At 34.4% G+C, this 72,089-nt stretch overlaps 1 long non-coding RNA gene across 1 annotated transcript, besides 1 other annotated feature; it reads right to left on the bottom strand.

The window, feature by feature from the left end:
- Positions 3,722 to 4,309: an enhancer, noted in NCBI's record as "OCT4-NANOG hESC enhancer chr1:196003045-196003632 (GRCh37/hg19 assembly coordinates)". NCBI's record gives its function as "activates a minimal SCP1, AML or CMV promoter by ChIP-STARR-seq in naive and primed H9 embryonic stem cells {active_cell/tissue: H9 hESC(naive and primed)}" and the evidence as "EXISTENCE:reporter gene assay evidence [ECO:0000049][PMID:30033119]".
- LINC01724 (long intergenic non-protein coding RNA 1724) lies at positions 14,687 to 58,522 on the bottom strand. Its single transcript, NR_146895.1, has 4 exons — positions 58,310 to 58,522; positions 32,976 to 33,095; positions 30,804 to 30,986; positions 14,687 to 15,346 (listed from the first exon to the last, which is right to left on the bottom strand). It is a non-coding gene; the product is annotated as a long intergenic non-protein coding RNA 1724 (long non-coding RNA).
- Positions 58,523 to 72,089: the final 13,567 nt, after the last annotated feature.

Consider the following 72,089-nt stretch of genomic DNA (forward strand, 5'->3'; position numbering starts at 1 on the left):
GAGCAAGAGCAATCAGGAACCCATAAAGGCAAGCTAGAGGCTCCAAGAACAGACTGTAACCTATGTCAATTCTTGTTGCCTCTGACCTTGTTTGTATGGTTATATTGCAGAGGTTAAGGCCCATTGTCATGGAGTTAAGCATCCGCACAAATCCAAGAGTTAAGGAAGCTGAAAGAGGATCCATTGGAAGGTGGGACAAATGCAGACTGCCACTGCCTCACATCAATGAGGTGAGCCAGCAGTGACAACATTTGTGAGCTGCAAAGTGGTGGCTGCTCACATCCTCCCTCCAGTTCTTCCATAAGGTACTCTGTCATGCTCCACCCTAACCAGAAAAGTACAGAAAATAAAATTCTGAAAAACTTAAGAGAAAGTGGTTAAGCCCAGCCAAGTTCACCCATTGTCAACTTGGCACCCATATACATCTTCTTAAACCATATTAATCTCCAGATACTGAAAACAGCAAAGTCATGCTTCCACATAACATGTTACAGCTATTTCAGATACAGCTGAAAAAACACTAATCTTTTAAAGAAAGAATATAGAGTCCCTTTTTTGTCTTTGGGTGATATTCATTCTTCTATTCATACTCCATTATTGATACGGTGTACCTTAAATACTGAGATATAAAGTTAAGCACTATTAACACATCTTATTTTACATGATTAGGGAATGAGGGAAGAAAGAAAATAAACATTGTGTATGTGATATCACACACACAAGAGTCATATTTATATAGAGATAAGAAATACTCATAATTAAGTTAGTCCATATATCCGCAACTGGTCTCATCGTTATAGCTGGTATGTTTAAACAGCTTCTTCCACTACCATTTTTATATCCTTTGCCCCCAGCAAGAACTTCAGTTTGTTGTAGTTTCTTGCCTGATGAAGTTACCTAAATCATTATTGCTGAAGGATCTAGGTGATTATCAGTCCATCCTGAATTGAGCTGTGCTAGTTTTCCACTGATTTCAATCACAAGAAATGAGAATACTAATAAGCACTCTGGAAGATCTCCTCCATTTCAGGTATATATATCTTTTTATTTTTTATTAGAAACCCAATTTTACCTTGATAGCTAGAAGAATCACTCCAACTAGTACAGAAGCCCCATTTGTTGCCTGTTAATTGAAGACCCTAATTTGGCTGGGTCAAGTCTCAGTGTCTAGTTCAATGCAATCATTATTGCGTTATCACTTGATAGAAGCATTACTTCCTTTGAAATTAAGATCTCTAAACTCACAGGGCCTAAAATAATGGCAATGAGCGGCAAAAGTTTGCTAGTATATCACCTGAAGAAATAGTGATAGTACATTCTAATTTTTTTCCCCTCCTTTTGATTCCTTGACCCATACATTTGGACTGTAAGAGATATGGCACCACACATGTATGCTGACCATGCAGAATATCCTGGGGATATTACTTCAGCCCTGAAAAGTTTTGCCATATGGCTGACATCATAAATGAGTATTCAAAAAGCCATTCCATCATACTATTATCCATGCTATGAAGAAAATCATGGCAAGATTAGTTAATTTCACGAGCAAGGGCCCTTTGCCACATTTTATTTGCTGTAAAATAAATTCCTTGGTCAACAATGATGGTATAAGGAATAATATGATCCTGAATAAGGTATTCTGTAGCACACAGATGGTATTGTTGGCAGATTTTGAATTCAGCAGTTTCTGTGACCAGTAAATATTGATGAGCAGAAGTCCATACTGCAGGTCTGATGTAAATCTTCCTCCCTGTCATCATGGCCACATTCTTCGTAAGTCTATAGGTCAACGAAAGGAGTGGTTAGGGAAAGAGGCTAACATCTACAGTACAGGTAATCCTACACCCCTGATTATTAAAACCCTCTTCTGTTGAGGTTACCCTTTGGTAATCTTTCACTTGAGGTACTAACATTTCCACATCATGTGTGGCAAGGTATCTCCACATGCTTCCTGTAATCACAAATTTAATCTTATTCCAAGTTCTTAACCATCTTACCAAACAACAGGCCACATCCTATGACTCAATATAAACCTATACCTCTAACTATTTCTTCTTCCAGGCAAAAAATGAATGGTCAGGTGCACTTTTCAAGTTATGCCCACTGGGAAGATTTACCCTCACCACCGTCTTTCAGGGATATTTCAAGGACAGGCTGTAGTGCAGCAGCTGTCCTCTTTTGAGAAATACTTGAATATATTGCAGCATCACCAATAAATCACAGACGCAAATTTTGTCTTCCTCATTCAATTAGTTATAGGGAATTTTCCAAGAGATTATAGTTGTGTGCTGGGAGACATAAATTAACAAAGCAGAAGTAAGGACCATGGGCACTTGGGCCATTCCTCGGTCAACTCAACTTTCTTGTGCCTTCAGGGTCTGTTCAAGCCCCGTCTTATCTGTACCGCTTCCATTTGATAATGGACTGCTGTTGTGCATGACCAGTTTTATGGCTTGGTAGGTCAGAAAACACCCATTTCATGATGAGTAGTTTAGATCACATAATAACTTGGTGTTCCGTGGTCAAGTTTTCAATCTCAACTAAAGCCCCAAGGCAAGCCAAAAAAGCTGTTTCTCAAAAGGAAAATAAGTATCCACACTGTTTTGCTCCAAAAGTCTAATGGTATGCATAATGATTTTCCTATAGTGGCCTGCTCAAGGCCCAAATCAGCACTCCTATCTGCCACCAACACTTTAAGCACCATCAGATGTGGTGGGTCATAATGTCTCACAGTCACAGCAGATTGGCCTGGACCTGTTGCAGAACCTTCTCTTCTTCTGAGCCCATCCATAACTATAGATTTTAGGGGGTAATTTGGTAAATAGGTTGAGGTAGCACACCAAAATAGGAATTTCTATTAATGTCTATAGTCTTCTGTGGCCGTTGAAATAATTTCCTGGAAACATAACAAATTGAATATTATATAGGTATAATCTGATTCCTAAATAAGAAAAATTCAATCATATTTGGAGATACTTATAAAGATACTTGGTCAGGGAATTTAAAAATTGTCTATCTACCACTTTTTAAAGACTTGATTGTTTTCAAATTAAAAACAAAATGTATTTCAATCAACACTTCCATTTGTGGTCCACATGTTGATGAGTACCTGTGAATCTATTTATTTGGTAATTTCTTCAGTAAAAAATTCTGCAAAAATATTGATGTATTAAGTTTGTAAATTTCAGTAAATTCAGTTCATACTGATCTCTAGAGAAGGAATATTAAGATAGAACATCAAAAAGCTGTAAATGAGAATCCACAAAATGTGTTACTATATTGATAAATACAAATAATGGGGAAAACTGAATGCAATGTTCATTATTTAACTTATAGAAGGAAAGGCCAAAAGAAACTGACTATGCTGTTGAAGAGGATGCAGAAATTTTGTCTTCAGTGAATCAAAAAGAAAGATGAAAAAAGGGAAAAAAGAGAAGAAAAAAGAAAGTGAGAGAGACAGAGTTGTAGATTCTCAGCACTGAAAATATAATCCATAGAATCAAAAAACCCAGAAGACAGATATGTAGATTTCCTTCAGTTTCATTTTTGTATTCATGTTTATAACCCATAAATAATAAATATTTATAGTAATATTTAAGAGTAGGATCTAACTTGAGTTTGTAGTAAACAGATGATTTCTAACAGAGAAAAATAAAATATACTCTGCTCTATTTCTTGCTTGTCTTTATCTGTTTCTAACTTGGATAATTCATTCGGCTTCCCTCTATGCTAAATGTACACAAATTAAACTGAAGGTTTATTCAACATGCTGATTACTCAAGTTAACACCTCGTTAAGATACAGTAAATTGACTAATTTATTTGCTATATTTAAGACTAATACCTTATTTTACAGCAGGTTTTATTCTGTGTTTTCCAAAGAGGTGCTGATACAAACCTCTGAGCTACTATTGAAACTGTTAAGAACTCCTCCTCCTTTTGTTAAAGTGCCAATTCCCATTTCTGCCTGCTGTGACTTTTACTGCTCTTTACTTGGAAACTACATAGTGTCTTATCCTTCAGGAAACCATCCTCAGTAATTCACGTTGGTGAGCGGGGCTCCTGGTAGGAGTACAGATGATTAACTGCAAGCTCTCCTGCTGTTCTCAGTCAGCAACCAGCTCTATAACTGGCTCAACAGATGTTTCCCTTTTAGAGATTTAAGAACTATAATTGGGTGGAAAAATAGCGTGTTTCACTTAACTCAATTTGCTGCTTGCATTCATTTGTTAGAAAACTCATAATTTAAAATCCACATGAATATATTGGCTTGACTAAGTGGACTATGAAGTATATAATTCTTCCCATGTGTCAACAAAATATATTGCACAATGGTTGGTACCCATGAAAGGCAGTTTATCTGAAATTCAAGAAATTCTATTTTTGAACTCATATCGAAATAACTTGATAACAACGGTCTTGATCTAGTCCAGAGTTCTCTCATGTCAGGTGACTTGCATATCTAGATTACTGCTATATCGCTACCTTCTAGCCTAGAATATTAAACATCCAATAAAGTTTTAAATAAAATATTCTACTAAACTTTAAACATTTGCTTGGCTATATGATGTGATATACAAGATAATAATTTAATAAAAAGTATAAAAAATTGAATTGCATAATTGTTTTATGCATATAATACCTTTATTACATGCTAATATAAATAAGTTCTTTTAATTTGCATTTTTCAGGAGGGTATAAATTGTATTGAAATGAAGCAAACCTAGAGAAAAGTTAGTGTTATACAACACAAAAGGAAAAATAATAAATTTTAAGGTTACACGCCTGTATAATTAGCACTCACATCAAAAAACAGAATGTTAGCAGCTTCCCAGATGCTCCTACTACTTTCTTCTAGTACTTACTGAATCAAGGGTAACCGCTATCCCATCTTCTAACAGCATTGGTTAGTTTTACCTGTTTTGAACATAAATATTTTCCATAAACAGAAATACAAATACGCACTCACTTGTGTTTGGGTTTATTCTTTCACCAATGTGTTTGAGATTCACCTATGTTGTTTCACATGACATGTAGTTTCTCATTCTCAATATTGTAAAATAAACGTATTTTTCATTTCTGCTATTACTGGGCATTTGGATTATTTCCAGGTTGAGGCTATTTTTGTTAGTGCTTTTATGAACATTTGTGTGTGTGTGTGTATTTGTGTTGGTATATACACAGAAGTGAAATGAATGGATCATAATATATGTGATTAAGTTTTAGAAGTTGCTGATAGTTCCAAAATGGTTGCATCAATTTCCACTCCCAGGAAAGTGTGAGTTAGTTATTCCACAGCCTCTCATATGCATGTAAAACATACTTGTTTTTGATTTGTTTACTTCAGCTAGATTGGTAGGTATGTAGTGCTGTCACATTGTGAGTTTAAGTTCCACTTCCCCAATGATTAGTTGAGCTAAGCACCTTTTCTTTGGTTTAATAGTGGATATCCTTCTTTGTGAAATATCTGTTTGCCTTTTATCCATCTTCCTTTTCAGTGGTCTGGCTTTTTTTGTTCCCTCTTTTATTTTTAGTTGACACACAATAATCATACATATTTATGAAATTCAGAGCAATATTTCTATACTTGTATACTATGTGTAATAATCAAATCAGAGTAATGAGCATATTCATCAACACAAACATATATTACTTTGTTGTGTGTTGGGAGCATACAAATTCCTCTCTTCCAGCTTTTTGAAAATACACAATAAATTATTGTGAACTATATTCACACTATAGAGCTATAGAGGTCTAGAACTCATTCCTCCTGTCTAGCTATAATTTTGTATCAATTAACCAATTTCTCTCTAGCCTCCCCTCTCTACTAGTCTCTCATGCCCCCAATAACCACAGTTCTACTCTCTACTTCTATGAGTACAACTTTTTTAGTTTTCACATATGAATTAACAGATAAAATGCTTTTCTTTCTATACCTGACTTATCTCATTTAACATCATGTCCTCTAGGCTGATTCATGTTGCCACAAAGGACAAAATTTACTTCTTTCTTATGGCTGAATAGCATTCCACTGTGTATATACAACACATTTTCTTTATCCATTCATCTGTGGATGGAAATGTAGGTTCATTCTATATCTTGGCTATTGTGAATAGTATTGCCATAAACATAAGAATGTACATATATCTTCCATGTACTTATTTCCTAACCTTTGAATAAATATACAGTAGGGGAATTGCTGGATTTCTATTTCTACTTTTAGTTTTTGAGAAACCTACATACTGTTTTCCATAATGGCTATACTAATTTACATTCCCACCAACAGTGTGTAAGAGTTTCTTTTTCTCTGTATCCTTACTAGCATTTGGGGGATTTCTTGTTGTTGTTGGTTTTTTTGTTTTGTTTTGTCTTTTTGGTGATAGCTGTGCTAGCTAAGGTAAGGTGATATTTTATTTGCATTTCTCTGAAGATTAGTGATGTTAAAATTTTAAAATTTACTTGGTCATTTGTATGATTTTTTTGAGAAATGTCTACTCACAGCGTTTGCCCATTTTAAAATCAGATTATTTGCTTTTGGCTGTTGAGTTGTTTGAGTTCCTTGTCTATCTAGAATATTAGTATTTTGTCCAATGTATAGTTTGCAAATATTTTCTCCCATTCAACAGATTGTCTCTTCACTGTATTGATTGTTTTCTTTACTGTGAAAAAATGTGTTTAGTTTGACATAGTCTCATATATGTTTTTGCTTTTGTTATCTGTGCATTTGAAGTCTTACCCATAAAATCTTCGCCTAGACCAATGTCTTGAAGCATTTTTTTCATGTTTTCTTTTAGTAGTCTGACAGTTTTGTTTCTTACATTTAAGTTTTTAATCTATTTTAAGCTTTTTTAAAAATATGGTGAGAGAAGGGGGTCTAGATTCATTCTTCTGCATATGGATATCCAGTTTTTCCAGCAACATTTATTGAAGTCAGTGTCTTTCTTCAATGTATGTTTTTGGTGCCTCTGTAAAAATCAGTTGGTTGTGAATATGGGAATTTATTTCTGAGTTTTCTACTCTGTTCCATTGGTTGATGTGTCTGTTTCAACATAATGCCAAAATTTTTTGATTACTTTAGATTTGTATTATAATTTGAAATCATGTAGTATGATGCTTCCAGTTGTTTTTTTGTTTGTTTCACTCAGTATTGCTTTAGATATTCAGTCTTTTAAAATTCCACACAAATTTTAGAATTCTTTTTCTATTTGTGAATAATGTTATGGTATTTTGATAAGGATTACATTGAAGATCACTTTGGGTTTTATGGTCATTTTAACATCATTACTTCTTCTAATTCATAAGCATGAGATGACTTTCCATTTTTTGTTTGTCCTCTTCAATTTTTTCATAAGTTTTTTAGAACAGCAGTCCCCTTTTTGGCACCAGAGAACAGTTTTTTTATTGTTGTTTTTTGTGTTTGTTTGTTTTTTTTGTTTGTTTTTTTTTTTTTTTTTGAGATGGAGTCTCGCTCTCTTGCCCAGGCTGGAATGCAACCCTCGCCTCTCCGGTTCAAGCGATTCTCCTGCTTCTGCCTCCTGAGTGGCTGGGATTACAGGCACCCACCACCATGCTCAACTAATTTTTTTTTTTTTTTTTTGTATTTTTAGTAGAAGTGGGGTTTCACAATGTTGGCTAGGCTGGTTTTGAGCTCCTGATCTCAAGTGATCCGCCTGCCTCAGCCTCCCAAGAGACTAGTTTTGTTAAAGGCAATTTTTCCGTGGATGGGTGGAGGATGATTTTGGGATGATTCAAGCACATTACATTTATTGTGTACTTTATTTATATTATTATTATATTTTGACATATAATGAAATAATTATACAACTCACCATATTGAAGAATCAATGGGAGCCTCAAGCTTGTTTTCCTGCAAGTAGATGGTCCCATCTGGGGGTGATGGAAGATGGTGACAGGTCATACAGCATTAGATTCTCATAAGGAGCATGCAACCTAGATCCCTTGCATGCACAGTTCACAATTGATATCGCACTCCAATAAGAATCTTTTTTTTTAAAATTTTTTTATTATACTTTAAGTTCTAGGGTACATGTGCACAACATGCAGGTTTGTTACATATGTATACATTTGCCATGTTGGTGTGCTGCACCCATTAACTCGTCATTTGCATTAGGTATATCTCCTAATGCCATCCCTCCTCCCTCCCCCCACCCCACAACAGGCCCCAGTGTGTGATGTTTACCTTCCTGTGTCCAAGTGTTCTCATTGTTCAATTCCCACGTATGAGTGAGAACATGTGGTGTTTGTTTTTTTGTCCTTGTGATAGTTTGCTGAGAATGATGGTTTCCAGCTTCATCCATGTCCCTACAAAGGACATGAACTCATCATTTTTTATGGCTGCATAGTATTCCATGGTGTATATGTGCAGAATCTAATGCCACTTCTGATCTGATGGGAGGTGAAGCTTAGGCCTCTGTTCCAGTTTGAATGGTTTTGTTTCTTTCACTTGCCTGATTTCTCTGGCTAGGGCTTCCAGTACTGTGTTAAATAAAAGTGGGCATCATAGAATGAATTAGGAAGAAGCCCCTTCTCTTCAATAGTTTGGAATAGTTTGAAAAAAATTAATGTTCTTTAAAAGTTTGTAGAATTCAAGCAGTAAATCCTTTCTGTCCTGGGCTTTTCATTTTGGGAGACTTTTTATTACTGATTCAATCTTATTATTTGTTATTTCTCTGTTAGAGTTTTCTACCTCTTCCTAGTTCAATCTTGGTAGGTTTTATGTGTTCAGAGATTTATTCATTTCTTATTGTTTTTTCAATTTGCATCATTGTTTATAATAGTCTCTAATGACCTTTTGTATGTCTGTGATATCAGTTGTAATGTCTTCTTTTTCATTTCTAGTTTTATTTTTTGGAGGGTCATCTCTCTTTTTCCTTAGTAAGTCTAGCTATGGTTTCTCAACTTTGTCTTTTCAAAAAACAACTTTTAATTTCATTTTTAAAATATTTTGTTGTCTCTATTTCATTTAGTTCTGCTGTGATTGTTATTATTTTCCCTGCAACTAAGTTTGGGTTTGGTTTGTTCTTGCTTTTGTAGTGCCTTGAGGTGCATTCTTAGGCTGTTTATTTGAAATATTTCTACTTTTTTGATCTAGGCATTTATTCCTATAAATTTCCCTCTTAGTGCTGCTTTTGTTGTATCCCATAGGATTTGGTATAGTTTTAAAATTGATTTTTATTTGTTTCAAAATATTTTATAATTTAAAAAATTTATTCATAGACATATTGGTAGTTCAAGACCATGATGTTTTATTTCCACATATTTTTTACAGTTTTCAGTTTTTCTTGCTATTGGTTTTCAGGTTTATTCCATTGTAGTCTGAGAAAATATTTTACATAATTTCAAGTTTTAAAAATTTGTCAAGGCTTGTTTTGTGGCCCAACATATAGTCTATCCTGGAGAATGTTCCATGTGCTGATGAGAAAAATGTGTATTCTGAAGCTTTTGGATGAAATGTTCTCTAAAGGTCAGTTGGGTCCATTTTGTCTACAGTGCAGCCTAACTCTAATTTTTAAAAATTTTCTTTCTAGATAATATGTCCATTGCTGAAAGTGAGGTGTTGAAGTCCCCAACTATTATTGTTTTGGGGTCTCTTTCCCTTTAGCTCTAATATTTGCTTTAAATATTTGGGTGCTCCAGTATTGAGTGCACATATATTTACAATGGTTATATCCCCTTGCTGAATGTATTCCTTCATCATTATATAATGACTACCTTTGTTTATTTTTAAGCCTTTTGACTTAAAGCCTATTTTACCTGATATAAAGATAGCTACTTCTGCATGCTTTTTGTTTCCACATGCATGGAATATAACTTTCCATTCCTTCACTTTCAATCTATGTGTGTCTCTACAGGTAAATGAGTCATTTGTAGCTAGCATGTAGTTGAGTCAAGTTGTCTTATCCATTCACCACTCTATATCTTTTAAGTGGGTATTTGAACTATTTCCAGGTGTAGAACGTCCTTACACATATCTCACAGGGCTGGTCCAGTGGTGATGAATTCCCTATTTTTGCTTGTCTGGGAGGTATTTTATTTTGTCTTTATTTTGGAAGAATAGTTTTGCTCAAAATAGTATTCTTGACTGAAAGATTTTTTCCCTCTTTCAGCACTTCAACTATATTATCCATTTCCTGGACTACAAGATTTATATTCAGAAATCTGCTGTTTCTCTTATTTGTGATTTGACACTTTTGCTATTTTTAGAATTTTCTCCTTGTCTTTGACTTTTGACAGTTTAACTATTTGCCTCAGAGATGATCTTTGGGTTAAATTTATTTGGGACTCTTTGAGCCTTCTATATCTAAATGTCTATATCTCTCCCAAGGCTTGAGAATGTTTCAGCTATTTTATTATTAAAGATGTTGTCTATGCTTTTCCCATTTGCTTCTAGCAATCCCAATATGCAAATATTTGCTCACTTAATGGTGTCACATTAGTCACATAGGCTTTCTTCATTCTAATTTTTATTTTTCTTTTTTCTAATTTATTTTAAAATATATGTCTTCCAGTTCATAAATTATTTGTTTCTGTTTGATCTAGTTTATTGCTGAAGCTTTCAATTGTGTTTTTATTTTATGGATTTAATTCCTCACTTCCAAGATTTCTGTTTGGTTCTTTTTTATGATATCTCTCTCCCTTTTGAAATTCTCATTCAATCATGAATTGTTTTCATGATTTCTTTGTATTATCTACCTATGCTCTCCTTTAGCTTGCTGAGTTTTCTTAAGATCATTATTTTTAATTCAGTTCTAGAAATTTTATAGATTTTTTTTTATTGGGGATCTGTTCATGGGAAATTAACGTGTTCCTTTGGAGGTATTATTTCTTTATTTTTCATTTTTTGTACCAATATTGATATCTATGCATCTGTTGTAACAGTCACTTCTGGCAATTTGGAAGAATGTAGATTTTTCCAAAATTTAGATTTTCCTGTAGATTTATCTGTGGTGTCTGCTACACAGGATAATTTGATTTTGGTTCTGGGTGAGCACAGTAGTGTAGTCTTTACATTATTTATTTGGCTATAATCAACATCAACAGTATCTGTGAGTTCCTCAGTAGCTTAATTTATAATTATTTTGCATTTTACTACAATAAAATCAATATAAAGGAATATTTAAAGGGATATATAAGTTGACATATTTTAATATATGTAAAAAGATATAAATTTGAACCAATACAGTATATTAATTGATCACAATACTGTATAATTATATTTGTGATCTAGTTGATCATTTTTACAATAGGACTCAATAAAACCTTTTTTTGGATATTTATTTTGCTAGGCAATTATTATTCAAAACTATTCATTGTGGTTTACATATTTTTAGTACAAAGAGGAAGACTATAATTATAATTAAAATTTTGTTTTAGAACATGATAGGAAATCCTGTAGAGCTTCTTTATAGTCTTGGAGTTGGGACTTGAATCCATCCAACATCCAAAGTGTAAATAATTTAATAATTTAATTTTAGGGTTTTACTATATGTAGTTGTTATGCTACTGAACAATTACTCTATAATATTTCTGGAATAATTTACACAAAACAACCTTTAAAAGGCTCATGAAACATAAGAATCAACTATAAATCCAGGAAATAGCTCTTAATTTTAATTTACTTCATTACTGTATATGTGACACATAATTTTCTTCTTTAATAAACACCTTGTCACATAAATGAGGCAGTTTGTGGGGCATTCTAACAAAGTTCAGAACACATGGGAAAGTTATTTTCTATCTCTTAATAAAGTTGTAAATTATATTTTCTTGGGAAGATTAAAGTCATATTGTAACAATTAAAATAATCATAAATATTAATCTTTATGCAAATCATATAGTTTTTCAAATTTAGCAGATAAGGGAAGGCATTCCTAAAATACTTAATCATAAATGTAGTGTAAAAACATTGTTTATAGCAAAACGTTAGCAAGTAGTCCACCAACAAAATACTAAGAAAAATATTTATTTCAATTTAAACAATATTCACTTCTCAGAATCATAATCTGCATAGTATTTCTGATTCTCTATAAATTATAGTCATAATTTTGTCATTCTATTTTACCTATAATATGTGAATTCCTCAATATAATTTCATAAGCCTCAAAAACACTCTCAATTCTCAGTTATGGACAGGTTCTCTTCTATTCAGACTTTCCTTTCTCTCAATCTTTCTTTTATTTCACACATTTCTTATAGTGTCTTGAATTATCTAAATACATTAACCGCTTTTCCATGCATTCTCAACGTCATCAAAGAATTTTGGTTATTTATTGAAAGCCAAACATTCTTAATTTTCTCTCTCATTGATAAGGAGTGTCTCTTTGGGGTGAATTATATCTCCTTTTCTCCTTTCTCACCCTGACACCACTCTATATGGCTAAAAAACAAAATAAAGTCCTAAAGAAAAACAATAGCCACAATATAGCAGCATAAAAGCTAATCAATTCATGTATAAAAAAATTTAGATAATGGAAACCTAATTTCTGAAAGTATGAATAATTTCCCTTAATGTAAAAAGGTTCCTATAATAATATCCCAGAAAATAAAAAAAGTTGATAGTCTTTGCTTGAACAATTCTTGCAGTGGGGAAAACTCTGCTTTATTAAAGAGTTCATTTTCTTGCTGGATGGCTTTGAAATTAGAAAGTTGCACCTGAAATTTATTCATTTTTTCATACAGATTATGAGCAAACTACAAAAATAATGTAGCTGACCTCATCTGGACTCTGAACAGTGGCTGTTTTCCTGCATTTGTATACTTTGTTTTCCAGATGATGAGATAGAAAATAGCTTTGTAGGATTAATCATTCAAAATGTTCTCATATAAAAATATCCACAGTGATTTTTTTCTTTGAAATTTTACAAAGATAATAAAAAAGCTCTCTTGATAACGGAATTCATTTTCTGAAATGAGAATCTAAATGCACAATGAATTTTAAATCTCCATCTCTTCCTCATCAAGAAGTGATGAAACTCTTAGCTCCTGTGCCTGAAATGACCATCCTGGCCTGGTCTGGTCTGGGTCCTACATAGTGCCCTACATAGTTTGTCATATTCCATGTAGTCTATAAATACATTTGCCTCTTTTTAACCAAGTATGCTAACTTACTCCTTCTCCCCTTGCTTAAAGTATAATATTCTATATTAAATATTTGGCATTTAAGGAAAAATCTTGTCTTCCTACAGTGTACCTGTTGACTGTGATTGTGTAGGTCTGTTCATCTATGTGAGTGTTGGATGCAGTGAAACTGGAAAGGAGATGATTAATGGCACTGGCATTAAGCCCTTTTGCAAGGCAAATCCAATCCTGCTCTGCGTGTGAACTCAAAAATTATAACATATCCTTTCAATTTTATCACAATGCCTGTGTAATGGTCCTCAAGTATCATTGGCTGTGAAAATTTTAATATTTGAATTTGACAGAGGAGTCGAACACCACCAGAAACTCTACAATTGGTGTCTTGGTTGGAAGGTATTTAGGATGGTGCAAATACAATTTTAATTTTGAAGATTTATATATATATATATATCTCCCTGTATAACTTCCAACCAAGATATCAACTATCATCTTTAAGTATCTGAATATATATATCAAGTAGACATATAAAACTAAGCCTGCTAATTTTAATTAACTAACAGAGGTTCAGATGATTATCTAAAATATAATAATGGAATAAGTGTTGTTTCTTTGCTTACTTTGATGTATTCTAAGCCCTTGCTATCTTTTATCTACACATAATACAAATCAATACTTTACATATAGTTTGTAATGTATCCAGATTATCAAAAGACATCAAAAATTAAAACTACTATAAATGTGTAATATTTCTAAATAAGTCTTATATTCTATTTTACTTTAAAAGATTGCAATATGATAAAAATATATTAAGTGACTTGATATTTGACACAAAACTAAATTGAAATGTGTAGATTTTATGTTCAACAAATGGTTTAGACATTTGATTTAAAAAACATATTTTTTTTTTTTTGAGACAGAGTCTTGCTCTGTCACCCAGGCTGATGTGTAGTGGCACAATCTCGCCTCACTGCAACCTCCACCTCCAGGTTCAAGTGATTTTCCTGCCTCAGCCTTCCGAGTAGCTGAGATTACAGGCGTGCGCCACCACGCCTGGCTAATTCTTGTATTTTTGGTAGAGGCGGGGTTTCACCATGTTGGCCAGCCTGATCTTGAACTCCTGACCTCTAGTGATCCGTCCTCCTTGGCCTCTCAAAGTGCTGGGATTACAGGCTTGAGCCACCGTGCCTAGCCAGAAAACACATTCTTACAATGGTTTCAAATGCGTGAGGGCAAACAAATAATTTACTTCTTTTTCCCAGGTTATGAGTGTCATTCTTTTACTATTTGTTAATTGAAAGTATTTCCAGTGATTCTGCAAGAAATGTGAAAAATAGGGACAGGAGTTTCTGAAAATAATAAATGGAGATTCTTTATACTGGCTCTGTCTTTGAATAAATGATATATTTAAGGATTAGGAAAGTAGAAAAATTAGCATTCAGGTATCACAGTAAAGTCAGAGAAAAGCTTGACTAAATGAATAATAAACATATGGAACATGTCACCAAGGAGACCAATTAAAAATGTGATAAATCAAAAGTTCTGCCATCATTTCGAGTGCAACAGAAGTAAAAGGAATAAGACAAGAGAACACAAGTAGATGCTTTCTTTATTGACAAAGTTAAGTCATTATTTCTTTTCTTCACATAAAATATTCCAATTGATATCTCTATTGGTGTAAAATGCTTAACAGCAACCTCATCTTTACATATAATTTTTAAAATTAACAGTTTTCCCATTGGAATTCTATTTTTAAATACTCATTTTTGTATCTTTATTCTCTCATTATCTTTGCCATTCATTTTGCTGACTACAAAAATTGTGACGCTTTGAAGATATATATCTTCTTTTTTGGTATTATTATAATAGATGAATATGTAGCCAATTCTATTTACTGAGATAATCTTTCACACGTGGTAGATACAGGTATCTTTCTTAACTTCCTATATATCTTCACCGTTTTCCCAGATACTATTTAAATAACCAAAAATGCAATGTTTGTAATTAAGGCATCCTTGACCTTCCTCTTAAAATGCAAATTTCTCCAAAGACATAATGTATACATAATCAGCTGTATCTTGTAATAAGATTTATTATATTACTTTCCAACAAAACTTACAGAGAAACTAAAACCTGGGCCAAGTTAACTTTTGATTAGACAGAGGGTGCTGATTTTGCAGAGTGCAGAGTTTTGCTCATCTCTGAAGATGTACAGTCTCTGGGCAGGCAGAGAGAGGCCTCTGGAAACAGAACTGCATGGAAGAAAGATTAGAGATATCAGAAGGGTTATGAAGAAAAATTTTTTAAAAACTGACTTCAAAACGCAAACTCTACATTTGGAGTAGTCAATGTGTTTTACTATTTTAGTTCTATATATCATTAAATATTTATAAATTTCTGTGAAAATAAACATGTAAATTAGCTCATCCAAATTAAGACTGTATGACTTCATTATTGATATTTTTAAAGCACTTAGTAACAAACCACAAAATGGAAATGATATCTGCTCATTCACTCTACTAATAATTACTGAACATTGACTTTGCTCAGTGAACTGTGCTTGCACATAATTCGCAATACAGTAGCGAGTATGAATAATACTTCTTTAGTACTCTACAATGGGTTATTACAGATACTTTGACTAGTCTGATCTTATGGTGCTAAATGTTTTGATCTCAGGTTGCAGTACTAAAAAATAAATTTATTCATAAGATAACAATTTAAAAGAAAAGAGAAGAAATACTGCATCAGAATGTTTTAAAGGAAGTTGCATTTTCACAACTATAAATGTACTTCATTTAGACAGGATTCATAACACATATACTTTGAAGAATTATGTGTTTATATGTTTTCTATTTTTCTTAATCTCTGAATGAAAAAACTATGAAGTGATATATTTGAGTATTATGTTTCTTTGAAAAGGGATGATAGTTCATTGAAATGTTTTCTAAATCATTTCATAGTTTCATATAAAATGTCAGCAGTGGATAAAATCTTTGAGTTCCTGCTTAGGTAAATTATTTTACATTATGTTTAGTTTTCTATTTAACTCCATATAAAATCGAAACTGTATTCTTCTAGAAAATAATTGTAATGCTTAGATGTTATCAAAATGCACAACAGGTTGCATCACACTATAAATTATATTTTTTAAATTAGTATTTTCTGTTAATGTTAGGACTAAAATACATCACAAACACAACAATGAAAGATAACCAGTTTAATTAGATCCCATTTGTCAATTTTGGCTTTTGTTGCCATTGCTTTTGGTGTTTTAGACATGAAGTCCTTTCCCGTGCCTATGTCCTGAATGGTAATGCCTAGGTTTTCTTCTAGGGTTTTTATGGCTTTAGGTCTAACGTTTAAGTCTTTAATCCATCTTGAATTGATTTTTGTATAAGGTGTAAGGAAGGGATCCAGTTTCAGCTTTCTACATATGGCTAGCCAGTTTTCCCAGCACCATTTATTAAATAGGGAATCCTTTCCCCATTGCTTGTTTTTCTCAGGTTTGTCAAAGCTTCTGCACAGCAAAAGAAACTGCCATCAGAGTGAACAGGCAACCCACAAAATGGGAGAAAATTTTTGCAACCTACTCATCTGACAAAGGGCTAATATCCAGAATCTACAATGAACTCAAACAAATTTACAAGAAAAAAACAAAAACCCCATCAACAAGTGGGCAAAGGACATGAACAGATACTTCTCAAAAGAAGACATTTATGCAGCCAAAAAACACATGAAAAAATGCTCATCATCACTGGCCATCAGAGAAATGCAAATTAAAACCACAATGAAATATCATCTCACACCAGTTAGAATGGCAATCCTTAAAAACTCAGGAAACAACAGGTGCTGGAGAGGATGTGGAGAAATAGGAACACTTTTACACTGTTGGTGGGACTGTAAACTAGTTCAACCATTGTGGAAGTCAGTGTGGTGATTCCTCAGGGATCTAGAACTAGAAATACCATTTGACCCAGCCATCCCATTACTGGGTATATACCCAAAGGACTATAAATCATGCTGCTATAAAGACACATGCACACGTATGTTTATTGTGGCACTATTCACAATAGCAAAGACTTGGAACCAACCCAAATGTCCAACAACGATAGACTTGATTAAGAAAATGTGGCACATACACATCATGGAATACTATGCAGCCATAAAAAATGATGAGTTCATGTCCTTTGTAGGGATATGGATGAAACTGGAAATCATCATTCTCAGTAAACTATCGCAAGAATAAAAAACCAAACACCGCATATTCTCACTCATAGGTGGGAATTGAACAATGGGAACACATGGACACAGGAAGGGGAACATCACACTCTGGGGACTGTTGTGGGGTAGGGGGAGGGGGGAGGGATAGCATTGGGAGATATACCTAACGCTAGATGACGAGTTAGTGGGTGCAGCGCACCGGCATGTCACATGTATACGTATGTAACTAACCTGCACATTGTGCACATGTACCCTAGAACTTAAAGTATAATAATAAAAAAAAAGAAAGATAACCAGTTTGCTAAATATTGGAATGCAAGCTTCTTTTGGTATATTTTTATATAAACAGTGCCTAATATAGTCCCAATCACTTAGTAAAGGTACTTAATAAATCTTTGTTCAGTTAGTTTAGGAACTTATGTAGGCAAAGTGACTGCTTACTTGAGCAGCCAGGTTGATGCAAATCAATAGATTTCTTAGAAACACTATGTTCAGAGTTGAATGTTAAGCAAATATGTAAATCTAAGTGGAAGCAAAAGAGAGAGGAGAAAAATGAGGCAGGGAAGACAAAGGAGGAGGCTGGAGAAGTCAGTAGCAGGAGAAAGAAGAGGGAGAGAGAAGTTAGAGCATTTACTATTTATATTTACCTGTAGCGCCTTCGCCGTTCCTCTCAGTACCCTTAATCTCCTGGTTGGTGCATCTTTCTCCGATTACTACTAAGGGGATCAGAGCTACTACAGAGTTTCTGGGATACGTTTGAACCTGCACTGGCTTATGCTGGAAATCATCAATGCCATACTTAAAATATTCATAATACTTACAAAATGTTCTAGTTACATATTGTTTGCAATACCACCCTCAACTGTATGCTGTATTGAAAATTACCTAATGAGAACATAGATAACCTTCTATTTGATAATTAAGAATGGTCATTTCACAAAATATTTCTTTATAACCACAAAACAAGCAAACAATAAAAAAGCGTCTCTTTTCCTACACCTAAGATGCCCAGCATTCCCAAGGAAAAATAAACTCTGTATTTTTATGTATTTTAAGAACTTCATGTTTTAATTTCTCATCAGGGCATTTGACCCTGCCTATTAGTCTCTTTTCTCAATTTTTCTTTTATACTTAATTACCCTCTTCAAATCCCCATTTCTGGTGAACATTCTGCTATTTATTGAATGATAATTCATAATTCATGAATTTTCTCAAATTTTTATTCTCATAGAGAAATATGTGTTCTCCTCTTTAGCTCCACTCTCAGAAACAATAAAAGGCATAGTAACACTCTTTACTGATCTGTTAATATATTCAAAGAATTGTGCTAAAAAAGTCGTTATCAATAATTATGTTATTTAATATCAGATAGATACTAATATTGGCATCTTTTTTAAAAATAATGAAACTGAAGTTTCAAAAGGTTAGGTAACATTGCAGCGGTTAGTTAAATCCACGTAGTTAATATGTAGCAGAACCAGAATTTGCACGATCCTGATTGGCGATCTCTCTGTTACCTAAATTGAAAGGGAATAAATATTATTTCTTTCCATCAGATTTAATTCTCAGCCTGTGCTATAGACACATCCCCCCTTCCTCCGTAATTATCCATTGGGGAAATAAATGGAAGAGAGTTTGAAGAAGATAATGTGGTCAATTGTTTTATTTCTTAATTTCTCAGCTTCCTTTATTACCTCTACTAATGGCCCTTGCTCTATCACACTTTATTTTTTAGTTATATTTAACCTGTTTTGTCTTCCACTATTTCATGCACACCCTTTACCTCCAAGTTACATACTTATATAGTTAACTTTATTTCCCTCTAGGCTTAAGCCTTTTTTGTGGGCAGATTCTCTACCATTTCTTTTTTTAATTTTATCGCCTGTGTCTTGAGTATCTGCTACAATTGATATAGTTGATCAATTGTATCATAGTTGATATTCAATAAATAGGTGTTTAATGAATAAATCTCAATGTCTCTGTCATAATAAAAAAGAATCGTCTTCTTCAGGTTTTTTCAAAACTACATGGTAACTCTTTTGTTTCTTCATTCAACTGGTAGTTAAAGGCTAGTCCCCCAGAGATTTTTCCTTAGTCATCTATCCTCACTCTATCATCTTCCTTTGGAAAATGTGTTCCATATTCAACATTCAATTTCTACTTGTAGTATGCTAGTTATTTCTGATGAATCTCTCTCTTCTGCTCAGGCCTCTATTTTCTGCATTTGTCTTATATATTCAACTTCCATTTATACGTGAGTGTCCCATATGCATCAGGTATAAAATTAAGCCTCTCTTCCCCCATAACATACTTGTCCTATATTCGCTGCTCGTGAAAGAAACCAGTGATTACCTACTTTCTTAAGCTAGAAGCCTGTGAGTTATATAAGATAGATGTACTTTCTTGTTCACATATAACTTCTCTACACCAAAATGTAATTGACTTCCCCTTGCTTGCCACCACTGCTACCACTGTATTAACTTAGTACTTTATCTTTTCTTTCATGTATTAATAATTTTAACTAATATTTCTCTATTTTTCTCAATGCATTATGCATGAATTTCCAAAAGTACAGTCCTGATTTTGCAATACTCTTATTTAAAATCCTTTGCTGGTTCACCTTATTTTCAAAACAAAAATACAAACTACTCTATGTGTTATGTACAAAACATCCTTTATAAGATATACAAGTTTTCAACTTTATTCATAGTGAAATAAATAATATAAAAAGTATGTTAACCAAATCGAACAGTTTTCTTATGCATGTGTGCAGTCGAATGCTATTATAGCAATGGCAAAATATGGGTTATTTCTTTTTCTCTCAATTGATGTATTTATTCAACTCAGAAATTTTATTTAACTGTGAATTTCCTCATTTTTCTATTCTGTTAGTCAAAAACAGCACATCTAAAATTGCAAATGAACTCTTCAATTTCAGAAATATTGTGAATATCATTTGGACAGCAGTTTCTGTTCTGATTATTCTGTTAGAATTCCTTTTCGGGATACATGGTTTTTAACTAATTTTCTATGTACATAAAAAATAGCCAGTGTCCTGCAGATAGAAAGTGAAAAAGTTTTTAACCTGATGTTAAATTGATTTACCATCATTATTAGAAGTACATAGAGATAAAGAAATTTAAAATATTATTATTTTTTGCTATGATGTTTTCTATTCCTTTTCCCCCCAAATGGCAATGTTGTTGAGTAATTCATTTAAGGATATCAAGATTGTTAAACCCTATAAGTTTTAATTTTCTAAACTGGTTGTTCTAAGATTAGCTATATGTAACTTATTGCTTGAATTTAGGGCACAAGTGTTCACTTTTCAGACTGTAGCAGCACAGTTTTTATTTCTGACTTGTAATTTTGATATTAAACTTCAAACTTCTAAAAATAACAAATAAATACCACACTTTAATGAAAAACCTGTCTTCAATGAAAATATAGTTTCTAGTCTCCTGATTAGTCAACCTGAAAAAAATAAAAGCAACTTTTGCAAATGTTCTTTGCTCTAAAATACTTGACATTTTCTATTCCTATTCTTCTCTATTTTTTGTGTATTGTTCTTCCTACACTTTTTTGGATATTTTTTTCTGGCAATTATTTGCAGTTCTGGATTATTTTGATTCAAGATTTAATTTAGCTGGCATTTGTTGAAATTCTGCCAAATAACATGTTAGTCATAAAGGGTAAGCACATGAAATAAGCACAGACTCTATCCTTCATTATTCACAGACAAAAAAAATTGAGAAAGTCAGCATTTATTGAGCTCCTACTGTTTGCCATACTGCCTCTGATATTTATGACAGGCATAACTTCTCAGGCTGAAACGACTACCCTTAAGAGAATGTGTTATCACCTATTATTTACAAATAGGAAGAGCTCTAAACATTAGATGTAAGTCTTAAATAGTTGGGCCAAGATTTAAATGTATGAGGATGTAATAGTATGCACACTATGTCTAGTAAGCACCATGGTGCTTCAAAAATTATTTTTTTAGTATCAATACATGCTCAATCTTATCAATTTCTTTAATGTAAATTTTAGCTTTAGTTTTAATTGAGTGTCACAGAACTCTGGATATTTTCAAGTATGTCTTCCTAATATGACCCAAACATGATCTCTGTTGTTTTTTAAATACCTTTGATATAAAGTAAATTGAAGAATTTGTCTTTCTTGACATCAGTTCATCATACTCTGGATTGATGTAGCTTTACATTGTCTTTGAAAGATAGTATTAATACTCTTTGTCTCTTCTGATAGTTTTGTGGGATTTTTTTTTTAAACAAGTTGCTTTGGTTATTCCAGGCCCTTTGTATTTTCACATGAATGTTAAAGCCACTTAATCCCTGCTAAAACTTTTGTGGAAGTTTCCATTGGGATCGTATTGAACCTGTAGACTAATTTAGGGAGAATTGACATTTCAATGATTAATATGTCTTCTGACTTGTGAATACAGTATATCTCTCTATGTCTATGTTTCTTTAATTATTTTGGCAATTTTTTATAGTTTCTAGCATACAGATATTTCACAGCTTTTTTTCAGATTTACCTCTACATATTTACCACTTGCTGATGCTATTGTAAATGGTATTTTAAAATTTCAGTTTCTCATTTTCATTACTAATATATAGGAATGTAATTGATTATTTACATTGATGTATATTATTTCATATATGCATTACTACTGTTCTATTAGATTTTAAGTAGATTCCAATAAACATTTTAAAAAGACGATTATGCCTTGTGTGGATAAAAACAGTTTACTTCTTCCTTTCCAATTTGGAAACTTTTTGTTTCATTTTTCTGCTTTATTGCACTATTTGAGCCTCCAGTAAAATGTTTAATAGAAATGATGAGAGCAGACATCCTTGTTTTGTTCCTGATTTAGGGAGAAAGTGTTCAGTCTTCCACCATTAAATATGATGAGATATCTAGATCTTCATAGTTGGTATTCATGAGGTTGAGGAAGTTCCTTTCTATGCCTAGTTGGCTGAAAACTTTTATTAGGAATTCTAGATTTTGTCAAATGACTTTTTCCATAGCTATTGAGATGATCTTTTTCTAAATAATTTAATATGGTGAACTACATTGCATTTTTTGCATTCCTAAGTAAAACCATTTTGTCACCACGTATTATTCATTTTGCTTATTGATGTATTCTGTTTTTGTTTTAGATTTTTGTAACTTTCATCAGGTGGTACTTTGGTCTGTAGTTTTCTTGAAGTGTTTCTGTTTAGGTTTTGGTGTCAGGTTAATTCCATACACATGATTCACTTGAAAAGTATTCCTTTCCACTTTTCTGGAAGAGTTTGTTTAGAATTTGTATTATTTTTCTCTCAAATATATTGTAGAAATCACTGGTGATGTAATCTGGACTTAGAATTTTATTTGTAGCAAGGTTTGTTACTACAAATGTAATTCCTTTATATATAGGACTCTACAATTTATTTCTTCTTGGGTAAGTTTTGGTAGTAGGTGTCTTTCAAAAAACTGGTACATTTCATATAAACTATTAAATACAGTGGTATAAAGTTGTTCATAACATTCTCCTAATATTCTTTTAATATCTAGAGAAACTGTACTAATATCACTTTTTGCTTAGAAACTATACTAATATCACTTTTCCTAATTAATCTGGTTAAAGGTTTAAAATCAATTTTATTAATTATTCTCAAAAACAAACTATTGATTTTGATTTTGACCTTTCTTCTTTTTTTGTTATAGGAATTCAGTGGTATAAAATTTTTCCTATGTACTGCTTTTGCAATATACAATATACATTTTCAAATGTCATCTTTTCTTTTTCGTTTAGGTCAAAATACTTGTAATTTTCTTTTGGTTCTCTCACTGGCTCATCAATTATTTAGAAGTGATTGTTTATTTTGAAACTACTTAGGAGTTTCTCAGAAATCTTTCTGTCTTTAATATCAAATTTTATTCCATTGTGGCCAGAAAATATACTTTGTAGACTTGAATCATTTTGGATTTATTAAAAGTTGTTAGTTGTTATAGTTGATTTATTAAAAGTTGCTAGAATATGATCAATCTTTGTAAAAGTATTACATGCAGAAACTCTTCCAGAAAATTGACAAAGTATGAATGCTTCCCAAATAATCCCATGTGTTCTACATCATAAGAACATGTATTCTGCTTTTATTGGGTAGACTACTCTATACATTAAATTAGATCAGGTAGGTTGACCTAATTTCAAATCATCTATATTTTTCAAGTCAACTGCTGTATACCTGGGGTGATTTTCTATCTATTTATTCTATCATCTCTTTTATACAAAGTGGTATTAAAGTCTCCAGCTATCATTATTAATTTGCCAATCTTTTCTTAAAATTCTATTAGACTTTATGTATTCTGAAGTTCTGTTATTTTGAAACCGTTTTTAAATACATAAACACCTAACCTTTTAATGCTTTCCAGATGAATATGTACCTTTATTATTATGAGATGGACCACTTGATCCCTAGCCATATTCTTTGCTCTGAACTCTAATATTTAAAAAAGAATCTTTAGCTTTCTTTTGGTAGTATGAGAGACTTAGCCTGGTATACATTTTTAAAATATTTATATCTTTAGATTTAAAGTATTTTGCTTAAAGGTGGTGTTTATCATTTTTTTAATGTTACTCTCCTCCTTAATTTTTCTATTTGTACATTTTGGCTTTTCAGACTATTTACATAAAATGTGAGTATGGAAATTTTTAAGTTTAAAACTATCAGTTTGCTGTACACTTTGTATTCTCCCATCTATTCTTTATTCTATCTCTTTCAATTATTTTCTATTTATTTTCTATTTCTCTGCCTTTTGGATTTATTTAATTTTACGATTCCATTTTACCTTCTTTGTTGACATATTAGCTACGACTCTTTATTTTGATAGAATACATCTTTAACTTGTTACTCTTTATCTTCAAATGTTGTTATATTACTTCACTTATAGTATAAGCACAGTAAATAATGGACTTCCCTTTTATCCCCAGCTGGCACTTGTGTGTTATTGTTACAACATCTACTTACTTCGTACACTTCACTTTCAATTTCGTTGCTATTATCTATATTTAAGTAGTCAACTATATTTTAAATGAATTTGAATAAAAAATAGATATATATATTTTCTCCACATATTCACATTTACATTTCCAGTACTTTCATTTTTTTGTACAGCTGATGAATTTGAAGTTTTCTTTAAGTATATTAGGAGTTACAGGTCACATATGGTCTCTGTTTCAGATTCTCTTTTTTTTTTTCCTTTACCATCCTTTAAAAGTATAAAAACCAGGCTATCTCGTGGCTACACAAAAGAGGCTACTGGGCAGATTGTGATACATGGTTTGCCAACCCCTGGCATAGATGTGTGTTTATATCAAGTATCACTTTTTCTTCTGCCTGAAAAATATAGCTTAACATTTAGGTGGTGAGAGTATGCTGGTGATTAATTATTTCAACTTTTCATTGCCTTAAACTGTATTTATTATTCCCTTTTTAAACTCACTTTTTTTTTTGGAAGGATGTTTTCACTGGCTATACCATTCTAGGTTGACAGTTTCTTTTTCTGCAGCACTCTAGATCTTTAAATATTTGTATCTACTCTCTTCTTGTTTGCATTGTTTCAAATGAAATATCTGATGTAATCTTATTTTTTTCTCTGTACATAACATGTTTCTTTCCTTTGGATTTTTAAAAAAATTTTCTCTCATCACTAGTTTTGAAATATTTGATTATAATGTATTTTGGTATAGTAGTCTTTCACTGGGATTTACTGAGCTTCTCAGATCAGCAGCTATATAATTTTCACCAAATTTGAAAGCTTTTAGCCATTATTATGTCAATTTTTTTTGCACTCCACTTTTTTAGGGACTCCAATTGTAGGTTTATTAGGTAACCTGAAGTTGTACCACAGCTCACTGATGCTGTTTATTTTCTTCTCCTCCTTAATGTCTATGTAAAATTATAGATGATTCATGTTGCTATGCCTTCAAGTTTATTATTTTTTCAATTTCTACGTAGTCATTAACCTATCAAGTTATTTTTCAAATTTCACATTGTAGTTTTTTTCTTTAATAGTTCCATTTGAATCTTTTTAAATAACTTTTCTCTCTCCACTAACTTTTTAAATGCATGGAAAATAGGTTGGTTAATTTTTTTCCTCTCCTTATTATAGGTCACATTTTTCTGTTTCTTTGCATGCCTGCTAATTTTTTCATTGGATTCAAACAGTTGAATTTTACTTTTATGGATGCTGCAAATTTTTGTGTTTCTATAAATAAGCTTTGTTTTGTGATGCAGTTAACTACTTGGAAAGAGTTTTATCCTTTTTTGTCTTGCATTTGAGGTTTGCTAGGTGGTTCTGGAGCAGTCCTCTTTGTAGGGCTAATTATTCTCCACTGCTAAAGCATTACTTTTCTGTATACTCTACCCTGTGCCCTGTCAATTATGTTATTTTCCATCCTGTTTAGTGGGAACAGACACTACTCCACATTCTCTATGAGTGCTGGGTATTCTTCTTCTAATCTTTCATGTTCTTCTCCTGGTCTTGGGTAGTTTCCTCCTACATATTGCTAACCAAGACTCATGGAATATTTAAGGGCAATCCTCTATAGATCCCCAGAATTCTATTTCTGGGCATCTCTTTACTCTATGATACTCTGTCCTAAAAATTCCAGTTTCTTTGTCATTCTTCAACCCTTAGCTTCATCTCTTTGACTCAAGGATTCCATAGTCTCCATCTGGTTCTCTCTATATATGCCAAGATCTGGAAAATCTCTCAAGGCAATACACTGGAGTAATTCTAGGACTTGCCTTATTATTTCTCATCTTTCAGGAATAATTGTTATCTATTGCCTGATAATAACTTTCTAAGATCACCATTTTATATATTTGGTTGGTTTTTATTTATTCCTATAGGAGGGTAAATCTGATCCTTGTTAATCCATCTTGGTCAAAAGCATAAGTGCCCTTCAGCTGTTTTCAATCTATTCAACAATATGGTCAGAACTAAATTAAATATGGCTAGAGGGACCTGGAATTAAAGTAAATAGAAAAGTAACATTTTAATTATCTCCTGTTATCTATTTTAGCTACAGATTTACACCAATTTGGACTTTATTTCTCAAGTTAAAGCATTCTAATTGTAATTTACTTTGATTAAGAAGGATAATACTATTGGACATGATAAGTTTCAATTAAACTGATTATTTATTTGAATTCCTTCCAAAGGCTCAAGACCATTTCCTAGTAGTCTTGAGCCTTTGGAAGGAATTCAAATAAATAATCTGGCTTTGAGTTGCCTAGATCTCACAGACTAAGTTCTCCCTTCCTGATTTTTGGGTCAGAACACTTTGCATATTTAACTGAACACTTTGTAATAAAAAAATAAACACAATTAATTATTTGCAGGTCTCTTTTTCTATTTCCCTATGGCCCCAGTATAGTGAGTTTAAGGGATTTGGATCCTGATCAGGGAAAAAGATATAATCGCCATGTGGCAGGAACACACAATGAGCTTTATTTGGGTAAGAATTTGACAGGTTTGCATGCATGGGAAGACCATAATAGCATACGACCACCAGAGGCTATGACACAGAAGGAGAAGAAGGCAAAGGAACTCACACAGGATAGGGTACCAGTTAGGCGGATTGTGTGTCTAGGTGACATCAGTCAGCAACACAGCAGGGGGTCTCTGGGTCAGAGAGCACCAAAGGGCAGCAGCAGCTGGGGCTCCTTCTTAGCTACAGGATTTATTTTATCAACGGCTAGTGGATGTTAAATGCAGTTTTGTATGGTATACATAGGTGATAGCCTAAGTTGCTTGTTATAATCTGCTTTTTGGAGCTATGTGTGAAACCACTGTGTACAATTTTGGGTTTGATGCTGGAGGCCTTCTGAGTTAATTAGTCCCAGCTTGCTATGAAAAAGTAAACAACAGAGGGTCAATAACACAGAGGGTATCCTTATCTCATGTATATAACAATCCATTCCTTGGTCTCATATTGTTTTACAATCTAATGCTTGCATTTAGAGCCAGTGATGAAGTATCTTTGACTCAGACCCTTAAAAGGATGTGAATTAGGATTTCAGAAGGTGTTTGCAGCTTGTTTGACCATGTACTAAGGAAAAGCAAAGCAAACAGCTCAGAAAAGACTTTAATTTGCTCAATCTGTTTGGGCAGTACAGTGCTATTATGGCCCTTTGCTCCATGTTCCTACCTATCCACATACCGCAAGATGTTTAACTGGAGTACAGACCCCTCATTTGGTAGCCAATAAAAAAATCTAGGACTATGGAATTATCTAACATAATGGCCACTAACGTATGGTAAGATTCAACCAAGAGTTTTAGTCCATGGGCCATTTGCTTAATTTGTGTGGCTAACACCTTAGACATGGATAACCGTGTGTCTTTAATTGTGTTTGGTACGTTGTACATATGCTATTCTTACTGTCCCAGAAATGTGTGATCCTAAAGTGGTTAGCACTTTGAAGACTATTAGGAAAACTCATTTGCAGTATTGGAGAGTTGTGGCTAGTGTGGTTTATAGAGGCAAGAACTTTGGAAGGAGGGGGCGTGGTGGGCTTCCACTGCTGAGTAAAAATCTACTGGAATTTTGATCCAAATCAAAGTGCAGGAAATATCGTCCAGGGTCTGATGAGGAAAAACCATTTGGTTCCCTTACAGGCCCACAATACTTCCTCTCTTCTGTGTCTCTATGAAGGCAAGTTTTTATAGTTTGGTGCAATTGCAGAGAGTGTTGATAAAGGTTAGGGTAAAATAAGCACGTATGATATGAGCACCTGGGTCTACTAAATTGGTTATGGGCTCAATTTATTATTGTCCAGATATCTGCATGATATCAGTCTCTGTATATTATTGTTGGATGTGGACAGTTATTGGAATAGGCTCATTATGATAAATGAGGTTTGCAGGGGAACCTGGAGAGGGGAGAGTATTATTCTATGTTACATAAAATCAGGCTGGCAGAAGCAACCCCAGCATGTGGTTAAATTTGTCATAGTACATGTTTCTGAGTCAATGACTATGTGCAGGTTTGGTATGGTGGGCAATTGCATGTCCCTCCTTGTTCAGACTGGTATATATTGGTGCTTGAGTTGCCTGCCAACGGCCATTAGTAAATGCCATAAGCCATAAGCATGGGAGAAGCCTTGCAGGTGCTCCTGGTTATTTGAACAGTCAACATTATACATTAATATTGCTTGGTATTTTCACTTACTCTATTATTTTACAGGAACATGTATCATAAAAAGAAATATGAGCCTTAAAACAGGGTCTATTCAGAGAACTTGGATGACAATGGCCCTCCAAGCGGTTAAAAATACTCCCCATAGTCCTAGTAATATTACGTTCACCCTTTTATGGCATAAGTACATCATATTTAAATTCACTGCCAATGAGGAGACCATCTGTAGAGACACTGAGACCTCTGCTGGTATATACAACCACAGTAGACACAACCACAATTGCTAGTTTGCACAGAAAAATGCAAACCAATTTGCATGGGAGCCCTGGCATTACTGCCGACAACAAAGGAATATCACTGGGTAATTTCATCTTTTTCTTGTCTCTTGTAGAAAATTCAACATGTAGAAATTCAACATGATGTAGAAGTAATTGTCCCCCACCCCAGACCAGGTAATACCATTTGGTCGATACCAAGGGTAAAACCAGATCTCTTGCTTCTTGCTAAAGATGACCTCCATCTTTAACCTCTACTATGTTGTTCTTCCTTCTTATCTGAAAAGTTTTTACCTTTGCTAGTGGTAACTACACATCCACTGGAGAATCATGTTAGTCTTGGTAATTTACACCCTACCACTGACAAGCTATGTCTGAAAACAGCATGCAATGTGTACACCAGGGGGAGGCAAATAACATGAGTCAGTCTGGGGACATTGGAACCATACTGTTGACTATTTGGGTAGATCAGTCCTAGTAACATCACCACAAACATCAACACTTAGGCTAGCATTCCTCCTCCTATTCTACCACCACTAGCAACACTCATTCCAGCTAAACCAGACTCTTGGATATTACTTGTGACTCAATGACACCTTCTAAGTCCTATCAGCCAACGTTTACTTCAAATCAACAAAATAAAACACACTTTATTAACTAGTGCTATCAAACAAACAGAACAATGAATCACTATCTATCAAGTCTCATTTACGGAATGTCCAGAAATTGTGTTCACCCAATATTACAATAAAAATGCTCGCACTTGCTACAATCAATCAAAATGCTATAATTCATAGACAATACCAACAAATACTACAGGATTAAACAATAACATTATAGCTCTTACTAATCCCTGGGATAATAATAAAAGTAACCCTTGCCAAAAATATACACCCCTTGCTATATACTAAATGTTTGTGACCTCTCTAAAATTTACATGTCGAAATGTTAACCCCTACTGTGATGGTATTGGGAAATGGCACCTACAGTAGGTGATTACGTTAAAAGTCCAGAACCTTCACAGACAGGATTAGTGTCCTTATAAAGAGAAGTCAGAGAGCTCTCTTGCCCCATTTGCCACATGAGGACACTGAGAAGTTGTCAATTTGCAACCTGGAAGAGGACCCTCACCAGAACCCGGCAATACCGGCATCCTGATCTCAGACTTCCTGACCTTCAGAACTGTGAGAGATAGATTTCTGTTGCTTATAAGCAGTGCATGGATTTTTTTTTTTATAGCAGCTGGAGCTGACTAAGACACCCTTACAACTCTTCGTCTCTTTTCCTGTGACAGTTATGTGCCACATAAGGACTTTTGATAAATGACAGACCACATATTAGATGGTGGTCCCATAAGATTAAAATAATAAATTTTATTGTACCTTTTCTATGTTTATGTATGCTTACATAAACAAATACACATGGCTAATTACTGAAATTTGCATTAGATTTGAATGTATTAAAGTAATTGCCCTGATCCTTCACTTCTGGGCACACAGAGTTTAATTATGGACTTATTCTGCATTTCAAATACTTGGCACCAACAAGATAGAGAACTAAGGAATAGTTAAGAGAAAATGATAAAATATTATTCTACTGAGGAAAATGCTAAGAACCACAATACATCTGAGTAAAAATAATAATAATCTGAAATTCAAATTAAAAGGTCAAAAGTTACATAGAAGGTTGCAGTGCCATACAAGGCATTGAGTGATGTTACATAGCAAATTGTACATGAGATAATAATAGACAGCCAAAATGACAATTGTTCCCTAAGCTGCATATCAAAATGCATTATGCTGCCAAGTAGTAAGATCATGATCTCCATATATTAAAAATAAAAGCAGCATATGAGATACACTTGCTCTTAGTGGACTGAAAGGTATGGAATATGTAAGACACTGGTGAGTAAAAACTAATTTATCACTTTTCTGGATATCAGTGGTATGTGGTTGGAACTCTGGGGAAGGGGTCAGGTGATAAACGTTAAGCTATTTACCTTCAAAATTCTTCTGTGAACTGATGACAATTGTGCTTCAAATCTCCTTTTCTGAGAAATTTTTCTTTGCTCCTTACGTTTTTCTGCAAAGAGTCCCTGCTGCCTAATCATTTCCACTTTGCTTCTTCAAAAACACAAGTCCGTATTGTCCTAAGGAACAGTTGAAGTTCCACTTTCTTTTGCCTGTAGAGATATTGATTAGTCCTGAATTACGGTTATAGCTTTATTCCCATATATATCTCTGTTCTGTGAAAGGGTCACATGTGCAAAGCAGCCCCCAAACTCCACAGGAGCCTAGAAACCAAAGAATGAGGCAGAAACACCCAGTTTGCTAGTAAAAAGTGTTTTAATGGTGGAATTTAGAGACAGAAGTGTGGACTTGGGAGGCAATAAGGAAGGTAGATCTCTACATTGTCACCTCCCAGACTTACATTCCATAGGGAATGTATTCCCTATGCTTATTCCACAGGCTTATATTCCATAAGGAAAAGGTATAGTGCTTCAGCAAGACAATTACAGACAACCCCCCAGAACTGGTAAGAATGCTATGTACATCATAGCCTATAATTTGTACAATAACATCAACACTGACATTTCTTACACTGAAGTTTTTAAAGTTTAAGAACTGTAAGGACAATAAATAATGTAAGAAAACCTAGGCAATACCATTCAGGACATAGGCATGGGCAAGGACTTCATGTCTAAAATACCAAAAGCAATGGCAACAAAAGCCAAAATTGACAAATGGGATCTAATTAAACTAAAGAGCTTCTGCACAGCAAAAGAAACTACTATCAGAGTGAACAGGCAACCTACAGAATGGGAGAAAATTTTTGCAATCTACTCATCTGACAAAGGGCTAATATCCAGAATCTACAAAGAACTCAAACAATTTTACAAGAAAAATCAAACAACCCCATCAACAAGTGGGCGAAGGATATGAACAGACATTTCTCAAAAGAAGACATTTATGCAGCCAAAAGACACATGAAAAAATGCTCATCATCACTGGCCATCAGAGAAATGCAAATCAAAACCACAATGAGATATCATCTCACACCAGTTAGAATGGCGATCATTAAAAAGTCAGGAAACAACAGATGCTGGAGAGGATGTGGAGAAATAGGAACACTTTTACACTGTTGGGGGGACTGTAAACTAGTTCAATCATTGTGGAAGTCAGTGTGGTGATTCCTCAGGGATCTAGAACTAGAAATACCATTTGACCCAGCCATCCCATTACTGGGTATATACCAAAAGGCTTATAAAATGTGCTGCTATAAAGACACATGCACACGTATGTTTATTGTGGCACTATTCACAATAGCAAAGACTTGGAACCAACCCAAATGTCCAACAATGATAGACTGGATTAAGAAAATGTGGCACATATACACCATGGAATACTATGCAGCCATAAAAAAGGAAGAGTTCATGTCCTTTGTAGGGATATGGATGAAGCTGGAAACCATCATTCTCAGCAAACTATCGCAAGGACAAAAAAAACCAAACACTGCATGTTCTCACACATAGGTGGGAATTGAACAATGAGAACACATGGACACAGGAAGGGGAACATCACACACCAGGTCCTGTTGTGGGGTGGGGGAGGGCGGAGGGATAGCATTAGGAGATATACCTAATGTTAAATGAGGAGTTAATGGGTGCAGCACACCAGCATGGCACGTGTGTACATATGTAACAAACCCGCACATTGTGCACATGCACCCTAAAACTTAAAGTATAATAAAAAAAAAAAATCAGGAGGCATTCATGGGACTAGAGTTAACCAGAAATCAACATGGCAGATCAAGGTGGAGCCACTTTTGTCTCCACAATTTCTTTAGCTTCAAGAATACATAATATTTATGGGAAAATCATACACACTATTTAGAATCTGGAAAAAATGTTTAGTCCTGCTAAATCATTTACTACCTTTTTGATTTGGCCAAATCATTTAACCTATGACACTTAGATTTTTTGCCTATAAAAACAGAGATAATAAAGACTTGCTTGTAAGATTATTATGAGTCTTGAAAAAAGTATTTGTGAAAACTATCAGGAACACTTTTAGTGTTAATTTTTCTCCTCTTTCACGTCTTAAAAAATAGTAACTTATGCTTGTATTAAAATTTCTCATAAACCCCATAAATATACATGCCTAATACATACCCATTTTTTTAATAACTTAGTGGAAATAAATTCTGTGAATGAGAAACAATAAGGAACTTCATCTGGCATTTTCTTCTATGTAATCTTCATGGGGTTGAAGTGAAAGTATTTTCACATTGTCTGAAATACAATTTGATTAATTAAAGCAATATTTTTACACTGCAGATCATGATCTCTAAAATTAATGAGATTAATTTTTTTTATTTCACAGCTAATTTACCATTATGCTAGTGATAAGATTGGATTCACAATGTTTTATTACTTGGCTCAGAACCAAAATTAGAGACAAAATCACACGCATGGCTTCTTATGTGAATCATCTTGGCACAATATTAACATCAATATGAGATGAAAGGCTGATGAAATTCCACAGACCGTTGAATCAACAAGCTCTTTCTTATTGAACCATCCTCAATGATTCTACCGTGAATGATATGAAAAGCATCACAAAATTATTCCTAACTTCAAGTTCCTTTTCTTTTTGAAATAACTATTTATCTTGTAAAAACTGACTCATTTTTGCCATTTATCAAAAACATTAAGAGTAGAAAAATAGTAACTGATTAATCTTTAAAGCAAAGATAAAATAAGTATTAAGTGAAACTTAGAAAGTCTGTTTCTGTTAAAGGATTTACACTACTATGTGATGGTCATTGAGAGTAAAATATGAATTCCTTTTATATTAGGAATCAGCATCATGTCAGACATAGAAATTTGGTATCATTTTATTTTTATGATCAAGTATTATTCTGATTCAACCACTTACCTTTAATTTGCAAGTTGAATATTAACCTAAACGATGTTGTACAGAAACCTATAAGTGATCTCTATTCTATTTCATTGTTACAAAAGGGAAAAAATTTATCTATAAATAGCCCTCAAGGAAAAAAAATGAAACAATGTGTTCATAAAACAAGCAGTTTGCCCTCACACATGACCTTTCAGGCATGCATCTTGGTCAGGTCTTTTCAAGATGGATCTAACACAGCTTGAGTTTATTGTGGTTGACCACGGCTTCACTCTCCCTGCACTCATTCCTCACTCCTAGGCTGTCAGCAGACCTCCCATTATCTTCTATATTTTGATTCTTTTGCACAAGTCAGACACCAGACTTTTACTTCCAAAATCTGAGGAATACATATCAACACTATTAAATATCTCTCACTCTCCTGGGATTCTATAATGGCACCAATCCTCCCATAGTCCTGGGTTTGGCATGTGGGAATTACCAACCTTGTCCCCTCTCCAATGTCTGGGGGTAGGAAAACACCATCATATTCTCTGTTACACAAATATCTGTTTTTAAAGAACTCCTGACTTTGATCAAGCCCTTTCATGGCCCTCCAGCTTTCTCCTATACATAGGCTGGAATTAGGGGATGGATTGGAGAGTCTAGAACGTATTTTTGGCCACTTTTTAGAGTCTTACCAGGATGCACCAGCATCACTCTTTTGAATGTGTGGCTGTTTAACATCCATTATCATCTATACAGGGACATCAGTTAAAACTCTAAGACAACAGGAAAAGTAAACTTAACATTTTTTTCTAAAATTCTATTACATTCTCATATTTTATCTATGTAGGTATTCTTTTGTTTTATAGGACAATACAATAGGGAAGTTAAATAATTGACCTAATAGCTCACATCTAGAAGGAAGATTTTAAGAAATTCTAATGCAAATCTCTAAACCCCACTACTTTCCAAAAGATGGAATCTTAGTAGGCACATAGTTTATTGGCATAGTTAAGCTGAGGACCTTCCTCAAGTTTAGGGCAATAAACCTGATTTCCAGTTGTAGATACTGGAGAAAATGGGGCCATTACTATACTATTAGGCCCATTAATGGCTGAGTCCACAAGGTGAAAGACTTCTGGCCTTGTATTAATTGGATAAAGTAAAGCAGTATAAGGCAAATAGCCAATAATGCAGTACCTTATTGGGGGTGGGGAAGAAGAAGTTTGTTATTCTCACAGCACTTTAAGCAAGTGAATTGTATTTGTTTTTCTTTTTCTTTTTGAGATGGAGTCCGTCGCCCAGGCTGGAGGGCAGTTGCGCGATCTCGGCTCACTGCAAGCTCCGCCTCCCAGGTTCACGCCATTCTCCTGCCTCAGCCTCCCGAGTAGCTGGGACTACAGGCACCCACCACCACGCCCAGCTAATTTTTTTTGTATTTTTAATAGAGACGGGGTTTCACCATGTTAGCCAGGATGGTCTCGATCTCCTGACCTCGTGATCTGCCCACCTAGGCTTCCCAAAGCGCTGGGATTACAGGCGTGAGCCACCGCTCCCGGCCAAGTGAATTATAGTTCATGTGGTTTTTCAGAAATAGGAATACTTCACAGATTTTAACTTTCCCATTTCCTTGAGTATTATCATTGTCAAGGACAAAGATAGGCTGATATATGCATATTCCCCCTTAAAAGAAAAGAGTTTGGAAAAGCCTATTATCATTTGAAGTCTTTATCGAGGAAGCGGGACACTTCCACCAATTCCATGGGTGAGGACTTACTATAGTTTGAAAGTTTGTGTCTCCCTTCCAAATTCATATGTTCAAATTCTAACCTTTAAATGATATTGTTAGGAGATAGGGCTTTTTCAAAGATAACTGAATTACGAAAAAGAGCCCAATGACTGGGATTTGTGTCCTTATAAAACAGACTGCAGAGAGCCAACTAGCCCCTTCCACCATGTAAGGAAACAGTAAGAAGACACTCTCTGTAAGGATCGGGACCCTCACCAGACACTGAATCTGCCAAAACATCAATCTTATACTTCCCAGCCTCCATAACTGTGAGAAATATGTACATGTTGTTTATAAGCTACCCAGTTTATGGTATTTTGTTATAGCAGCCTAAATGGACTAAGGGAGAACTTAATCATGGGTTTACATTTAACGGAGAAAGAGGTGGATAATCGGGTATATCTGAGTAGTCAAGGGCTTGACTATAACACTTGTATTATGGAAGAAGAGGAGACAAATTATTTTGGGAAAGTAGTATTTGACCCTGACTTACACTAAGACACAATTGCAAATGAAGACAACTAAGCAGATGCGCAGAAAATACAATAAAGTATGGAGAAAGGACACAACAGACAAAGGCAATGGGTGTCCATAATGTAAAATAGGGGACAACCATGTTGGAACTAGGGAGGACAATGATATTTATAACACACATAATAGAGTTAAATATTTGAGAGCAAGGATAAATAAGGTTGGGTAAGTAGGAAAGATCCACCTCCAAGAGGTGTTGGAGGGCTTCAAGAAGAAGACATATGGAATCTGTGTGGTTTAGTGAAAAAAAACAAAATCTAAAATGAAACTTGAACAAAGAATACAGAGAAGTGGATTCCAGCAATAGCATCATTTTTGTCAATAACATATGTAAGTCAGTCTTTCCAAACCTCAATTTCCCCATCTAAAAAATGAATATACTATATTCCAATATTATTAAGACTCTTCTCAGCTATGTTGTCAGCTGTATAAAAAAAGAATCTATATAGAAAAGGATACGTTTTGCTTGGAATAACAAGCTAAGAGCATTATTTTAGGAAGTCTGGTTGTATAATAAAGCATTTCTCAAGGCAGAGAAAATAACAAAGTTGACACTGTAAAATTCTGTTTGCATTAAAGATAGACATAAAAAATTCTATAGTAGGATGATGAGAGCAAGATTTGAAAGGAATAACAAACTTCTAGAGCTGTGCTTCCTAATATGGAAGTCATTAGCAACATGGCGATTTTATAAAAATTGAAGAGCTTTATTGAGGTATAATTGACATCAAATAAACTGTATATGTTTAAAGCATACAATTTTGATGACTTTTGACACCACAGTCAAGATAATGAATGTATGCATCACCAGCCCCCACCAAAATTTTCCTTCTGTTGCTTCATAAACCCTTCCTTCTACCCCTCGTCATTGCCTTCCATTCTCAAGCAACTACTGAACTGTTTTCTGTCACTAAAGGTAAATTTGCATTGTTTAGAATTTTATATAAATGAATCACACAATTTTTCCTTTATAAAATGTAGCATTTTTTACTTGATACAACTATTTTGAAACTCATCTACGTTTTTGTTCATGTCGATAGACCATTCCTTTACATGGCTGAGCCGCACTCCGTCATATGAATGTACCACAGTTTGTTTTTCCATCCACCTCTTGATGGACTTTTGTTCTTTCTTTCTTTCATTTTTTGGCAATTATAATGGACACAACTATAAATATCTATGTACAGTCTTATTTTTTAATCTGTTTTGTGTAAAAACTTAGTTGTATACTTGCTGGATCATATGATAAGCAAATGTTTAGCTTCTTTAGAAACTACTGGGCTTTTTTAGGTGGTAGTACCATTTTTCAGTCCCACCACCAAAATATAGGACTTCCAGTTAATCCATACCTTTGTCAACACATGATATGTAAATCTGTTTAATTTCAGCCATTCTGATAGGTTTTGTAGTGGTATCTCATTGTGATTTTAATTTTTTTCCCTAATAAATACTGATATTGAGCATCTTTCCCCGTTCTTGCTAGCCATCAGTTTATCTTCCTTAAAATGTCTACTCAAATATTTTGCACACTTTAAAGTGGATTGTGTGTTCCATTATTATGGGATTTTGAGGTTTTGTGAAATATTCTACATTTAAGCCTTTGCAGATGTGTAATTTGCACATAGTTTTTCCTGGTTTGCAGCCTCTCTTTCCATCCTCTTAACACTGACTAAATAAGTCAAATTTGTAAATTTGTTACCTTATAGATCATGGTTATATTATCACATCTAAGAAATCATTGGCTAACTCAAAACCACAAAAATTTTCTCCTATGTTTTTGTCTAGAGATTTTATAACCTTAAGTTTTGCATTTAGGTCTACAATCCATTTTTATTTAATTTTTGCTCTTGGTACTTGGTAATAGATCAAAAGTAATACTTTTGCATATGAATATGCAATTGTTCCAGCTCCATTTGTTGAAAAGACTACCTTTTCTCCACTAAATTGCCTTTGTAACTTTGCCATAAATCAGTTGATCATATACGTGTGGATTGGTTTCTCTACTCTTTGTTCTATTCCATTGACCTATTTGTCTGCCTTGATTGCTATAGCTTTATGATAAGTGTTGAATTCACATAGTATAAGTCCTCCAATTTTACATCTCTATATAAATTTTAGAACCAGCTTGCCATATTTTTCAAAAACAAAAACAAACACAACACTTACTATCAGGAGCTTTGGCATCTAAACAGTATTGAATCTTATAATCTATGAACACAGTGTATCTCTCCATTTATTTAGGTCTTTTTAATATTCTCAGCAATATTTTCTGCTTTTAATTATACAGGTCTTGCAAATATTTTGTAATATTTATCACTAAATGTTTTGTATTTTTGATACTACTCTATGGAGACATTGTAAATGGGTGTTTTCTAAGCAGAATGTATATAGCAGTACTAGACAAGTAAAATGTACATGATACAATGTTTCATCAATTTAGTCTTCTCAAGGGTCTCTTCTATTTGTTAAAAATATATTTTTTAAAACATTAAAAGAATTTCTTGTATTAATTGTCAAAATAACTTGTCATTATTTTCAAGCCACCTGGGAGTTATGATTTACATAAGAATGGCTCTAAATACATCAACCCTTGTTCAGTGTTAGCGAAACTCTCATATCATGGCATAATAGAAAGTAATCATGTTTGTATGGCATGCTACCATACAGGAGCAGAGCTGGGAAGATTTATGGGATTGCAGAAAATAGATTCATTACATTTCTATTACATAATTAAAATAAAGTGGAAAATATTAGAAAATATATTAAATATTGAATTCCCATGACATTTCCAAATAAGAGCTTCTGTTTTCAAGGTAGTTTACAAGACAATTTTTTTTCTTTTTTTTCCCTTTTTTTTTTTTTTTGAGACGGAGTCTCACTCTGTGATCAGGCTGGAGTGCAATGGTGTGATCTCAGATACTGCAACATCCACCTCCCAGTTCAAGTGATTCTCCTGCCTCAGCCTCCTGAGTAGCTGGGACTACAGGCACACACCACCATGCCCAGCTAATATTTGTATTTTTAGTAGAGACAGGGTTTCACCATGTTGGCCAGGAAGGTCTCAATCTCTTGACCTTTGATCCACCCACCTCGACCTCCCAAAGTGCTGGGATTACAGGAGTGAGCCACCACGCCCGGCCTACAACACAATATTTTATATCTAATAGTACTCTAGATATTTGCATCACAATTGATAAATTATATATAAATAATGATCTGCCTTTGTGTAAGTTTCATTTTTTATGTGTACCTACTTGTGTGTATTAACTATTAAAGAAATTTGATAGCTAGAGTACTAGAGCCATAAAGAGGGGAAGATTTCTGTAGCACTGAATCTATAAGTAGTTCTCTTTGTGTGGAAAGTCAGAGGTGTATAAAATATAGCCAACTACAAAAGGGAAACATGAGCAATGAGAGAAACCTATAGTAAGCATATTTCAGAAGACCTCATCAGGGTACATTAACTGAGAAAGAACTATGTCTTTAGCCATAGTAGTTTAGTTGCCTTAAACAAAAAAGAAAAATAGCATGAGCAATATAAAGACAGCATGCAAATGACAGAATGCTCAAAAAAAATGCATACTACTCAATGACCATTTTGTGAGGGCTTCTGTTTTTCCAATTTTCATTTGGGATATAAAATATTTATCTACTATTTTCAAGTAGGTTTGTCCAATTTAGCTAACTCTCCTCAAAGTATTTGACTCAGTAATGAAACTAAGAGCTTATATTATAAAATTTAAAAATAGATTTATTAAAAATGACTAAATATATAGTGGAATAAACTATGTATATTTAAATAATGAGTTTATAAATTGTATTCAGGAAATGTGTGTACTTCTGTGTAAAATTTGTTGATTCACTGGCATTCTCTTTATTATTTTAAATGAACTATATCTCAACCAGCGGTATACATTTCATTTCTTCCTTCTGTTGTTGTTTTTTTAATAGCTTTTATTTTTTGGAAAAGTTTTAGGTTTATAGAAAAATTGAAGGAAGGAACAGAGACTTCCTCGCATACCCTCTACCACTGTATGTTCATAGCTCCTTAATCAACATCCTCTGCCAGAGGGTACATTTGGTAGAATAGATAAACCTACATTGATACATCATTATCGTTCAAAGTCGGTGGTTTACATTAGGGTTCATTTTGGGGTTGCACATTCTATGAATTTGGACAAATATATAATGAACCTGTGTGCACCGTTAAAGTACCATACGGAGTAGCTTCACTGCCCTAAAGATCATCTTTCTCTCCCCAAACTCCTGATATTTGTAGTTCTTTCAGATTGGCTTCTTTCACTTAGTAATATGCAGTTAAGGTTCCTGCATGTCTTTTCGTGGCTTGATAGCTCCTTTCTTTTTAATACTGAATGATATTCCATTGTCTGAAGGTACCAGTTTTTCTGTCAAGTTTTGGCAATTATGAATAAAGCTACTATAAACATCCATTTATAAAGGAATTTTCAATTCCTTTAGGTAAATACAAAGGAGGATGATCATATGGTAAGGTTATATTTGGTTGTGTGAGAAACTGCCAAACTGTCTCCCAAAGTGGCTGTGCCATTTTGCTTTCCCACCAGCAAGGAATGAGAGTTTCTGTTGCATCCTCATTCATTCCAGCACTTTACCCTTATCTTAAAATGTGTCCATTTTCCTGAAACCAGAGGCATTCTAGATCAATCTCTTCAAAGAAAACCCCCAGTCTACTGCTAGGCATGGCTTAAAAAAATAGGAAGAGCAGCAAATTATAACATTGCTCAAAGAGCTTTTCATTTCATCATCTCTCTAATTTTCTGACTGTGACTCTAAAAATCAGTGTTTGCTTTTTAAATCTTGATAGAATTAAACTTTCTTAAACTTAAGAGCCCAGATTTTTGCTTCAACTTCTCGTGTTTTGCTTTTTTGTTTACTGTTGCTATGGTGATCACACATCAGATCACACACTACTATATACTCCTTTTAGTAATCTATATCAAAATCTCTACATAAGGAGGACTACAATCAACGTATTTATGAGCTCTAACAGCCTTCTTTCAATATGTTATAAATATAGGGACTGTGATAAAGAGTGAGAATGTCTCCAGTAAAGATATCAACAATTTTAATGTGACAATATGTAAGTTGTTAGCTGCTATTAAATAAAAAGAAAACACATTCTATAAGCAAACACACCACATTGACTTTTGTAAGTTAAAAGTGCTAAAATGTATTCTCAATACTTTTCATTAATTATGTGGTTAATTGGAACTTTAAGAAAAATTACATTGAAAAACTGTCTAGTTTCCTGAAAACGCTGATGTTAGAAACAAATAACTCAGGAAGGGAATTGTGTGGTTATGTTTGCATTAGACATCTCATCCCAGGGGCATTATAAACATGTTCAGCAAGTACCATTTCTGTCATGCTAGTGTTACCTTTCACTGTAGTTGAGACATCTGACAAGCAAAGCCTCCATGCTAGACTACACAAACTCTCTAGACACCTTGGGCTTTCAACAATCTTAATCCTGCTTGTTGAATTTCAAAAGAGTTCCAATAAATCAGAAAACCCAGGGGGGTTTTCCCTCTCCCTACACATTACACAAACAAGAATCATATTATTGCTTAGTTAAAAAGGATTAGTGATTATGCCACCTACCTTTATTTTTGTTATTTTTGTTTGAACAATATTTTTATTCTCAAATGAAATAAATTTGAAAATTCTTAGCTCTAAGCAAAACCATATCACAACACAAATAATTCAGTTTTTCATTTGTTTTGATTTAATGCACACAACAATAGTCTGAAAAAATATGATTTGGTTACATTAGAGATTAAAACTGATGCTTTTTCTTTGATACAATTTAGAGTAATATGACTTTGAATAATATCTATATAACACTTCTCTGTCATCTTTCAGCTGATACACCACTACCAATACCCTCATCCAGCTTACTATCACCTTTTGCTTGGATTAAGAAAATGGCATCATAATTAGCCTTCCCACAAATTTCCTCGGATCAATTTTCCATCCTAAGTATCTTTCTAAAATCCAAAACTAATACATCATTCTTCTCCTTGAAACCTCCAATAGCTCCACGTTGCTTTTATAACTGAATTCTTTTAATCTGCCCCTGTGATCTTTATAAAACAGCTAGAGGTCCTCTTTTTGTTGTTAGAGTTGCCTCATTTCTTTCCAGTATGAATTTACATACAGCATATATTATTCCCTATGCTTGGACAAAGCTCTCCTCTCCTTCATTCAATATCATCTTTCTACTCATTCCTTAAAACCTCAGTTTAAATGGCCCATGATAAGGAAAATGTTTCTTAACCTTTGAGACTTTCAACTTCCCAATCATATGATTAAACAATTAATTAATTGCTAGTAATTTCAAATAACTGCTAATAACTGTAACAGTTATTAATATATAACAAGTTGTATATTTGGCTGGTTAATGTCCATCATGCATGCTAAAAATTTCTTTGATGCCAGGTCTTTGTCCGTTTCATCATTGCACCATCACTACCCTGCAGAGTAGAAGCTCTATAAATATTTCTTGAATCTAAAAATGTATACTGTGCACAAATCCAACCTACAGCCATGGCAATATCAGTACTAAACTAGCTTGTAATTATCATTTTTAATGTTCCCAAAGAGCTCTGTCACAGAGTAGTTAGCTGGACCATAATGCATAATTAGTAGTGCTCAAGACACATGCCTTCTACTTCCACCACTATTTAAAAAATAATGCTTCAATAAAATGAGCAAGAGTGACATCAATGAGAGAATAACTTTGAAACCTCTCTAATTTTGCAAAGCTACACAGTCAAAGTACTAAGCACCTTATCATTAGTTAAAAGTAATTTGTTATACACGTCATAATATTATGATTGAGGACCAGCAATGTAGATTATAAATGCTATGAAATGGCTTGCAGAGTAAATCTTGTTTTCAAAATATTTAATAAAAACTATCATAGACTCTTTTTTTAAACACTTAAATTTTGCCCTGAATTCTTTATTGCTACTAGGTAAGAAGAGCAAATAAAAATGACAATATTGCATTTAGCCTGCAAGTTTTACAAATTGAATTTCGTGTATAACTTTGGGAGGTGGCAAATAATATATGACTTTTCTAAGAACCACTGCCCTTAATCTGTTAATACATAAGAGTAAAGGTAAGAGGAAAAAAAGTTAGTAGGTTACAGAGTTCCTCACGAGACTCATAGCAGCAAAAATCAATCCAAGGCAGAACACAAACCACTCGAAGTATTCTAAGAAAAAGAAAATAATATGGAGAACTGGGTGTTACCAAATTGTTGGAAATGCTGAAGTTACCTTAGAATGAATCCCATGATCATGCAAAACTGGCCTACCAGAGATACCTCCGAGGCCATTGAAGGCATCAGTTCATAGACACAAAATGATATCTTCAACCCAGGAAATAAAGAACATACATGAATATGCCACTGACGCTGCATAGCCAACAAACCAAGGCCAGAGGATGAACAATGGAATACTGCCACATATAAAACTCAAATTTTCACAACTCTGCTTACTAGCAGAAAGAGCCAAAGAGATGGGAAAATGGATTCTGCCTCTCTTCTGCGCGTTTAATTGCAAGCAAGAACATCTAAATAATAAATATTTTGCATTTTAAATCTTAAGCATCCACCATAGCTATGAATGGGTGCATATGTGTTTAAGTCTACTAAATGGAGAAAATAGCTCTTCTGGAAAACTGACTTCAAATATTAACAATGTAACCGTTTAAAGGACACCTTACTTAAGCAACCAGGTGAGGATGGCTATACTTCTATGCCAAAAGTACTGTTATTCTTCAGTGGCTTTAGTTCTAAACGTGTGTGTGTGTGTGTGTGTGTGTGTGTGTGTGCATTAGGTGAAGGAATAGTAGGTCTTACAAATTTTATTCTATTCACTACTGATCTGACATTCTCCTTTTAAAATGTCATTACTACATTACTGTCAATGTTATTAATGCCTTATTTAAAGCTGTACTAGCACCTATTATTCTTACCATTTCTAAAGGTATATTATCCACCAGGATGCACACACACAAACAAAAATACATATATTTTAACTATTTCCAATTTTATCTATCCCCACATTAACTAGTGGTCATTATTAATTTCATATAAAAGATAAGGAAACAGAGACAGCAAGCAATTTTCCTGATGACACTCAGGAAAAAGTAAAAAGTGGCCACACAGATTCAAAACTAAATGGATATATCCCTGTTAGGCTAAAATATCACATTCTTAAAACTCAAAGTAGTTTAACATATAATGCTACTGATACCATACCTAATACTATTAAACATAACATGAAAGAAAATTGAGTTAAAGGATATGGAAAGAGACATTTGAGACCTTTATGTATAATACCTAACTAATAAACTTTTCTGAAACTTTTCTGATAGTGAACACAGAAAGGGCTTGTTAGGTTGTGAAGGTTGCAAGTTAGCCTCATAAAATTAAGTGTCATCTGCAGACTAACAATATATGCTACAGAATTAAATATCTTTCTTGGAGAGGTAAAGCCAGAATAAAATGTAATGCAAAAATATTAGCTAAAATGAGTATGAATAAAAAAGAGCTGTGTATTATTGAAAATATCACAATATTTGCACGTGCAATTTAAGTTCAACATATTTAGCTCCATGGAAAAATGTTTATTATATAAAGTTTCAGAGAGAGGAGAAAAATGAACTGGGAATTAGCCCTAACTATTTCACTTAAAAATATTTATTAATATATTCCAGATATTATTTTGAGCACAAAGAGGTAAAAAAGTGGGCAAAAGTAGACATTGCCCCTACCTTCACAAATGTCATATTGGTAAGAAACTAAGATTTTAATTAAATTATCACAAATAAATAGAAAATTATAATTATGGTAAATGTATAAACATAAGGTACACAATTGTGTGAGGCCATATAAAAGACAGCTGACCTCATTTATCCATTTAAGGAGAGTTACTTCAAGACAGATATTTACTTAAAAATTTACTCAGTGAAGCTTTGGTGAAGCAGAAAAGAAATAACTGGTAAAAGAAATAATAAGGAATTCACAACAAAAATTTTAAGGGCCACTTTAACAATATAAAAAATTATTCTTCTATCTTTCTCTATGTGATACAAATAGTTCCTCAGTTGAAGAATGGAGAGTGATTAAAAACACACACACACACTTACCCTTAGATGATATGTATGTAAACAGTCATACATATATCTGCACATATATATGCATTTAAAATGGAATAATAGTCAAAACATGAATGTGGGTAAATTGTCATTATTGTTCTTTGCTTCCATATTTCTGAGAAATATGCTTCCATATTTCTGAGAAAATGCAATAAGTGGTAGATATTATTTCAAAGTTCAAGAAGCTTGGAGGGAAAGAATTATGGCTTTGCAGTCTTAATAGTAAACAATAGCTCCAAAAAGTGGCCAAAGAGGATTTTAGTCTTATATGTATATATAAAGTATATATTTAGTCATATATATATACACAAATAAATATACATCACTTACATAATTAATATGTAATATTAACTATATATGTGGCATATATTTGTTTATTTTTTATATATTTGTTTTTTTAAAAATTAATGTAATTAATTTAATAACTCAAAATAGGCTGGAGTGCAGTGGCACACTTTCAGCTCACTGAATCCTCTGCCTCCTGGGTTCACTATTCTCCTGCTTCACACCCCCAAGTAGCTGTGACTACAGGGTCACACCACACCCGGCTACTTTTTGTATTTTGGCTAATTTTTGTATTTTTAGTGGAGACACAGTTTTGCCATATGCCTGGACTTGTCTTGAATGCCTGGACTCAAGTGACCCTCCTGCCTCAACCTCCCAAAGTGCTCAGATTAAAGGCATGAGCTACTGCATCTGAACAGAGCTTAATATTTTTTAAATATCCATTTTATTGAAAAAATTATTGAGTAATGCTTGGAAAGATAAATCTGGCTACCTATTAAATATTGATTACTTCATGCTTTAATAAATATTTTATGATGCACATGAAGTAATAAATGAAGTTTCAACTTGTTGAAGTCAAATTACTAATTATTGCATTAATATTTTATATATTCCTATAAATTTTTGCCACACTCCCATGTATGTGATTGCCTCTGTTCACAGCCCAGGTTTAATTAAAGAATTCAAGACTTGTTTATAAGGCTATACAATTTTCAGTTTTATAAACTTCCACTTTTCCAGTGAATGGTTGTGACAGAAAAAATGTATGATAGAGACTTTGCAACCTGAGACACATGCACAATTTTTGAACACCACTAACTTCTTGAGCAAATCATCTATTTTATCTCAGCTACATTTTTGCATCTGAAGAATAGACATTCTAACACTAAACTTCAGGGTTGTTTGGGGGATAAAGAAGCTTTTAAATTACCTGCCATCCTTGAAGCGCTTACTGAATTTGCCACAATAGATGCAATATGGTGAAAAGAGAATTAGATGGGAGATAATATGATTTTGGTTTAAGTCCTAACAAAACAATCATTAGCTATTTGATTCTTATATATGACACCTTCTGAGAGCCTGTTTCTTATTTGCTAAATGGAAAGAATAAAACTTGTCCTGCAGTTTTGTGAGCATCAAATGAAATACTATATGAGAAAAAGCAGCAAAACTAAGCGGATGCAGTCAATGCTTTTCACACGTGGTCCTATGAGAGCTATTCTCATGCTGTTGTGTTAAGTATGCATTGCTTAGCCAAGGAAATAACCAAAAAGCAATAGATAAGCTAGGACTACTTGATAAGACTCCAAGTATTTCTGGACAAAAATCACTTCCACTAATTTCTTCTCCCTCACCTAACATAGCTCATGACTTTATCCTTGTTTAAAATCAACCCCCATAGGAAGGAAAGAAGTGGCATCCAAAGAAACTCACGTAATATTTTGCACTGGGGTCAGTTTTTACTGGTTATTCACTGACGTGAGAGTGTTATGTTCATTTGCTATTCTTATGATTAGGTCCTATTACTTTATCTACTAAAATGAGAATTTTCATTCTGTCAACAGGATGATGATAATTTCATTTCAATCTTCATTTTTATCAATTTTAAAGGCAAGTGGAATACATGTAAATATGTTTTACTTTCAAAAACAAAAGACATGAGTACAGTTGATATACTGCATAAAACAGTAAAGTTTTGTGTTTATATTATTTAGATATATCACTTTTAAAATGATATTTGAAATCTGTGTGAAAATTACAAGAGAAAATGATGAGGAAAGCAAGTGAAAATAACTGCATTGTTCTAAATTGTAATTTAAATAAACATAATTTTTCTGAGTTTTAAATATTTTATATACCTATTTGATGTAGCATATGATTAAATGATAACAGAACTCTTTGCTCCATCTTATTTCAAATTACTACTTTGATACATACACAATTGTGCATTCATGCACACATCACACACAATATCAAATAACTGTCATTGTCATTATATGTAATATAATCTACTGGCAATGCTTGTCTATTTAAGACTACATTTTTTTAAAAAAAGCATACAGCCCTTGTTTCTCTTTCTCTGAAGATTATAATGTTGCTTGAAATATGCCAGCAATTTCAACTTTGTGTTAAAAATAGGAAGAAAAGAAGAAAGCAGAAGAAAAAGAAATTTGGAAGACAAGAGATTTAACCGAAAAAGAAACTACAAATTTCTGACTCCATTATATGTGCTAAAAATCCCTGTTGTACATACTTTATACATTGAGATTTATTAATATTCAGGATGCCTAAATGGAAGTAGATATGCATAGTAAAATTTAAGAATAGGATATTTATAAAAAAAGAATCCTCCAGTGACTTGACACAGTTTCACATTTTATCCTTGACCAAAATGAATGAACATCAGTTTTCCTGGGCATTATAACTGATTAATGCTAGATCAATTGCAGCAAGATACAGAATACATGAAGATGCCATTTCAAATGGCATCAGGATAATTATTCGCAAAGTGTCCTTTTTAATAAATGGTTTATGATATCTATTACCTCATGTTTTGCTAGTGTGACTTTTAAAAATATTATTTCATTAAAGATTAGGGAGAAAGCAAAAGACTGAAAAATTGAACTCAAGGGTTTGAAATAAATTTCCTATCTGTCAGAGCTAATACATGAAGAATTAAGTAAACTATGTTTACACTGCAATATAATTCAAATAAATTATTTTAACTGTTTTGTATTACTCATATGTATCCATGTGAATTTGATTTGTTTACATAAAATTTTAAGCCTAATTTTTAAAGCTACAGGTAAAATTTAATGCACAATTTTTACTGGATACTATATACATACATATATATATCTCTTTTTAATAATATTTTATTGGCCTCTGTGGAATAAATTTTAAATTTAATTAAGTAAAAAGGTAAATACTGTCACATTGTAAAAATAAGTCCCAAACCTTCATAATTACTTATCTAGTAAAACAAGAACTGTAAAATCTGAAGACTCGACAAATATTTTCTGATACTTTTTCTGTTTTTCTCATGATTCTTGTTACTGAATATAATAAAAACAAAAAAAGCCTCAATAATTTCATAATTTATTAAATGAATTACACTCTCTTGCAAATATCAAATATCAAAGTGATCAGAGAATGAAGTCAGCATTATGAACTATGACTCAGCATTATGAAGAACATTCTCAGTTGACAGAGAGGAAGGAGCAAGTAAGTACACTGGGTGTGGAAAGTGAGGTGAGAGAACTGAGGAGGAAAATATTGAAGAAAACTTGGCTGAAACCTGAACGTGCTAGAGGAAAGATACTAGGCTACGGTGTCAGAAATACTGATATATTGGCTATGACATAGCAATCTGGGATTTAATTCACTCATTCTAATGTACTTTATGCACTTATGAGGGTAAAAATACCTTCTTTCCAAAGATAGTAAATTAAATTTGGAATTGTATGCAGTTCGCTTGACACATACACAAGCTCAGTAATTTTTAGCTACTAATTGTATTCATAAAGAAAATAATATATGAGCTCATCCTAGACAATGACTACCATTTCTTCAGATGGAGTATGGAGAATGCTAATTTCAGTTCAAAGAAAATACAAAAAACAGATTTAAATGAAAGTGTAGTATACATGAGTAATATTAAATATTCTATAATGGCTAAAAGCCGTACAAATAGAGAAGTGGATGATAAGGCTGGAGAAGCAGACTTTGTCCTGATAATAAAATTATGTAAATTATCTGCTCATAAATGTGGACTGGATTGTGTAGACAATGGGGACCCACAGTGAGCGATGGAGGTCTGAAGTGGGCAGTAATAGTGATAAGTTATATGTAAATAAATCTTAATTGTGATTAATCACAACCTGAGCAATACTGCCAGATTATGATTGACCTGTCTATCTTACACATGGAATAAAGATGCAAAACAGTTCAGCCAGTGCCACGATACTTCCAGTGATATACACCCTCCTAGCAATTTTCTCTTCTTTTTTAAAACTATAAAATATTACAGACGTAAAAACATCAGAGAAAATAATATAACTGAAACCCATGTAAGTACCAAGCTGTAATACATGTGAACATATTGTCATCTTTACTTCATACTTTTTAAAAAGCAAAATTTTTTGTACAAATTAGAAATTCCAGAGATTGACTTTAGGTATGACAACATGAAAAGCTCCACTGACACAATCCCCAGGGAAATTGGGAGACATTATTTTTCAAAAACTAATCCAACCATTTAAACCTTCTGGAGTTGATCCTGAGAGGACCAAGTACAAGAAGAAACACGTATTCAAGAAAATCTACAAAAATTGGTTAGGAAGGGTGATAAGACAGAACTTGAACCTATACCAGTCCCTCCCTCCTTTCCAGCTCAGTGAAGCAGACCCCTCTCCAGACTGCAGTAGCCAAAAACACAGGGCTCCCTCATCCTCCCACTCCCCACCCTAGCTCTCAGTTGGAGAATTTCCTTCTCCAGAGGATAAGGACTTTAGCATTTTTTATCCTACTCCCAGCTTCTGGCTGCTGAGGCTAAATCCCAGGTGTCTGTGATCAAGAGAAAGTTGGAGTGGCTGTACTAACAGATTTTAAAACAAAGACAATAGATTTTAAAGCAAAAAATATTACCAGAGTTAAAGAATATTTTATAATTATAAAGGGTCAGTATATCAAAAAGGTATAATGATTACAAATACAGGGGCTCCCTGACTTATAATGAGGATATGTCCTGTTAAACCCGAGATAAAACCCCATACTGTAGGTTGAAAATGCATTTAATACCTCGATGAACCCATAGTTAAGTTGAAAAGTCACAGGTCAAGCCACCATAAGTTGGAGACCATCTGGATATAGATAGCTGATGACCAAGTACAAAAGATGCATAAAGTCACAGTAATCATACAGGGTGGTATTGACATAAAGACAGATACATAGATGAATGGAAGAGATTAGACAGCCACATATATATGGACAACAGATTTTCTACAAAGGCAATTTAGTTGGGAAAATTCTTTCAAAACTGTGAAAGAATTATTGAAATAACTTATACAAAATAAAAAAAAATTTAAATTAACTTTGATCCAAATCTCATGTCATATACAATAATTAACTCAACTGATGATATGCCTACATGTGAAATGTAAAGCTTTAAAATTTCTGGACTAGGCAAAGATTGCTGGAATACAATACTGTAAACCAAAAATAAATCTCTAATCCCCCCAAGTGACTGAATGGATAACCCTCTCAGCCAAGAGGATTCCAAAAACTTTTGAAAAATTAGTTCAGGCCCTTGCAGAAAGTGAAGAAGGTTAGACATGACTCATTTTACCCTCCTCCCTTTGGAGTTTAGACACAGCTGACCTGCTGGGTCTGACCCTCAGACCCTGGCTGAGCAATGGTTGAACGGAGTACTCAGACACAGGTTTTTTGCCTGGCCGCGCGGCTAGGGGACTGGGCTGCTCACAGACACTTCAAATCTTCAAGCAGAGCTTAACTCTTTCACCAATTGCAAGTCAGAAAATTGTTCAATCTACCTATGATATCCCGCCTTTCTGGGCTGAACCAATGTGTAACTAACATTGATTTATGTCCTTGCCTATAACTTCTGTCTCCTGAAAATGTACAAAATTATGCTGGAACCCAACTACCTTAGGCATATGTTCTCAGGACCTCCTGAGCTGTGTCACAGGCTACGGTCCTTAACCTTGGCAAAATAAACCTCTAAATTGATTGAGACTTGTTTCACATATGTTTTTGGTTTACAGTACCAAAGAACAACCCATTTCTATTCAGATGATACATTACAGCTCACTAATATGAAAAAATTCTGATCTTCAAAAACCCCTGTTAAGGGACTGAAAAGACAAGTCATATACTAGAAGATAATATTTGCAAAAAATATATCACATGTATTTATAGAGCATATATACCATGAAGGGCTTGAATCAAAATAATCTAACAATCTTTCCAAATTCAATGATTAAAAACAAACGACCCAACATAAAACGGGCCAACGCTTTGAACAGCGCTTTTAAAATTAACCTAAGTAGATGCTGAATGAACATAGGAAAAGGTGTTTCTTCATAGTCATTAGAAAAATGCAAAAATTAAAACCACGAGATACAACTACATATGTTTTACAAAAGGTAAATTAAAAGACTGACTATTCCAAACAAACAAACAAAAATGACTAATAGTGTCAGAGACATGTAAACCAGAACAACTCCATCTTGAATGGCACTAGGTAAAATAAGGCTGAGACCTACTGGGCTGCATTCCCAGATGGTTAAGGCATTCTAAGTCACAGGATGAGATAGGAGGTCAGCACAAGATACAGATCGTAAAGACCTTACTGACAAAACAGGTAGCAATAAAGAAACTGGCCAAAACCCACCAAAACCAAGATGGCGACGAGAGTGACCTCAGGTCATTTTCACTGCTACACTCCCACCAACACCATGACAGTTTACAAATGCCATGGCAACATCAGGAAGTTACCCTATATGGTCTAGAAGAGGGAGGCATGAATAATCCACCCCTCATTTAGCATATTATCAAGAAATAACTGTAAAAATCAACAACCAGGAGACCTCGGGGCTGCACTGTCTACGGAGTAGCCATTCTTTTATTCCTTTACTTTCTTAATAAACTTGCTTTCACTTTACTCTACAGGCTTGCTCTGAGTTTTTCTTGTGCGACATCCAAGAACCATATCTCGGGGTCTGCATCAGAACCCCTTTCCTGTAACAATAGGCTGCAATTAAACTAAAGAACTTCTGCATAGCAAGAGAAACTATCAAATGAGTAAACAGACAACCTATTGAGTGGGAGAAAATATTCACAAACTATGCATCCAACAAAGGCTTATTACCCAGATTATATAAGGAACTTAAATCAACAAGGAAAAAACAAAGTCGTCAAAGAACATGAACAGACACTTCTCACAAGAAGACATATAAGCATCCAATAAACATGCAACAATGCTCTTCATCACTAATCATCGGAGAAATGCAAATCAAAATCACAATGAGACACCTCTCATATGAGTCAGAATGGCTATTATTTAAAAAATACAGATAGCTATTATTAAAAAAATAACAGATGCTGGTAAGGCTGTGAAGAAAAGGAATACTTATTAACTGTTGGTGGCAAAGTAAATTAATTCAGCCACTGTGGAAAGCAGTTTGGAGATTTCTTGAAGAACCGAGAGTTGAACTAACATTCACCTCAGCAATTCCACTATTGGGTATATATATCCAAAGAAAAAAAGTTTCGACCAAAACTACACATGTACTCATATGTTCATTGCAGCATTATTCACAATAACAAAGACATGGAATCAACCCAGGTACCCATCAGGAGTAGATCTGATAAAGAAAATGTGGTACATATATACCATTGGATATTATGTAGGCATATAAAAGAATGAAATCGTGATCTTTGCAGCAACATGGATGCAGTTGGAAACCATTATCCTCAGCAAACTAATGTAGGAACAGAAAATCAAATACTGCGTGTTCTCGCTTGTAAGGGCGAACTACACACTGGGTACACATGGTCATAAAAATGAGAACAACAGAGATTGGAGAATGTCATAGGGGAGAGCGAGAGAGGGGGTTAAGTGTTGAAAAAAACTACCTATTGGGTATTATGCTCACTACCTGTGTGACAGATTCATTTATACTCCAAACTTCAGAATCATGTAATGTATCCTTGTAACACACCTGCATGTGTTCTTCCTGATTCTAAAATAAAAGTTGAAAAAAAATATTTTTAAACCCGATCATTTCAAATCCTGGCAAGGAGGTTGAGGAACTGGAACTTTCATATACTGCTGGGAGGAAAGTAAAGTGGTACAACAGCTTTAGAAAACCATTTTGCAGTTTCATTAAAAGTTAAAAATATGCCTACTCTGATCCAGCCATCTCATTTGTATGCAAACATTTATACAGCTTTTTCATAGCCAAAACCTTGAAACAACTGAAATTTCCATCACCAGGTGAATGAAAAAGCAAACTGTGTTATGTACATACAAAATATTCCTCAGCAATAAATAGTAATCTTCTCTTGATATGTATTACAGCATGAATGAGTCTCAACATAATTTTGTTGAAAGAAGCCAGATAATTAAGAACATACAGTATGATTTAATTTACAAAAATATCTTGACAATGTGAAATAGTCCACAGTGAGAGAAAGCCCGTAGATCAGTTATTGCTTAGGGGTTGGAATAGGGAAGAATGGAGTACAAAGAGGCACCAGGAAAGTTTGCCTGTGACGTACATATTCATTATCTTGAACATGGTGATGGTTTCCCAGGTATACACATACGTCGAATTTTATCAAGTTGTTTGTTGTAATTATGTGCAACCTGTTATATGCCAAGTATACCTCAATTTAACCTTTAAAAAATACTTTAAAAATCTATATCCAAAGCTGCCTTAAACACACACACACAAACACACACACACACACACACACACACACATTCACATGTCTGTTGCCCCTGAAATAACATTAGAGGGGAAATTGATAATTGAAAAATAAATTTATTCCATGCCCTAACTTTTAGAACAAATTGTTGCTCATGCTGTGACCTCTGAAATCTTCAATTACTTATTAGTAACTGAATTTTACCTCTGAGTTTCTTTACAGAGTTTGCCCAAGAACTCTTATCAATTTCTGAGCAAAAGGTCAGAATGTTCTGCCATATAATATGGTTTTTCATTATTTCCCTATAAACTATGACATTTTCAAAATGTCAGCATTGGAGAAAGCTTGAGTGCTCTTCCATTCTTTCTTCTTGATACATACTAGGAAACATGTAACATGAAAATTATATGAAATAAGTGTCTGTTGTGATGTGTAATGAGTGGTGATAAATAAGAGTAGTAGAGAAGATTTTAAAAAGACACTCTTACAGAATTTAAAGTCAGATTGAAGTACCTTTCTAAGACACCTAAGAATATAAACTGTAAGAATATTAATCAATCACATTTACAACATTAAAATATCTTCTAATTAGTTTTTGTGGTGTCTGAATCCAAATAATAAGCCAGTGAAATTAATATGTAGTCTTAAAATGAAGAAAATAGGAGTCAATAAGATATAGAGTATAACTTTGGAATAACTAAATAAGAATAGATAACACTCCCAACATAGTAAAAATGGTTTTAAATGCTTCTTTTAACAAAATTGAAATTTCATTATCTTAGTAGCTAACTAAAAGTTTTTAACATACTCTATTGATTGTAAAGTACTCTATTCTGATTTTCACTCAGTACAAGGTTTAGAAGTCAAATTATTTTAATTAATTGCATATATACTCCAAAGACAACTAGTAGGATATACTACATACTTTTTCACTGGAACTGGCACTTACATTTTCTAAGACCTCTGGTTTCCAGTTAGCTGTAACTCAGGATTTCCTATATTAAATCCTATTCAGTTTAATTTATTTATTATTAACACTGGATTTTTGGAAATGTATGATGAAAACAAAATCATATTTTATTATTGTCAAAAGTATTTTCATGCTGGCAGAGTAGGAGAACCTGTGTGAATTTGAAAAAGCTCCCTTTCCCACTTGTCATTAATTTCCCATGGTATTATATCTATAGAAGTACTCATTAGAAGGACACAGTTATTTTTAGAAAAAAGAAAAAAAAGGCCTGGTTTGGTTTTCAGAAAGTTGTAGTCCTCATTTTATTGTTTGTCTTTTCTTCTACCAATAACTTTTCTAATTAAGGCAATTGCTGTGATTGCCTATTGAATAAGTGGGATCTAAAGTTGAATTGATATTGCTGTTGATTTTTTTAATTTTAAAAATTAGATAGGGTGATCAGTATTTATATATTAATTATAATCATTATAATTAGCTGTACAAATGAGCACCCAGGACTCTACATTGTATTCATACAATACCTGAGCTATGTGATGTAAAAAAAGGCAAGATATGAAGAGAAAAACAGACTTCACCTTCTATTAATTATTTATTACGAGAGTTGATTCAACTGGGATTCCTAATTTTTATCATAATGGAGGAACCGGGAAAAGACATGCCTCCTTCTATAAACTACTATGAAACTGGAAATATTTGAGACAACAAAAATTAAAATGCAGGCATATGATTTTTGAAAAAGGAAAACATATCATTTTATACCTGTTTCTGGACTGGATTCCAGCCTGGGGGCACTTTTCACTGCACAGTGGAGAGAGAATGAATCCAAAAGAGACAACAGTCTCACTACACTGCTGGTGCAAGTTTCAAGCTTGGAGAAGAGGCGAGGATTTCAGGGTCTAAAAGGGAAAAAGCTGTGCATAGGAGCAATAGCAGACATTTGCATGGAGTCTTTAAATAAAGGCTGGGCTGTAATATGCACAGCTAGAGTCCATGAGCACTAACTGAGAACGGCTGCTGTGGGTTTGGAAGGCAAACATAGGTATGAGAACTTTCTCAGTACAGATGTATATAATTGGGAGGCTCTGGTAAACCTTGAAAGACTACACTTAAAGAGTAAGGGCAATTCTTAGGACAAAACTAAAACAGATCTGTCCTAATAAAAAATAAAATTAAGCCTGATAGAATCAAGAGGATGCCTCATAATTAAACTGCCTGCCATAACAAATCACCATACCTTTTACAGAAAAACAATAGAATTCAGATATTGCAAGTGTCACCCATGATGTCCAATATACAATAAAAATTTACAATCTATGTAAAGAAGAAGAAAAATATAGCCCATGATCAAGATAAAAAAAAAATCAAAAGAGACACCAAGGTAAAAAGATGTTGGAATTAGCAGGGACAAGGGTTTTGTTGTTGTTGTTGTTGTTGTTTTTAAGTTGCTAAACATATATCAAAGGACTGCAAGGCAGAAAATGGATAAAGTGAATGAAAATGTGGGAAGTCTTGAGAAATGGGAAGTTATGAAGAAATGGATGGAAATTCTGTAACTTAAAAGTACATGATCCGAAATGAAAAGTAGCCTGGATTGAAATAACAGCATTAAACACCTACAAAAGAAAAATTGATGAACTTGAAGAAAAATTAATAAACATTATTCAATCTAAAGAATAAATAAAAATATTAAAACTGTATCAAAGACCTCAGATAGCTGAGGGCAGTATGAAGTAATAGTAAAATATATGACCAAAAAAGGGAAGGATAATAACTTTGTTAAATTTCTTTAAGTTGGCTGGGCATGGTGGCTCACGCCTGTAATCCTAGCACTTTGGGAGGCTGGGGCAGACAGACAACCTTAGGTCAGGAGTTCGAAACCAGCCATGCCAACATGGCAAAACCCCATCTTTACTGAAAATACAAAAAATAGCCAGGCGTGGTGGCATGGGTCTGTAATCCCAGCTATTTGGGAGGCTCAGATAGGAGAATCGTTTGAACTTGGGACGTGGGAGTTGCAGTGAGCTGAGATTGTGCCACTGCACTCCAGCCTGGGTGAAAGAATGAGACTCCATCTCAAAAAAAAAAAAAAAAAGTTTCTTTAAGTCACATTTTACACGAAATGGGGACACAATAACAACTTAAACAGATTCTAACAATTTGAAAATATCTATTGCAATCTCTTGAAAAGCAAATAAAAAATATACAAGGGACATAGCTATAGGACAAATAAAAGAAATAAAGTGAAACAATACATTAATGTTAAAGTACTTTACTGATTCAAAAGAAAGCAGGAATAAAATAAAAAATAACACAAAAAAGAGATGAAATACAAAACAAGTAACAAAATAATAGGCATAAGTCCAAACACATGAATAATTGCACTAAACACAAATGGACTAACTATTCAAATTAAAAGGAAATTATTGCCGTACTGGATTAAAAAAACAACACCCAACTATTTCCGCCTTTAAAAATACACTTTAAAATAAAAGCACAGGCCAGCCATGGTGGCTCATGCCTGTAATCCCAGCACTTTAGGGGGCCAAGGCAGGTGTATCACTTGAGGTTGGGAGTTTGAGACCAGCCTGGCCAACATTGTGAAACCCTCTCTCCACTAAAAATATAAAAGTTATACAGGCCTCACAGTGCACGCCTGTAATCCCAGCTACTCGGGAGGCTGAGGCAGGAGAATTACTTGAACCCGGAGGCAGAGGTTGCAGTGAGCTGAGATTGCACCACTGCACTCCAGCCTGGGTGACAGAGTGAGACTGTGTCTCAAAAAATAAATAAATAAAATAAAAAATAAAAACCCAGATTCATTGAAATAAAAGAATGTAAAACAATATACCATCCCAATAGTAAGCATGAGAAAGCTTATATGGCTATATTAAGATCAGGCAACATAAACTTGAAAACAAAAGTTAATAGCAGGGAAACATTTCATAATTGTGAAAAAAATCATTTATCAGGAAGTTGTAATAAACATTCACATATATGTATCTAATCACAGAGCTGCAAAATACACAAGGAAAACCTGGCCAAACTAAATGAAGAAATAATTCACAATCATAGTTAGATATTTTAATACCTCTTAGTAGTTGAAATCAAAGTGACAAAATATCCATAAGTATACAAATCTGAACAACCTAATCTGAGCTAATTGCTATTTACAAAATTTTATGTCCAACAAGATTGAGAATTGAATCGTTCTATATCTGTCTTTTTAAATTAAATTTGTAAATAAATGCCTTAAAATAACTTGAATGCCAGTTGATTTACTGGTAAATTATATCAAATTATAGCCAACATTAAGGATTTATGTCAAACATTTGAAGAAGAAATAATGGTGATATTAAAGATATATTTACCTAATCTGTTCTACTTGACACATCACAATTTTCTCCCATTCAATTTCATACGTAATCCTTTCTGACTTCTTCTTGATGTAAAAGGAAATCACAAATCATAAATGCAATTATAAAGACATGTATCTTGTAGCATAAACTGGCTAGTTATTTCCCAACATTTATTTCATCTCGACGCACTGTTAGATCTTCTTGCCCAGGCCTCTTACCCATCAGACGTGATTGTTCTCAACGAGGGAATGAAAATGAAATTGATGCGTGTCAACACCGGGCAAAAGTAATTGAGAACATGTGTATTTTCACCACAGTCTGAATTTCACTTCTCTGCTAGGCGGATTTAGAGAACTGAGCCCTTAAGACGTGTGGAACCATAGGTACAAGGAGCCTGGATCCATGATACCTGCATGAAGCAGCCCTAACCGGAAAACACCTACTCCAATGAGGCATTAGTTTACTAATGACCAGTGACGTGAGTAAGAAATCAACCTTAATTATGGTAAGTTACTGAGATTTTAGGTTTGTTTTTATAGCAGTTAGTCCACCCTAACTAAAAACATTTTCAATTTTTAAATCATCAAGCCAAACATTATAGCTAAACAGACACTTAAGAAATATAATATTTCATAATTATTAAATTGCAGAAAGTTTACTCACTTAGTATGACCTTCAGCTATTTAGATCAACATTTGGCTTCAGCTTCTCTTATTTCTACTGGTTTCACTTCAGCTAAAACAAACTACTTTACTTGGCATTGGTAAATTCACAGAAATTACACTTTTATTATTCAGAGGCCACACGATAGCTATTCACAGAATCACTGATATCTTCTCGTTCATTTAGACTCAGGTTTTTCTATGCACACAATAACCCTCTATTGAATCGTAAGCAGACATGTCATCTTATAGTAACGATTGCTCTTAGAAGAGGAAGGTTATTTCTAAACACAGCTGAGTTGATGACTAGTTGAAAGCACACAAACTTGAAGTGATAGGAGACATACATTAATCAATAGATTTATATTAATTAAGAGTTAAATAATCAGACAGTATAATATGGTAGACAAATACCCTGATCTTGCATTGTGAGAATTAACTTATAATTCTAGCTTTCCTATTAAAACTATTTCCTCAGGCAAGTCTTCCTAATACAGGAGCCTTAAGTTTCTTCACCACATGATAGCAGCTAGTAGATAATATTTATTGAGATCCAGTGCTAGGTAACAAATTAGCCCAAAACTTCGGGCTTAAAACAACAAACATTAATCATCCCAGAGTTTCCACAGAACAGGAACCCATGCCACATGGCACAGACCTGACAGAGAGAACAGCAGCTGCTGTGTAAAGGAAGCCTTATCTACTTCATTTTTTCCTGTCTCTTCTACAAATTAAATCCTTCAATTTTTGGAGAAAGACAACAAACATCTATGATTTCTTTCAGCAACGTTTTGTAGTTCTCCTTGTAGAAATCTTTCATGAATCTAAAGTAAAAGTTCAAATTATATATATATATTTTTTTAAAAAAAGGCAACAAAAACTGTCACCCATATTCCATCACTGAAAGCTCACTACATCTACAGAAAGTTAATAGGAAAATAAAATCTACTCCTGGAACTGTGGCAGGCATATATGTTGGCCCAGTAGACTGACTAACTGGGGCTGAAACAGTGTTACTGAGAAGTCCCCACCCCTACTACTGGAACTTAATCAGAATGAAAGAGAGTGCCATCTGCCTAGGTAACCAGCTAACAAATTGACTACGGCAGGGAATGTGGCAAGAACTTGGAGAGTATGCTGTCTGAGGTGAAGCAGAAAGGAAACCTCTAAAGATGAGGATGGAACAGATATCGAGAAACTCCCCCTGACAAAGCTTTTCTCACACTAAAAATAAGGTAATACTTGAGGTATCTGAGGCCTATGTACACTAAAGATAACAACAGCAACAGCGAATCTCAAATCCAGCTCACTGTGTCACTAGATTTACTCTTTCCCCTGGCCTTCACATTAAGGGTTCAGCTGAAGGAAAGGCAGGCCCATTTCCAGGTATAAAGCTGCTTATCTTGGTCTCCAATATCCTACACAAAATAGATTTCCACTAGAAAAAAAAAAAAGGAGTGTAAAGAAACAAGGCAATCAAGAGGACAATAGCCATATATGATTCAGATGCTACAATATCAAACAGTGATTTTAGGTTAACTATGATTGCTATGTGAAGTGCTCTGGTGGAGAGTATGCATAATCTGGTGGGTTATTTTAGCAGAGAGATGAAAGCTATAAGACATAATCAAATGAAAATGTGAGAAATAAAATATATATAATAGCAGGTAAGAAAAGTGCTTTTTTTTTTTTTGAGACAGAATTTCATTGTTGTCGCCCAGGCTGGAGTGCAATGGCATGATCTCGGCTCATTGCAACCTCCGCCTCCTTGGTTGAAGCTATTCTCCTGCCTCAGCCTCCCAAGTAGCTGGGATTACTGGCACGCACCACCAAGCCCAGCTAATTTTTGTATTATTAGTAGAGATAGGGTTTCACCATGTTGACCAGGCTGGTCTCGAACTCCTGACCTCAGGTGATCCACGCACCTCAGCCTCCCAAAGTGCTGGGATTACAGGCATGAGGCACCGTGTCCAGCTGACTTTGACAAGCTCATTATTGACTCAACACAGCCAAGAAAAGAATCTGTAAACTTGAAGGAGTATTGGAGATATATACAGATAGATCAACAGAAATTATGCAAACTGAAACACAAAGAGAAAAAGGAGTTCCAGAGAGGGAGAATCTTAAGAGCAAATATTCTAAGAGGCAGGAGGTGAAAGCTACCAAGAGGAACAGCCTCACTTCTGTCCTATTCTAATTACCCAAAATAGTCAAAATTTCTGCCCAGGTTCAAGAGAGTGAAGAAAGACACTGTACCTCTTGATGGGGAATAGCCGATGTTATATTACATAACGTATGTGGAATGGGAGTTATTGTTGCAGCCATCTTTGGAAAGTATAATCTGTCACATAAATATTTATTGGATTTCTAGCTTGTGAAATTGCTGGATGCCTTAAGATATGTCGTCCCTGAATCTGCTAACCATCTGGAGTGGAGTTCAGCAACAAAAATTCAAATAGTATAATACAAGGTTGAATGTGCCAGATATCATAAGCAAAGAATATAGAACTACGGAGTTTCAAAAGGAAGTAATCAACATTTCAGTGGAAATAAATTCAAAAATTATGCATGCAGTAGTTGGAATGTGAGATGAGCCTTGAAGGTCAGATAAAATTTTTATAGGTAAGAAAACAAGAAGACATATAACAGCCAGTGAATACTCTAAGTTGTGGAAAGAGAGAAGCAAAAACAACAAAAAAATGGAGAAGAAGAAATATACACATACACACACACACGTGCGCGCGCACACACACACACACCCCTCTTTTGGCTTCCTTGTAGAAGACAAGAAAGAACACTGTATATACAGGAAGCTGAAAAGAGAAGTATGTGACTATTTTAGGGCAGTGGGAAGGATGCATTTGTTTGAGTGCAGGCAGTAGTACATCAGGCAGTGATCTGGATGCATTATATAAATTAACTGATATAAATCTTCATAGTCATCTTGTAGGTTTTAAAACAAATAAGAGAAGTGGGGCTTTCAGAGTTTCAAAAACTTGCTCAGGGAAAAATGAAGAGTCAATCCGTATCCTATTCCAGAGCCCAAATATTATACATTTCACCAAAAGCTTCTTTATAAACAAAGATCTAGTACTTGATTTGGTATTTAGTGGATATTCCTAGAAGGGTGTGGACAAGAAGGTACAATGATTTTAATTGCACTTTAGAAACATTTGAGTGGCTTGAAGAAAGAACCCAGAGAAGGTAGGGAGACCATTCGGTGGTCACTATCATACTCCATTACAAGGAGGGTGAGACCTGAAATTACGTCCAGGCAAAAAAAGTAGAGAACAGGGAGCAGATTTAAAGGGACTTACACACTTAACATAAGACCCGACAACCGACAGTACAAATGTTTATGACATATGTGGAGAGTGGAGGGGTCAACAATTAGACCAAAGATTAGTACAGATTTAGTCAGGGAAGACGCTTGAAGCTACATGTGCTCTCTGAGATATTGATGAATTTTTTTTTTAAATCAACTGTAAAAATAACCACCACCAACAAACATTACCAAAAGGGAAAATAAAAGCATCACAGGAAAGGCATTAGCAATAGTCTTGCATATTAAGAGAAGACTGAAAATTCTCTGAAAGCTCTGTAAGTTTAACTAACAAAAATATATGAGAGGCAGGTGGGGTTTACGATTAATTTGGCATGTAGTTTTATTGTCTGCAAAGAGTTTTGGGTATTTATAAATAAGCCAGCTATAAACCTTCCTCAATATTCTACTGTTTTCTCCTCTAGGCAGTGACTTTTGATAACTGAAATATTAAAAAGTGAACTCATGTCAAAATCCCAGAATTTTACTGGACTATTTCTCTCAAAGAATAATCTAATATTTTTATGGTAGGCAGACAGTCATTTTTTAATTAAACACCACATCCACTTACTGACGAACAAAATAAATGGGATAACATTTCTCTCAGTTATATTAGCACAGTTTCTTCCCTTGTGAAATATTGATTTATTAAATAATACTATGTTCCAATAGTAATTTTAATTAAAGTCAATATTATATATTAGCTTAATTTTAACCTTAAAACTCCCTGAGAGGAAAAAAAGGTATAATATTCTATTCTATTATCTTCACTAAATAATTGCGGAACATGTTACCTACATGAATTCGTTAACTTACCCAAAGTTTTACAGTCATTGTAAAGTCAGCACAGATATTAGAACCCAAGAATCCTGATACCCAGAATTGATACCAGTTCTCCTGAATTGAAATACATATGTTGTCACTAATAAAACATACGATCACAATTACTTCAGTGATATTCTATTTCATGCCTATGCCCAACATATTTACAGATCTTAAAATGTTTTACCCCTGTGAAATACATGCACTCCAAAAAACTACATATATGTGTTTATATATATAATTACATGTTTGTATATATGTCCACATAGATTTATTACGTATTTGCCAGTATTTATATGCAGTGAATTAATTCAGTGTATATAAAACAAATCTTAATTATTTATAAATTGTTCTTTAGAAAATCAAATGAAAGTTAAAAATTCAATGTCAAAATTAAGATTACAAATGGGATCTAATTAAACTAAAGAGCTTCTGCACAGCAAAAGAAACTATCATCAGAGTGAACAGGCAACCTACAGAATGGAAGAAAAATTTTGCAATCTAATCCATCTGACTGAGTTCTAATATCCAGAATCTATAAGGAACTTAAATTCACAAGAAACAAACAAACAAACAAAAATCAAAAACTGGACGAAGGATATAAACAGACACTTCTCAAAAGAAGACATTTATGCGGCCAACAAACATAAAAAAGAAAAAAAGCTCATCATTACTGGTCATTAGAGAAATGCAAATCAAAACCCCAATGAGATACCATCTCAAGCCAGTTAGAATGGCGATCATTAAAAAGTCAGGAAACAACAGATGCTGGACAAGCTGTGGAGAAATAAGAGTGCTTTTACACTGTTGCCGGGAATACAAATTAGTTCAACCATTGTGAAAGACAGCGTGGCAGTTCCTCAAGGATCTAGAACTAGAAATATCATTTGACCCAGCAATCCCATTACTGGGTGTATACCCAAAGGATTATAAATCACTCTACTATAAAGACACATGCACACATATGTTTATTGCAGCACTATTCACAATAGTAAAGACTTGGAACCACCCCAAATGCCCATCAATGATAGACTGGATAAAGAAAATGTGGCACATATACACTATGAAATATTATGCAGCCATACAAAAGAGTGTGTTCATGTCCTTTACAGGGACATGGATGAAGCTGGAAACTATCATTCTCAGCAAACTACACAGGAACAGAAAACCAAAAACTGCATGTTCTCACTCATAAGTGGGAGTTGAACAATGAGAACACATGGACACAGGGAGGGGAACATCACACACCAGGGCCTGTCAGGGGGTGAGGGGAAAGGGTGGGGAGAGCATTAGGACAAATTTCTAATGCATGCAGGGCTTAAAACTTAGATGATGTTTTGATAGGTGCAGCAAACCACCATGGCACATGTATACCTGTGTAACAAACCTGCATGTTCTGCACATGTATCCCAGAACTTAAAGTAAAAGAAAAATAAATAAATTTTAAAAATAAAAAATTAAGATTATGCCAATACTAGCTATCCTGATTTGTACCATTCTAATCTAATTATGTCCAATTTTCTGGGGGCTGGGGGAATGTTCATCTATCTGTAATACAAATAAGAGACTATGACTTTTGACTGACATCTTAAACTTCCTGATAGGATTCACTGGAAAAAAAAAAAAACAGAGGATCAGTTCTGTGATAGTCCTGCCAAAATTGCATCAACTTAATATAATCATGAGGAAACACCAGATAAATGCAAATAAAGGGACCTTTGACCAAATGGCGTCTAATCTAAACAGTCAAGTAATGAATGTCAAAGAAAGGCTTCTATTCTGAAGTAAGGAGATTACAGAGTCCAAATGAAATGCAATCTTGGTTTGGATTGGATCTGGAACCAGAGAATCTTTCTTTCTCTTTCTATAAAGAAAAATAGTGAAACAATTACAAAATTGGAATGCCTATAAATTAGGTATTAATAGTGTATTAACATTACTTTTCTGATTTTGAAAATTTAACTGAAGTTATAGAATAGAATTTCTTGACTCTAGTAAATACACATTAAATTATTTAGCGATATGTCATCAGCTCAACAACTTACACTTAAACATTACAGAAAAAAGTACACGCACTCACACATACACACAAGCACTCACATGGAGAGAGAAGAGAAATAAAGAGAAAATAATAAAGTGAATACAGTAAAATGCTAACTTGGGGAGAATATCCGTGATTTGCATGGGGATTCTTTGTATTATTTTTCAACTTTTCAGTAATTCTGAGTTTTTTTCAAAATAAAATGTTACAAAAGAATATGAATTCATGTTATTTTTATTATACTCAAGGTTGAATTTTCTAAAGCCAAGAAAAATGAAATGACACACATTAAAAAGAGAAAAAGACTGTCCCAACCAAGGAAAAGTAGGTTCTACACAGGATAAAAAAATTACCATAATGTAGCCCCAAAAAGTGAATGCTGAGTGGTTAGAAAGGATAGAAATTGGTCACTGTAGAGGAGAAAAGGCATATGAAAGAGATTAGATTTGAAGTGGTTCATAAGTAATAGCCTTGATTAATTTGCATTTAGTTTCTAAATACCACTTTAAAAATTTCTATTAATATTAATGGATATATAAGAATGATGGTAAGTTGCAATCAGACTTTATTTCAAGTTAGATAAATTCTGCAAATTGCCAAGTATCTCTAGCCAAATGTAAAAGTATCACTGTTAGAATTTGTTGAGTTACATTTCTTGGCTCTTCAGGCACAAAAACATACTGAAATACTCAGAATTTTTATATTAGTTACCTCTATAATTAGGAGGAAATAAGTCCTTATTTGAACATCTTCAAAATAATTACACTTATAAATGAATAATATTCCTGTTACTGGTATATGTAATAACAATGTGGCAGAGAAGGGTTCTCAGTAGCCCTTAATTTTTTGAAAATTCTAAGCTAGTCTCTAATTCTTAAAATAATCCCTTCCCCTTAACTTCAAATCTGAATTATCCCCTTCTTTACATTCCATAACACTTTGTTTATACTTCTAATATAAGCTATCACATCTCAGTATAAATATTCAGTTTCCTTTCTGCATTGAAATGTCTTAAAAATGGGTAGTTTCCTATTTTTCTATGTATTTCCAGAAGTTAGCAAATATTTTCTATGTTGTATGCATTATACACTATACTCTTATAACAAAGTAGGCTAGAGAAAAAAATGTTAGTAAGAAAACCATAACAAAGAGAAGAGAAAATATAATTACTAGTCATTAAGTGGAATTGGATCATTATTCAAATCTTCATCCTCACTGGCTTCATGTTGAGCAGACTGAGGAGGAGAAGGAGAAACAAAAGTTGTGTCTCTGTCTCAGAGGTGACAGAGGCAGAAGTGGAAAAGAAGATGAAAGGGAAAACAGGAGAGGCAGGCACACTCCATGTAATCTGAAAACATCATAATTTCTGATATTTTGCTTTCACATTTCTCCAAAAATGTTTCTACACAGTACCAATCCTTATTGCATCTTTTTGTTTTCTTTTGTTTTTTCAGTGCCCATATCATAGAAGGATTCATCTTGCAAAAGATGCCAAAAACAGTTGTGACTAACTGGAACCCTTCTGCCAGATTATGTCAATATTTTTTTTTCTGGCACCTCTTCTTTCTCATCATCTGGCACTGGCCTGAAAGCAGTCACCTCCATCAAGTCATCTTCTGTTAATTCCTCTATTGCAGTGTCTGTTTGTTCTTAAATTTCTCCAAGATCCATACCTAGAAAGCCTTCAGCACTCCCGCCACCCCCACACACCTTTGTTTTTTCTGCCATATCCACAATCTCTTTTATGATTTGCTGGATTGATTCTGTCCTAAATCCTGAGAAGTCATATCCAACATTTGGACATAGTTTTTTCCTGAAAGAATTTATTATCTTAGGCTTGATGGCTTTCACTGCTCTTTCTCTAACAATGATGGCTTCTTCAATGATGTAACCCTTCCAGGCTTTCATAATGTTCTTTCTATCAAAGTTCTCTTCCATAGCATTGATAATTCTTTCCAAAAAGTACAGTGTGTAATGAGCCTTAATGGTACTGTTGAACTTCTGATCTAGAGGCTGAATTAGAGGTGTTGTGTGTGGGGTCAAGTAGACCACTTTGACACAAACTCATGAGGTTCTGGGTGGCTAGGGGCATTGTCCAACATCAAAAGAACTGTAAAAGGCAACCCCTTACTGGCAAGGTACATCCTGACTTAAGGGACAAAGTATCATTGAAACCAATGCAGAAAAAAAAGGATTCTTATTGTTCAGGCCTTCTTGGTACAGAGCCAAAATACTTCCAGCTGGTGTTTAACTTTCCCTTCAAATTTCAGGGATTAGCAACTTTATATCCTGATCATAAGCCAGACTGCATTTTCACAACATTGTAGGGTTAGCCTATATCCCTTCCTGCCTTAAATACTGATACTTACTTCTCTTCCTTACTAATAAATGTCCTTGTGGCTTTTGCCCCCCAGAACAGTCAACTGTTGTCTGCATTTAAAACCTTTTCAGAAGGATGCCCTTTCTCCTCCATGATTTTGTTTATGGTTTCTGATAACTCTGCTGCCTCTTGGTCAGCAGAAGCTGCTTCTCCTGTTATCTTGACATATTTTAAGCCAAACTTCTTCTAAAGTTATCAAATCATCCTTTGCTGGTGGTAAGTTCTGCAGCTGTAGATCCTTCATCTTCCTTTTGCTTTAAGTTGTCATGTAATTACTTAACTTTTTCTCAAATTACATTAGAGTCTATAGGTATGCCTTTCTTACAGCAGTTCTGCACCCACATAAAAGCTGGATTTTCAGTACAAGACAAGAAGGTATTTCACAAAAAGCACAAGATTTTTGTGCTTACTGGCATAGCTGCAGTAACAGCTTCATGAATTTCCTTTTCTTCTTTTACAATGGCCCTTATGCTGGATTTATTTATCTTGAAATGGCAGGCAGCTGCAGCTGTAGAGCTCAGTCTACAGTGTATATCAAACAATTGAACTTTCTTTTGTAATGTCATGACTGCTTCTTTGAAGCAGTTCTAGCCTCACTAGTGGCACTTTGCATGGGCCCCATAATGTTTTTCAAGTTTTATATGCACTAAACATAATGAAAAATATGCAAGACACACAAGAGATCACTTTTTACCTGTGATATGCAATTTACTGAGAGATAAACTTTCCATATGGAGATGATTGGTGTCACACGGTGTTTTATGGGATACTCACAACACTTTAGCTCACTGCAATAGCAACAGGGAGTAGCTACAAAATTGTTAGCCATACAGTATATACTGCAGTCAATTTTATACAATTATTATTTAATATTGAATCTTTACATTTGTTTACATCTCTCTTGACTGGTGCTAAGTATGATCTTTAGGTGTTTGCGTGTGCAAGTTTTGATCAACTTTAACTTTTAAAATATATTTGTGTATATTTTATGGTAGTAAATGATAGACTAGTATCCACATATATTTTATGCATCTGTGGCATCTTTTTCTTAATATTTTTGACATTTCTGGGCTATGTAGTTCATCTGTTAGTTTTTTTCAGTGGTTAAAAAATTCTTTAAAACATTTTCCAATATTTTAGTTGAAAAAAAATGTATTAGTGGGCCCATGCAGTACAAGCTCATATTGTTCAAGGGTCAATTACACGTTACTTCTGGGGAAGAAGCAGAGCAAGATAGTGGAGCCTCCACTGATCATCACCCCAACCCCCCACAAAGACAACATGTTAACAAGTATTCACAAGAAAAAACACCTTCATTGGAACCAAAAATCAGGTAAGCACCCATATTACCTGTTTTTAACTTCAAATGATTAAAAGAGGAATTGAAAGGATAGAAAACAAAACAAAAGTCCTTAATCACTGACACCACCCCTTCTCTACCCTGGCAGCAGGGCGTGGTGAGAGAGCATCGCTGAGCATTGCGGAAGAAGAATTCACCAATTGAGAGACATTGAACTCAGTGCTGTCCTGTTAGAGCACAAAGGAAGAAAGAACCAAACTCAGCTGATGTCCACCCATGGAGGGAACCAGCCCTAGCCAGAAGGGAATCACCCATCCCAGTGGTCCAAAATTGAGTTCCTGCAAAACTTGCCCCCAAGGGCTATAGCACTTTGTGTTTCCAAGTATATTTGAAAGGCAGTCTAGGGCATAAGGACTGCAACACTTACGGAAGCCCTAGCACTGAACCTGGCTCAGAGACAGTGGACTGGGGAAGCATGTGACATTCTGAGATACCACCTGGGGAAGCCAAAGGAGTGCTGGAATCACCCATCCCCTAACCCCAGGCTGCACAGCTCAACACACCAATAGAGACTTCTTCCTTCTGCTTAGGGGAGAAGATGGAAAAGTGGGGGGGACTTTATCTTGCATCTTGGAGAGCAGCTCAGCCACAGCAGGATAGCGTAACTGTCAGAATCATGAGGCCCCCATCCCAGGCCCTAGCTCCCAGATGACATTTCTAGACACACACTGGGCAGAAGGAAACCCACTGCCTTGAAGGAAAGGACCCATTCCTGCCAGCATTTATCACCTGTTAACTGAAGAGCCTTCAGTTCTTGAATAACCAGCAGCAATACCCAGGTACTACATCAAGAACATTTGGTGAGCCTCAGAGAAACTGGCTTCAGGTGAGACTCAGCACATTACTAGATATGGTTAAGGGAAGGGTCTCCTGCTTGAGAAAAGCAGAGAAAAAAGTAAAGGGGACTTTATCTTGCACCTTAGGTACTAGCACAGCCACAGGCAGGTAGAGTAACAAGTGGGCTCGTCGGTTCTCTGATTCCAAGACTTGATACTTGGATGACATTTCTGGACTTACACTGGGCCAGAGGGGACCCCACTGCCTTGAAGTCCCAGGCCTGCCAGCATTCACAAGAGACTTAAGAGACCTTGGGCCTTAGGGGAACATTAGCAGTAGTCTGGCAATACTCCTTGTGGCTTATGGGGTGAGCCTCCTCTGCCTTTGGAAAGGGAAGAAACAAGTAAGAACTGTATCTTGTGGTTTGATGGTGGCTCAGCCACAGTACAGTAAAGTACCAACTAGACTTCTAAGGTTTTTAATCTAGTCTTTGACTCCCAGATGGCACTTCTGGACCCACCTAGGGCATAGGGGACCTAAATTCCCTGAAAGGAAAGATGAAGGCTGGACTGGCTTTGCCACCCTCTGATTGTAGAGCCTCAGGACCTTAAGCAAACATGGCAGTAGCGAGGGAGCAGTTATAGCATGCCTTGGGTAAGACCCAGTGCTGTGCTGACTTTACATCTCACCCAGTGCAGTCATAGTCGTGGCCACAGCATTGCTCATGTCACTCCACCTCTTGCTTTAAGTGGCTCAGAACAGAGAATGAGACTGTTTTGGAGAAAGTAAGAGAAGAGGACAAGAGTCACACTGCCTAGCAATCCAGAAAATTCTCCTGGATCTTGTTCAAAACCATCAAGGCAGTACCTCTAAAATCTACAAGAACCACAATGTTACTGGGCGTGGGGTCCCCATTAAAGCAGATACAGCTTAGATGACAACCCCCAAGCTCTTTCAAATATCTGGAAAGCCTTCCCAAGAAGTATGGCTACAAAGAAGTCCAGACAGTGAAGACTGTAATACATACCTGACTCTTCAGTGCCCGGACACTGAAGAACATCTTCTAGAATCAACACCATCCAGGAAGATAAGACCTCACCAAATGAACTAAATAAGGCACCAGTTACTAATTCTGGAGAAACAGATATATGTGACCTTTCGGATACAGAATTCAAAATAGCTGTCTTGAGGAAATTCAAAGAAATTACAGATAACATGGAGAAGGAATTTAGAATGCCATCAAAGAAATTTAACAAAGAAATTGAAATGATTAAAAATAAGCAGAAAATCTAGAGTTGAAAATGCAATTAGCATACTGAAGAATGCATCATAGTGGCAGGGTCTGACCTGCAGACCCAGGCTGCATGACAGATGAATAACGTACTCAGACACAGATATTCAGTAAAAGAGCAGGCCAGGGGGCTGGGCCACTCACAGAAAGAGTTGTGGCAGCTGTGTGCTGACTAGCTGGCCTTGCCGGCATTTATTCAGCACAGATTTAATGACAAAGGCTTTTAGTCAACATACCTGTGAGTAATTAACCTCGTTGCCCTTCCCCAGAGAGAGCAGTCCTATGAATGATCAAAGGTTGGTCTTAGGACCACATGAGTAAACAAGCTCGTTAGATAAACTCCCTTATATTCCTTTATACCTACTTTAAGCTATTAACTCAAGGTAAGAGGATTAGGCTGCCTTAAGCCAAATCTCTTACTGAAGCTATGAGAACCTCCAGACCTTTTCCGTTTTTTTGCATCAGGCTTTATGGTGTCCCAGGCACCATAAAATGTCTTGGGGTGATGTGGACTTTACTTGGAGTCCGGGATATCCCATCCCCCCATTGGCCCAAATCATAGGAGAACAGGACATGGCTATGAAACTGTGATTGATGCGATGATGGATGAAGACACCAGTAAGGTCACCCTGCAAATGGCCGTGGGGACTCCAGTCTAAGATGTTATAATTGCCTAACTCAAGGCTACAGGCTTGTAGAAGAAACTGGGGATAGAAGGAACATACACCAATATAAGAAAAGTCATATGCAACAGACCCACAGCTAGTATTATACTGAAGGGGAAAACATGAAAGCCTTTCCTCTAAGATCTGGAAAACAAAAAGAATGCCCACTGTTACCACTGTTTTTCAACATGGTACTGGAAGTCCTAGCTTGAACAATTAGACAAGAGAAAGATAGAAAAGGCATCCAAATTGGAAAGAAAGAAACCAAATTATCCCTGTGTGAAGATAATATGAACTTACATTTGGAAAAACCTAAAGACTCCAACACGAAAACTGTTGGAACTGATAAACCCAGTAAAGTTGCAGAACACAAAATCAACATATAAAAATCAGTAGCATTTCTGTATGCCAAGAGTGAACAATGTGAAAAAAAATTAAAAGTAATCCCATTTACAATAGCCACACATAAAAT

The sequence above is a fragment of the Homo sapiens genome, chromosome 1 (genome assembly GCF_000001405.40).
Source record: "Homo sapiens chromosome 1, GRCh38.p14 Primary Assembly".
Classification (NCBI taxonomy): Eukaryota; Metazoa; Chordata; class Mammalia; order Primates; family Hominidae; genus Homo; species Homo sapiens.